A 72,089-nucleotide genomic window follows, 5' to 3' on the forward strand; every position below is an offset into this window, starting at 1 on the left:
GTCTCAAGGCTGGGTTCATGGCGAGCTCCTGGAACAGCGTGACCACAAATATCACGGCCAGATTATGAGCCGTCATGCGGTTCTGCTGACTGTGCATCTGAACACTGAGACAGCAGATTCACAAGCGTCTGAATACTTTCTCAATCCGCTGTGTGTGTGTGTGTGATTGCATGTTTTTATTCTTACACTTTATATATATATATATATATATATATATATATATTAACAGCCTACAACAATTTGTAAAAAATACAGTTAAAAACGTAATAATTGTGAAATGTTACAATTTAAAATAACCATTTCCTGTTTGAACAGACCTTGACGCAGCAGCAAGAAGAGACTTCTTTTATAAATAGAAATAAAGTCGAGAAATTTGGACATTCAGACTTACATTATTGACATTTATAAAAGTGTATATTTACATGCACAACTACATAATGTGCGTTAAGTCTGTGTTTGTATTTCTAGCTGTAAATTCCCAAGTAATTATTTAAAATGCATTTAATCTAGTTCAAATCTATTAACATATTTACTGACAGACTTACTGATATAGAAATGATAATTAAACTTTACTTGGCGTGCTACTTGTGCACAATGCACTTTTCTTAATACTAAATCTAAAATGTGTTTTAATGTCCCTTTTGATGAGGATTGTGTGATATTTGACCGACTTTAAATGCAAAATATTTAAAGTGTACCTGAAGTATATTTTCACTTGAGATTAAAGTGTGAAGTAAGTCAGGAAGACTTTAAGTATACTGTACCAGTTTAGTATACTTAAAAAGTACAATTGCATGGCATTTTATTGTTAAGTATATATGTATATTTTTCAGAAGGGTTGTCTTACATGTGCAGGTGTCCACACAGAGCAGCCAGAGTCACGCGGTTGTCTGGAGGAAGCTGTTTAAGCAGTTTGTGGTACGTCTGTAGTCTCTGTTTCTCATCTGAAAGCACTGTGGAGACAACTGCATATCAATCCACAACAATCTTGATATTTATCATGCCGTTTATGCATGCATGACAGTTCTTTAATGCTACAGCTTGAGCAAACTCTCAGGATTACACACACACACTTGAGCAGTTTTTGAGAGCAGAGTGCAATGCCAAGCTGTGTTTTAATGGAGAACTGATGTCTTGAGAGCAGTCGTACCTGCGGCTTTGAGCCAGAGCGGTCTGCGTGCGTGCGGTATGATCTCAAAGCTCTGCCGCAGGATCTGTTTCAGAGCTCCTGAAATGTCCAGGATGGAGAGCTCGTCTGTTTTCAGAAGCGTTCCTCTCGGAGAAACGCTCAGGTCGTCCACAAGCTTACTGATCTGAGGAGCGACTCCACAGCGCCGGTACAAACCCTCCACCTTCAGCCCTGGAACAGACGCCGCATTGCTCTTTAACACATCTCAGAAGAGACTTCCTGTTGCTGTTTTTACATTAATGAGACGTTGATGGTCAATCCAGCACTGTAGCTGTGCAGAACTACCCAACAGAGTCATGAGACCAAACACAAATGTGTCACATTATTAGTCAACTTCTGACTAAAGGAAAGACTGCATGAATCTGCTGAATAAAGTTTTAAATTCAATGCTTTTCTTTTGCAATATGTAGTCCCTAATGAACAAGAACACTTTAACTTAGTTTCATAAACAGTACCTATTATAATAATAAAACCATTTAAAAGAATATACTTGCTATTTACAGTTAAATGTACTCTATTCAGTCAGTTTAAAATGCATCAAATAACATCTAATGGAGATCACTGCTCTAAAGATTATTTCAAAGAATTGATTTAATATGTCCTTGTGACAAAACAAACTACACTTTTTAGAAGTGTACTTAAGTGTGATAAGAAACATGAAAGTTTGCTCTCTTTAATTACCCTTAAGTGGCCTTTAATTTAATTTATATTAAATGAAGTGCAAGGTCCAGTTCTCACTATAAACTATGACTTTTGCCTCAATAAACTCCTAATTTGCTGCGTATTAATAGTAAGGTAGTTAAGTTTACTCAACCAGAATAAGGCGTTAAATAGGTGTTTTATGAGTACAGCCAATATGCTAGTAATATGCATGCTAATAAACAACTAGTTAATAGTGAGAACTGCCTCTGAAACTAAAGCATTACTCGTTTTTTTTACACTAAAAGTGCATATTCATTACAATTAAGCACAAGTTGTGACTATTTGTTTTAAATAAGCCCCAAGGTGCATGCATTCAGTGCTGTTCTCTTCACGAGTTCTGGGCCTCTTTGGTCTTGACTCACCGTGCTGTGTGATGTGAGAGATGCACCTGTCTATAGAGCAGGGCACGGATCCTGAGCGCTGTGGTCCGTCTGTGGTCGAGCTCAGAGCCCTCCGCACGAGCTCATGCCATCGCACACAGCTGTGCTCCAGCTCAAACTGCATGTGCAACGTCCTGCACCAAACACACACACACATCATAGAAAGAAAGCCTGAATAATATCACTGCAGCAGACATCAGGACACTGACCTGTCAGGAAACTCCAGCAGGATGCAGTTCTCGGAGCGCTGCAGATCTGTAGAGAAGACGCATGCGTTTAATGGACATCACTATGGCAGTGTTTGGTGATCTGATGTGGGCTGTGATATACTGACGGGAGCGTGTCTGACTGTCCAGGGTCACCGTGTCTGTGGAGCCGTGTTTGGTGTGGATGCTCATCTCTCCGTCATGAAGGGTGCACCACACTTCTGCACACTGCAGCGCTGCATCCTGACGTATGGAGGCTCTGGAGACGGCACAGACCCCCAGCAGATCCTCCTCCACCACGGCACCTGCCAGCACAATCTACACGTGAAGTGTGTTAGACATTATATTAGGCCAAGGTTTCCCAAACATCCATTAAAAACTGTGGTCTGATTGTGAGTAATTTAAAACGAAGTGATCTGTCTCCTCTAGGACAGAGATGTAGTTTTACCTTCATGATATGCAGCATGTGTTTGAGGAGGGTTTCTCGTCCGTCTGCTCTGCAGATCATACTGTCTGTCAGCGATAACGCTTCAAACTCATAGGTTTGCCTGTAAACCACGCGCTAAGCATTATTACACTTCCAGAATAAAATGCATGTTCTGCTCAACAAAATATTAATATGAGAATCTTAAAAGAAAGGTTAGAGGTTCAAAATAAAAGTGTGCTCAGTTTGCTCAATGTGCACTTTAATGCATTTCGAATCGTAAAGTATATTTTAAAAAACATTTATTGCAGATAATATAATTTTAACAAAATAAAAGGCTATTTAAGCGTACTTAAAGACAGATACTTTCAGAACTGTTTCTTGATAATATCTTAAAAAGTGCACTTTGTAATAAAGCCAAATTAAACTTTTTATTTTTATTACTTTAAATACATGTTAAGTCATGTTTTAATAAAAAAATATTTCATGCTTTACAGAAGTACACTTATTTTGATGTGTTGATTAACATAATAAAGCCCCTTCAAAGTACTTGATTATAATTTGAACTGTAATGTGTTATACATGTACATATGTTACATATTTTGCATTTAAAATGTTACTACTGTATGTGTTAATATATTTTAAATACACTAAATTGCAACTTCATCATTATGAAAGTGTAATTACACATAGCTTTAAATAAATGTCATTAAAGGTTCAATAAAAATGACTTAAGTATATTTTAGACCATGCATGTTTGTCAGCAAAAAAACTATTAATTTATTCGTAAATTGTGAACTTAATATGAGCCATAAACGCTATTTAAAAGTAGTTTATGTTCTTTAATATAGTTAGTGTGCATGTTTCGCAGTCTTAACATTAAACAGTAACCCTTTCATTGCTGTATCCGTTAAAACCAGACGGTCAGAGGGTTACTGTAAATGCATGAGCCCGCTGTGCAGTTTTCTAGATGCTACCGAGGTGGCATTTGCACTGAAGGCTTGGGCCCGCCATCGCTGCTTGCAGCTCTATTTTTAATTGTAATTAAATTAACATGCAATTAAGTGTCCAAAACAACACTTTTAGTTCAAGTTAGGTACTGTATATTATTTTAAAGTACAATATTGCTGTACAAGTATGCTAAAGTGCACTTCATTTACACAAAAGATTTTAGTCCGATTTCATAAAAATGTCTGTATTTTCTGAATTAATGCAGATAATGCAGGCATTACAAAAACTGTCTTCAGAAAACAGTTTATTATTAAACATAAGCCAGTGTGTGACCTACAGTTCAAAGCAATTTATTGTTTCATTCAGACCACAGGATTGTAATGCACGGCTGCATTAATGCGATCCTAACTTTGGGTCGGGTTGGGTTGGGTTGATATGGTGTCATGCTCTTACCCTGCAGAGCAGTCGAACACTGAGATGACTTCGGTCAAATCCAGCACATCACAGGCCGCAGACTCGTTCTCCTGCGAGAACAAGAAACGCTCCTCATCCAGCTTTCCATGGAGCTCCTCTACACAAATGATATAGCAGTGTCGTCATTATAAAAGAATTAAAAAAAACAACCCGATGCATGTTGATGAGGGACCTCAGTGGTGTATCTTACCTATCTGCTCCTCTGAATGTCTTGTTTGCACAAAGTCAGGTGCCACTTTTAAAAAAAAAAAAAAAAAGAGTGAAATTAATTAAAAACAATTCGTCAATGCATAGAAAAACCTTAGAATTTTACACTTATATTCAGTAATGAACAAAATAATCCATTGCACTAAAACAATGCATAGGTCACCCTTGTAAAAAAATAAGTAGACTTTAGCATACTCTTTAAAAAAAATCTAAATAATATCAGTGAAAATAATATATATTTTAAAAGAATTTACTCAAGTTCCAACTGAATGTTATGTTTTCACACATTATTATAATTATATATTTTTTTTAACTCACTAAAGCCGAACTTGAATACTATATGTAATAGATATATAATTTCATAATTACATTATTGCCACGGAAATATGATTTAGGTAAACTTAAATATACTTATTCTGTTGTATGCCATGTATTTAAATCTATTTTCTAATTTTACACATTTGTAACGATGAAGCTACAATTCACTATATTAAAAAAAATCGCTTTAAATGTATTATTGAATAAATAATAACCAAGTACTTTGCATGGGCTTTAGTAAGTTAGTCAACACATCAAAATAAGTATACTTAATAAGAAGTGTAAAAAAAATCATTAAGATTTAAATAGTAAAACTTTAAATGCGCTTAAGTGGCCTTTTATTTCATTACTATTATATTATTTTTAAGTAGTTTTTTTAAATTTACTTAAGCACACTGCAAGCACACATTCAGTACATTTAACCAAACTTATTTTTCATAAAGATTTTCATCTAAAGATCACTGAGAAGTTTTGTGTTGTCACAATTTTTTAAAGAAACGTTAATTATTGGCACCCTTAGAGATTCATTTGAAATATACTTAAGTATACTGAATTGCATATATAAAGTAAATTCGTTGTTATTTCATTCAATTACTTGAATTTTATGAAAGGTAAAATATTAAATCTTAAATTTTGTTCACGTTTATCAAGGGTAGATAGAAAGTGTACTTAATTGTCATGAAAATAATGAAAATTATCTGAATGGGTTTAAAAAGACCTGGAATTTGAAAATGTTAGGAGGTACATTAGCACACTAGGAACTGAATTTGTCCCGATCAGGACTCGACTCACCCACAAACTCATTGTGTCGGAGTAGCTCGGTCTGCAGGGCTTGTCCAGCGCTCTCGGCCTCGCTGATGGCAGAGCGAAGCTCAGGATCTGTGATGCTGCAGGAAACTCTGGCTCCAGAACACAGCAGAGACAGCGTCTCCTCCACATTAGCACCACAAACCACCTCACGCAGCCTCTGAGGAGCACCACAGAACACACACACTGATCGTCTGCAACTAATGACATGTGAACATGGACCATCATGAGGCTCAGAGATTTATACATCATGCATAAATCAGCTCTCCATCGATGTATGGTTTGTTCGGAGGACGATATTTGTCTGAGATGCAACTATTTGAAAATCTGGAATCTGAGGGAGCAAAAAAATCTAAATATTGAGAAAATCATCTTTAAAGTTGTTCAAATGACGTTGTTAGCAATGCATATCACTAATCATAAAAGTATGTTTTGATATATTTACTGTAGGATATTTACAAACATCTTCAGAGAACATGATCTTTACTTATTATCCTAATGATTTATGGCAAAAAAAGACAAATGTATTTTTTGGCTATTGCTACAAATAAATCCCAGAGACTCCAGATTGCTTCTGTGCTGCAGGGTCACAGATGGTAGGTGTTTTGTTCACAGGCTGACCTGGTCAAGCAGTTTCTGGTTTGCGGCGAGCGGGTGAGCTTTGCGGTAAAGTCCTTTGCGGTATTTGGCGAGGATAAACTCCAGCCTCTGATCTGGAGAGACGTCAGGGCTGATCTGCTCCGTCGGAGGGATGCTGGGACCCCAAACACTGCTGGCAGCTTTATTCCCATACAGCACAAACAACTGGAAACATGAGATGTGTGCTGTTGTTAAGTCACAATTAGTTTTCAAAGCAGATTCACGACGAGAAACCAGAAAAGTACAGTATTAACTGTAGACAACTTCAGCGGTAAAGCAGCTCTAGAGTGACATTATTCTGCTCAGTTTAGTTCAGTGTGAATGTGTCAAAGTTCAATGGTTATGAAGCAAATTCAGATCTCGTATAAAGCAGAAGACAATAGTGTCATTATTCAGCTCCAGTTCAGTTAAATAACCGTGCAAAGTTCATCAAGTGTCATCCAATTATGAAACAAATAAAAGACAACAGTGACACAATAGTGTAATTAAGTAAAAGGCGACTATTGAACTGTTATAACATTTTTAGATGTAATTTTTGATATAGGATAGCATATATCATAATGCTAAGCAGCTAAAACTATATATATATATATAACATTTCTTTACTTAAAATAAATGTTTACGGAAATAAAAATTAACTTGTTTTATGAGCTAGTTTTCAAAGTTTCATTAAGTTTGACTTAATGTATTAAAAATGACTAAAGCTTAAATAAAAATGAACAAAAACAAAATGAACAAATAAAATGACAAAAACACAACAAAATGACTTTAACATTAAATAAAAAATACTCAAATTAAATCAAAAACTGTAAACTAGTAGTATCTCAATGATACTAAAATAACACTGTTTTGGCAACAATATTTTATGATTTTGAATATTTTTTTTTCAGCCATTTAGTTTTTCTGATTTAAAGTTAGAGTTATGGTAGAGAACGCAATGCCACTGAAGTTTAATTCACAGACATTACTGTACATATACAACTCTTGTCATAAAACATTCTTTAATGTCATTAAAGTAAAAGGCCACGTCTTGTATAAACCTCAAAGGAGATGCCAAAGCTACTGGAATTATGAAGTTGAAAATAAAGCTATTCCCAAGCTGTTTAAATATTAATACTGAAAACACAACTTTTCAAAGCACTGTAAAATAAGTAGAAAATAAAGCTGGTCATATAAGAGCATAACGACAGGAAGTGAACTCACCTGAATTAAAGGCTCCGTCCAAACCTTATTATCTAGTTTGAGACTTCGCACTTTGGACCGGTTACTGCCCATGGATCGATGTGCGCCCGCGCAGGCCTCACAGATGACAACCAGCAGGTTCACTGATGCCCACTCGGGGTTGGCCACACCACAGTCAGCGCACACTTTATTAAAGGGACTGGACCAGAGTCGAAGTGCCACCTCGCTGTAGGAAAGAGCGCTGCGGATCACTTCATTCAGACTCTCCAACCACATGGCCGTCTCCTTAGCAGAGTCTGCAGAGAAACTGAACCAACCATCAGGTTACTTCACCACCAACAGAACACAAAGAACAGAAACCTGCTTGCAAAAGGAGAGAAAAGAAGACACTCACTTGAAGGTCCTGTATGGAGTAATGAGACTGAAACTGTGACGGCCCGTTGCCTTCACAGATGCTATATTCATCGACACGAACATCATGCCAAGACCCACAGTGAAGTCCTGTTCATTCAGACAAGTTCAATTTGCAAATGTCCCCGTCAAGTACAAGTGCAAGTCTAGCCATATACAGTATATATATATAAACATGCATGGTCATTTGTTTAATTTTGGCATTTACAACATTTGAAATCATTTTAACATTTAAGAGTCATTTTTTGCTCATGGAACTGAACAATATAGTTCTGGGTTAAAGGTGCAGTAGGAGATCTTGGAAGATGCTAACTTTAGCCTGAGGAGGTAGGCAAATACATATTTGACAGCTGGTTAGGAAAGTCATTCCCCACAAACATTTCATGGTCCTATGCCTTACACAGAATATATTAATTCATTTAGACCACTAAACTTAATGATTACTATCGGGATGTGAAAAGACTTTTAACCAGCATAACAAAAAATGTTTCTGAAGACCATCACCTACTGCAGCTTTAAGACACACAGGGCACGCAGACAGATGTAAAGCTTTCAGTGAGTGGAAAACAGAAGCATTTTCAAACAATTAGGAAAGTCCACGGTTCCTTTCAAAAGTGTTGAAGGCCATAAAAAGCCTAAAATGGTGTAAGAAAGTAACTTTGGGGACAGAAAGACAAGAATTGTAACATCGCTTAATGTAATGATTAAACTTCAAAAGGATTTCAATGAATAAAATTGAGCGCTGCACATTTTAAAGTCAGCTGCTGCTGCTTTGTGTAATGCCTTTAAGAGGGAGACTGCTATATTTATGCTATTCTGAAAGCGCCACCCGCTGGCAGAAAATTAAACTGCATTTTCAATAAGCTCCTCTGCTGGTTTTGTTCAGACCAATGTGAAAATCAACCCATGTTGCTAATGCGAATGGTTGGATCAGCGAGAAAATAATGTGTTGTATAAAGTGAAACAATTAAAAATATTTATGTTACTTAATTAATATAATAATTTATTAATAATAATTGTTTTAGTACATATAATAATTTATACGTTTGACAAGATTTTCTTTAAAAATGGTTTAAAGGCTAAAATGTGAAGTTTGTCATTTTATAAAAACTGTATGTAAAACTCTAAATCATGCTTTTTATAGTCTTTTTTACTTTATTTGTGCAGGTCTTTAAAAAAATCTTACATTTAAGCTTAAATATCCTGCTGTTAATTCATTTTTTTAGGTAGGCCTATGTCTATATTATGTTTTTTATTAAATACTGTTATTAATTATCCTTTTGTAAGCCACTTTGGATAAAAGTGTCAGCTAAATGCCTAAATGTTATGTAAACATCATAAGCAGATCTCAGAACATACATATATACATATATATATATTTTAATTGCTGTTTATGACCCCTTTAAAGTTCATTCAGTTTATTCAAGGTTAGTATTTCATCAGTTAATTATAGGCGGTAATATGTTATATGGAGGTTATTCTACTAAGGAATAACTGAAAACTGGCCGTTTAATAATTGGGGGAAAAAATGCATATGAGGCATAATGGCTATCTGGATATGAAAAGCACGTTAATGGTGTAAAGAGTCCAGAAACACTAACTTATTTAGTAACCACTGTAAAACCAACTGTGTTCCTAACAACTCTGATCATTTCTGATCTCTTTCATTTCTCTTGACAGGTTGACATAAGTTAGCAGGTTTCCACACCTCTTTGCTGCTGTAAATCCAAAGGGAGAATCCACGGATAGCAGTGTACACCTTTTTCCGTGGGTCTTTCATGGTCAGCGGTCCGTGTTGTTTGGGAACAGTGAACGGTTCACTTCCTCGAGAGGTGTAGAGAGACGTCAACCAGAGCTGCCGCACAGCTACCACACAACATTCACAGGACAGAGCTCAAAGAGATGATCTGATGCTTCAAATAAACCAGACATTGACTCTCTAAAGGTGCTTCATGTCATTTTTTGACTGTACTAAAGCATAAAAATACAATAATATGGTCTGTGCAAAGAGTTCACAAACGAATCATTCTTTTGAAGGGTTCTTTTTGGTGAACTGGATGAATCAATTCACTGAATCGTCTGAATCAGTTCATGGCTCAAGCAGTACAGATCTACAAGTTACTCAATCAAAACTCACTACCCAATGTCTTGTCTTCTGTGTTTGTGTGAGCACATGGTTTCTGTCATAGTTTATTTACCCCACCTGTCCGCTCTCATTACCCCCTCATTTACTTAACTATTTATTCTCCTTGTGTGTTTTTTTGGCTTGTAACTGCTATTTTCTGTGGATCTTCTGCCCTTTTCCCCATTTGTGTTTTGCTCTACCTTGGGCTTTTGTTATCTTGGCTTGTTTTTGCATTGCCTTTTATTTTTTGTCTGAGATCTTTTGAGCATCCCTGGCTGCCTTGTGTTTGGGTTTTGTCCGGATATGCTGACAGATGCTCTGGACTACAGGTAATAATGGTCAGTTTCTTGCACAGACCCATTGTTTTGCTTCATAAGACCTCAATATATTATCAGGAGCCACGGGTATTAATTTGGCCTGGCCTGATATGCATTTTTTGACTCATGATTTTAGCAACTGACTTGCATCTTATGAATCATCAAGGACCACAATTTTTATAAATTATTTACTTCTCTACTGAAGGAAAAAATAACTTGGATGGCCTAAGGGTAAGTAAATTAATTGTTCCTTTAGGAAATGCGCTTCCGGTTTCCTACCTTCACTGTGAGCCATGAATTCAAAGTGCTTCTTCTGTAAATGGATGGAGAAGCGTCCTTGATCCTGCTCGCGTATGTTGGTGATGCTTGTTACGTGAAACACATATTCTGTGAACTTGTCCTGGAGCACATTAAAAATGTGTTTATAAAATAAATAATGGAAACATATCATTATTTATATAAAGTCACGCCAATATGAAACCACTCACTGTGCGCTTTTTCCACATTGACATGACATGTCCATCAAGAGTGACCCACAGAACATTGTGCCTACAAAACAAATACAGATTTAACACCATACAGAACTCTTCCCTTTTTGTTTGCACTCTATTCTGTTTGTTTCCTTCAGTTTTATAATGGGTGTCCTAAAGGCCCTTTCACACCAAATGTTGTTGAGCTCAAAGATTATAAATTAAAACCCCTTTCTATTGAAGTAATCACACCAGACACGAACACAGAAGCTATTTTCTGTGAAACAGCATTTAAGACTTCTATGTCACCTTTTAGCAATAACCCATGATTAGCATAAATATTCCTAAAGCATTGTCGGTTTTGCCTAATTGTGAGATAAACAATATATCCCCATCAATGTTTCTGTACATATTTACAATAAATACTTCAATATAGTTTAACATTTTACACCTTATCTTTGCATACGAGTACTTATGCACATAATAAACTTTAAATAGCATACTGTTTATATATGTGCAAATTGAACTTAAAGTTTTCAAACACTTAATTGCATGTTACATGCAATTTAAATGAACCTATTCATATTGTGCTGTACAGTAGCTTACATTTTATATTAAATGCATCTCTATATGTAATTCCAATATTACTTATGTGCGAACTGGTTGTAATGTTTAAACACTTGAAAGAAAAAATTTATTCTAGTTTACATTCACAGGGCCCTCCGTAAGTATTGGGACAGCAATGACAAAATTGCTTTGTGTAGTCTGCAAATATGATTAAAAGATGAATTAGGATTACAGCCTTTTCAACACGTGTTTTACCAAATAAAAAGAGCAGCACTTTTACAGTTTGATGTGAGCATCAGTATTGGTTTGAGTTTCTATCTTTAGTCTCCTCTTCAGCTGGTGAAATACATGTTTGATTGGTTTTAAATCTGGAGATTGATTTGGGCAATCTAAGACTTTACATTTCTTTGCCCTGGTAAAGTCCTCGACTGAACTAGCAGGGTGTTTTCGGTCATTGTCCTGATGCGTTTTCTGATGAGTCTGGTGGCTTTTTCTTGAATATTGGTAGCCAAAATCGTTTTGTACCCTTCCAAATTAATTCTGCTGCTGTCTTCATACATTAAGCCCTCTTTAAAATTGAGAAAGCCTGTTCCAGAGACAGCCATGCATGACTATGCCATGACTCCACCTCCTCAATGCTTTACAGATGAGGCTGTATGTCAGGATCATTTGCAGTTCCTTAATTAGGGTTTATGTACATCTGTTGAAGTAACTATGAAAGTACATGTATTCTCTTTGAAATCTGGTTAAAGTGTACTGCCGCGTTGCATTCGTGGTAAACAAACTTGTTTTGTTTCTTTAAATGTAGTATCAAATAAACTCTGGTTAACCTGTAATCAAGTACATTGTCAACACATCAAAATAAGTGTACTTCTTTAAATCATGACCAATAAGTTATGTTTTATACATAATGATTTAAAATGTACTTTAAATGAAAATCTTTCATGTTACATCCGTCCACACATTTTAAAAACGCAGTGATTTCAGCAAACATATTGTGCTGTTAGGTCTGCGTTTCATTGTTTTCATTGTAAAGAGCACATTATTTTGTTTAGATTTTATGTACAGATGCTTGTTCTTGCAGTATTCATGATATTTCATGAAATGCATTATTTAATTTTAGCAGTTTTCAAATGTTTCAAATTGTTAAAGGCCTAACTTAAGGAAGTGAATTTTTCTTTCGGGTTTTTATGTGATTTTCAGAGATCGTATAGTGTTAGTTACTTGCGTCCCCTCCATACATCAAGCCAGCTGGATTGTGCCACCACACACTCACTGCGAGGCGGTTCGGCTTTCTGGTGCGGCCCTGATAATTTCTGCTTCTTCCTGCTCACACGAATAGTTGCAGCCCTGCAGACCAAGAATTCAAGATATTTTAAGATCTCGCCAGGGACTTGGCACTGTGTTACAGGTCATCAGTCCATGCAAGGTTATAATGAGTTTGTTTCTTCATCATCAGGTTTGGAAAAATGTAGCACTGCATCAGTGTCTCATCAATGGATGCTCTGCAGTGAATGGGTGCCGTCAGAATGAGAGTCTGATAAAAACATCACAATAATCCACAGCACTCCAGTCCATCAGTGAACATCTGGAGAAGACAAAATAAATAAATCCATCCTCTAACTTCAAAATCCAGCCGCATATTTGTTTACTAAACTATTTATTTAGTTTAAACGCTGCTTGATCTGTGCAGATTTCTCTCCTGATTCAGACCAGAACACTTTTTCGCTGGAGGAAGCGTTATTATGGATTACGGACTCGTATTATAGTTAAAAACATCTTGGTGGATGTGTTTCATCTTTTGTCTTCTCCAGATGTGAAGTGATGGACTGGAGTGCTGTGGATTATTGTGATGTTTTTATCAGACTCTCATTCTGACGGCACCCATTCACTGCAGAGCATCCATTGATGAGACACTGATGCAGTGCTACATTTCTCCAAATCTGATGAAGAAACAAACTCATCTAGTGGTAGGCAAAATGTCATTTCTTACTTGATTTAGGGGTAAAATATGACCTTGGCACATGACATGTAAATCACAGAGACTTGATCACTTTCTGAGGTGTAATCATACTGTACCTTGGTTTATTGGGTCTGCCAGGTTTGCTCTGAACATCCTGTGATTTGGGAACTTGATGGATTCCTTCACTGGTGCAAGTTTCTGTCCGTACGTCTGTCCCGTGATCTGTTAAACTTCAAGGAAGAATATAAACAGTAGTAACCAAAGCCTAACAGGTTTTGTCAAGAAACATGCAAAATGAAATCAGATGGAAGATGCACTACCTTTTGTCATTTAAATCGTGGTGATCATTGCTGAGCAAGTCTGGAGTCACGGTGCAATCATCAGAAGACACTGCATCAGCGGCTCTGGCTGTATCTGGAGATGAACTGGTACTAATGGGAGGCGTATCTGGCCATGGAAGTGTTTCACTAACATGTTGAGGATCAGGGGGTGCAGAGATGGACTGCAGCTGTCTAGACGAATCATCCACAATAACTTCATGCTTTATATCGGTTTCTTCTTCTAAAAAAAACAGCAGTCATCAACTTTAATAAGGGTTTGTCTTTTTAAGTTTGTGAGCAGTAATGTCCTTTTAAGCCAAAGTGACAGACACCCAAACTATTAAAAGAAAATTGCATCAAACATTGTTATTCCAAAGCCAAAAGGTGTGATGCTGAGGAATTTTCACCCAGGTTTGTATTTTTTCTGTCATGACTCATGCTCCAAAATGAAAACAAGTGTAAAAAAAAAAAAAGCTACTAAAGGAAGCGTATGCGAATTGGATAAATCTTTTTATGCTGGCTGAAAGTCTCTTCACATTCCTAAAACCATCGTTAGATTAAGTGGTCTAACTGCATTAATATTTATATCGTCTGTGGAAGTTGTGGGACTATAAAATGTTCGTCCAATCATATCTCTCGGTCCGAGGGCTCTGATTGGCTGTCCTACCTGCCTGTCAGCGTATGTATTTGCATCCCTCTATGAACCATGTTCACACAGATATGATCCGTCATCAGTGCGTTCATTATTGCAGAGCGAGCGAGAATGAAAGGCGTTATTATTGTAATATTGTTTATTTTGTACAGTAATGTTTTCTCAGCAGTGAATGCGACATGAGCTAATCTGACGCCGTCTCTCATTGTGTTGCTGGTTCGTCTGTGTTTTGGAGGAGGCGTGGCTTTGGAGACTGATTTCCAGGGAGGGTGGGGTCTTACGTTTCAATGCTAGCTTGCTATTTCTAGCCTCTCTGAAATCACCTTCCCTACCTTTGATATAAAACATGAATCGTGCTCTACTGTTAACTTCCTTCCACAAAGCTACTGTATGGGTTGAGCCAAATTGACAACTTTTACACATTTCAATAGTGTTTTATATATTTGTTGTATATATTTAATGTATAAGCACATGGTCAACTACACTGCATGCTAATAAGAAGCATGCTAACATTTTAAAGCACATGTAAAGTCATTAATTATAATTTAAATCCTACTGTGCATATTACACTTAAAATATAAAGTATAAATATACACATAACACACAATATGCAAGTGCAAGGAAACAATACTAAAACTAGTGCATAAATATAGTCAGATATTTCAAAATTTTGTTGAGCAGTTAATACACAAGAGGCTATAGGTGATTCAATTTACTTCTCTAAATAACAAACTAGTTAACTAATACACGGCCATAAAAAGCCACTTCCATAATGTTTCCTATTAAATGTATTCTCAGTTTTGCATTGCATTTCTAGGTTGTGGCTAATTTGACTTATACCTGCAACTTGGCATTGTGTATTACAAACACTGTTAGCTCTTATTGCATATCGAAATGTCTCTTATTTGGATAAACGTGTCTGCTAAATGTAAATGTGATTATGGTATTTTATGGCTTTATATTTTAATTTAATTTCCAGAATTGTTCATTTATTTTTTCACTTGGACATTGTGGTTCACATGTGTCCGAGTAGACTTTTTATGCATTTTCTAATTTCTCTTTTTTTAGGCATACAAAACGAAAGCTTTCAAAATATAAAAAACCTTTACACATTACTAGACTTCCACTATAAAAGAGAAATTATACTTTTGTTATTCTGGGTCAACAAGGAAGACATCAGACACATGGATCAGTATATTACTGATGTTATTGTAAAGGAAACATAATGAAAAGTACCTTCAGATTTCGTCTGTGTATCAGCTGTAACATCTGGACAAAGCAACTGGCCATTTCTGTAAGATATAAGAGCATAGGAAGCATATTGGGGGAAAAAATTAAATATATTAATTCATATTAGATGCGATCAAGTAAGAGAATCCAAATCCTTTGTTCCTTTAAATGCCTTTCTTTCTTTATTGTATTAAAGGCGGCGTCTTGTTTTGTGATTAAATCAGACAACAGCTGAACAGCATGAGCTCACCTTTGACTGGATGACGGCTGAAGAACACCTTCTCGAAAATACCTTGATCGAGGCTTTGGCACAGGTATGATATCAGGGGGATCAGACACAGACATCTGCAGTAAATAAGTATAATGCATGAGACAGCTGTGTCATTAGAGTCAAGAATGTAAGCACCAAGAATTCACTGCCTTTGAATTGTAAAGAAACATGACGTGTTTTTCCACTCGTCAACACAATGTGACATTTATGTCAAACCATCCAGACGGTTCTTATTTCAAACTCCCAGCTGAACTCTTTGGCAGCCGTTTCAATGAGATGAAGGACCATATATACAGTAATGCACTATTTTTAAGAGTGTTTAAAGGTGCATGTTCCTCTGTGATGTTTCTGTGCTAATCTCTGCGCATTTCACGCCATGCATTTGTCCCAATCCACTACTACAGAGAAACCAACACTTGTTCAACGTAAGGATGGATTAATGGCAAATACAGCATTAAATTAAACAAAATGTTAAATGTTTTCAATCTCGAGCAAGTCTTCTGACGAACTCTAGTTAGGGTAGATAATTGTTCTCTTGGTGTGTTTTTTTTACCCTATTATTTTAGGTAATTTTATTTATAAACAGGTAAATGTCCAACACTGTTTGGTGTTTTATATTTGGTGATTATAAAAATCTTTTTTTTTTTTGACTGTTGATTTCAAGTTCAATGTAAAATTCTGCAAATGTTTGATGTGATGTAGGCTAATTAATATAAAAGTTAAGTTCAAACTGTTATTAGTTTAGTATTTTATAGTGAAACGGTTCGTCTGTTATAGCGCCCCCCTTTGTTTCGACGAGACTTCCTGGGATCTCTAGATCTAGAGCATGGATTTAGGAATCTGAGGATGTAAACACTTGTTTATACGACGCATTATTATAAATAACATAACCAAAAAAAAAAAAATTGTATTAGCGCCAACAATACTTCATTTGTGCTCCTATTACAACTACTAATATGAATATTAACACTAACATCTGATCAAATACGAGTGCTGATAATCTTTAAAAAAAAGAAATATAGACTTACTATAGTAGCCCAGGCTACTCAAGATTGTTGCTTATAAACACGCTAATGTTACAGCTGTTTGTATCCTCGTGTGTTTTCATTCAGTGTATGAAAAACATAAAATATCTACTAATGTAAATGAGTCATCAGAGTGAGACTGCTTACCTTGACGCTCTTCTGGAGAATGAAGACGTACTGAAGCCAGGAGGCGGATGTTGAGTCGCGAGTTTGACCGGTTTCTGCTCTCGCACGCCACGCGCTCATGGGTTGGGTTAAAGTCAGGTGTATGGGTGCACTTTAAACCTAGTCATGGACTGAGTGAGCTGATGACACGTGACGCCATATCCTGGCGGTCAAATGAAAGCTGAACTAATCGTAAGGAAATTTTAAGAGCCTTTGAACACAGCGCGCTTTGACTTTAAGTCCAGTCGCTCTAAAGTCCTATGCATTTGCTCTTTATATCCTTTATTTGTTTTCCCTTTATCTTTTTTAACTTGCTCACTATTGATGCTATTGCAAACTGAAGTTATTTTGAAATCTAAAATGTATCCAATAGCTGTAAATTCGTGTCAAGGCCAAGCAGTGGTCAATATATTTTTTTCCCATAGCTCTCTCTCACACACACAGATAGATATCTGTAACTTTATTTACAGACAAACAACAATCAACATAATTTCATTTCAGTCTCAGACACTCAAACTCTCATACAAACTGTCCCACGTTATGTTTTATGCATCCAGTAAAAGTAAACAGGGAAACTAGTGTTTTGAATGTTTTGAAAGTAGTGTTGCTTGATGTGTAAAATGATGATTTTCTACAACTTAAAGTGAAGACATGGCTGAAAATGTAGTGTTTTGGGCACTTTGGTTGTGTAGAGGTTCTCCTTTAATGAGTATTAGTTTGATACCATATTTTGACAGTATTTCTCATTTGCTAAGACCCACTCAATGAAACTGGGCTCCACTTGAAACGCTTCTTCATTTGTTTCACACATTTTTCAAACCCTTTGTTATAAACAGTCACCACCGATCTCAATGAAAGACCCCAAACTCTGTTGGATTCACTGTTGAACAAAAGGAAGATGATAGAAAGTACTTGCATAGCCATGAATCTCTGACACAGCTGTGTGAAACTCGTTTGCACAACTCTTCAATCTGCAATCAGTCAATGAATAGATTCCACCTCTGTGCTGATATTTGCAAGTGTATGGATTTAAAGAGACCAAAGGCAAGGAAGGAGAGGAGAGAGCTGGCAGAGGACAGAGAAAGAGAGGCTTGCTCACAGGGCGGAGGAGCTGCATTACTGTCAAAGGAGAAAATACAGCTCAAATTTCAAATGAAATCAGACAACAATTACTGACCATGTCATCAATCATAGCTTGTCCTTTAGAGAAGCTGGATAAAGGGTCGGAGCACTGTGGCATTTTTCAAAATGACACCAGACAAGTCACAATGTTACTGTACTGAATACCACTGTGTGTTTCAGCTTTACTGTATTGCAGTAATGCAGATGTTTCATCACTCCCATTTATGCATTTGTCATAAATTCACATTTGATATGCTTTGTTATTGTAATACATTGTTATACCATAAAGTTACATGTAACTGGAATAATTTGGCATTTTCTCTAATGATGGTGTCCTTTTCCACGTGCAAACTATCAGTTCAATACAGAATGCCTCATCACGTTTTTTGATGCACTAGATAAGAGACTTTAATCTAAAGAGAGAGGACTGCTGATGGATTTTCCATGCAAGGTGGTATTTCCTACGGTGGCTGAGAGAGCTCAACGCGCTGCAATTTAAGAAAACACATGCAAATGGAAAAAACACCAGCAAATAAAACAAAAACATCTTCATCAATATGACATCCCAAGTGTTGCAAATCCTCACAGCACATGCATATAACGAAACGCGCTGCAAATCCATCACAACACGTGCAAATTAAGAAACGCTGCAAATCCTGCTGCTAATAGCACTGACTACAATGGAAATGTTTCAAGGAGATCCCAAAAATGTCGGGCCTGGCTGGGATTTGCTTATCGTGCAGTGGCTGGCTACTGGTCAGTGGAGTTGTTGGTGAACTGAAAGGTGAGTTGTTGTTTTTTTTTTTTAACACCCTGATTGCATGATTCCTTTATCTTTTGGATATGATTAGCCTAAATAAGCTGAATAATTACGATTAAATGTAAAACGTTACTTAAGATGGCTAACTTTAATATCCTCAGCTAAATATAATTTGAAGGTTAATGAAAATAAATTTGTAATGCTTAATTAATTGATTTTTAATTTGCATGTGCTTTGAGGATTTGCAGCGCGTTTCGTTATATGCATGTGTTGTGATTCGTGAACGAATCGTTCAATTTAACCGACTCTTCTTAGTGAACCGGTTGAACCAGTTCACCAAATCGAACTGAATCGTTTGAAACGGTTCACGTCTCCAATAAGCATTAATCCACAAATTACTTAAGATGTTAACTTTTTTAACGTGACTGACACTCCCTCTGAGTCAGAATAAACCAATATCCCGGAGTAATTCATTAACTCAAACAGTACACTGACTGAACTGCTGTGTAGACCGAACTGAAGATGAACACCGAGCCGAGCCAGATGACGAACGAACACGCCCTCTGCTGGAGCAGTTCTCGTTCTCGAGTCAAGAACCGGTTGCATCGGTTTTCGGATCACCAGTACACTGAACTGAGAATCGTTTCTGTCGGACGCGTCCGATTTGAGAACCGATGAACTGATGCTACTGCGCATGCGTGTAAAGTATTTCGTAAAGTGTGATAAAAGATCTATATACATTTTTTTTATTATTATTATTTTTTAAGATGAATGTTTCTAATCTGTATATTGTAGATTATGAATAGGCCAGAGGGGGTTTCAGGGAAGTTGGACAATAATTAAGAACTCTAAAGACTCTATGTTTAATAGGAATAAGGGATGATTTATGAAATATGTGTACTGTATTTATAGTTAATAATGATCACATTCAAAAATTGAGTTTGTAGTAAACAGAACATGAACACGAGTAGAGAAGCTGATTATACTGAACTGCAGCACACGTGCCGGTTAGAGTGATTCTCGTTCTCGAGTCAAGAACCGGTTGCATCGGTTTTCGGATCATCAGTACACTGAACCAAAACCGTTTCTTTCGGACGTGTCCGTTTTGAGAACAGAGGAGCTGATGATACTGCGCATGCGTGATTCAGCGTGAAGTCGACTGACTCACAGCGCGTCTGAACCGAACTGATTCTTTTGGTATTTGATTCTGAACTGATTCTGTGCTAATGTTATGAGCGCGGGTAAACCGAGGGCTTGAATGAAGTTCATTTAATAACAAATACATCGCAATGGTTTATGTATAGTGGTTTCTGCGCTGATGACACCTAATTTATTTACTTTATATCTTCAAGACTTAAATCCTCTTATGCACATTATTGCTGTTACTGTATTTGGGTGCGTTGTTGCAAAACTTAATATCAAACTTTTCATGATTATGAGGTTTTTAACTGACTAAAGTTATGATTACTGACTTTATATATTTGAATGTTTGATAGACGTGACGCCATTACGTCATCGCCAATGACGTCATTACGTCGAGCGTAAAAGAACCGTCCGAAAGAACCGGTTCGCGGAAAAGAATCGAACTTCCAATCACTAGTGAGGATTTGCAGCGCGTTTCGTTATATGCATGCGTTGTGATGATTTGCAGCGCGTTTCGTTATATGCATGTGTTGTGAGGATTTGCAGCGAGTTTCGTTATATGCATGTGTTGTGAGGATTTGCAGCGAGTTTCGTTATATGCATGTGTTGTGATGATTTGCAGCGCGTTTCGTTATATGCATGTGTTGTGAGGATTTGCAGCGAGTTTCGTTATATGCATGTGTTGTGAGGATTTGCAGCGAGTTTCGTTATATGCATGTGTTGTGAGGATTTGCAGCGAGTTTCGTTATATGCATGTGTTGTGAGGATTTGCAGCGAGTTTCGTTATATGCATGTGTTGTGAGGATTTGCAGCGAGTTTCGTTATATGCATGTGTTGTGAGGATTTGCAGCGCGTTTCGTTATATGCATGCGTTGTGATGATTTGCAACGCGTTTCGTTATATGCATGTGTTGTGATGATTTGCAGTGCGTTTTGTTATATGCATGTGTTGTGAGGATTTGCAGCGCGTTTCGTTATACGCATGTGTTGTGAAAATAATGAAGAGGTTTTCTTCATTTGCTGGTGTTTTTTCATTATGCATGTGTTTTCTTAAGTTGCAGCATGTTGCGGTCTCTCGGCCACCGTAATTTCCATATGTTCAACACTTCATTTGAGTTTGAACAGTGTAATTTCATATTGATAGCTGTTTTTTTTGTATTTGGTTTTCCATTGTGTAATGATTGAAGAAAAGAATGCATTTATTTGACCACAACTTGTGGTGTTTTATGGAAGTTTTTGCTTATGTTGCATGTTTGTAATGTTTTAAAGTGAGTGTTTTACAAACAAAATCAGTCATTTTAGCCATTGAGTTTCGGTTTCACTGTGTTTTTTACTGTTTGGAAAACGTAATATCTAAGTAGGAAAATTTACAGTCAAAGATTTGGTTTTAATAACAAATATAATTATTCACAATGTATAAATTAACTTGCAAAGTGCACACATTGTTGCACAGAAGTGGAAAGATATTTTCAAATACTCAATTTGATGTTCTTAGAACTTTACATAGATACAAACATGAAGAAGAAAGACCATATGGTGCTCACCAGCGTCCACCACTATAAAAACACAAACATTTGAAGTCACATTTATTTCTATAGGCCGATGATACTGTTTAAAAGCAGCTTCATATAATAAAAGGAAAATAACCGTGTTTATGTGGCAAAATGAATCCGTTTCAGCTGTAAAACAGCTCTTTTGAAGACAATCATGTCATTTTTCAATTACAATCCATTTAGTTGTTTTTCAGTTCAGATCAATGTGTCAGTGTTGCACAATTCATCCATATCAACTGTAAGGCATGCATCATTATTCAGCCCAGTTTAGTTCAAAAGACTGTGCCGGGTCTGAAAACAATTATTATATATAATTTGGTAGCAAAACATATGTTGCACATTTTATTGGTGCAGAGGCGAGTATTGGTATTCTGTAACTGACTTTTATCACTTAATTAAAAACACCACAATTAAATTGTGTTGTCTGTTACAGAAGGATTACTGAACAGAGATTTGGAGGAATATTTTAAAGTGCAAAATATCAAAAATCAACATGTGCAAATAAAATGTCCAATCAAATGTCACACTTTCAGTCTTCATATCCACTTGTAAACTTTGGCCAAACACAGGAAATACGTCAAGTAGAGATGTGGTCAAATGCAAAGACCACACGTGTGAGAACTGGACCCAGATATTCTTTATAGCATTAAAGTAGTAATTATTCTACTGCTTATGTCATGATGATTTATGACTTTGACCTTTGACCTTTTGACAGGTTGAACTTCCGGTGACCTTATGATGGATGGGTTGAACTTCCGGAATGAGTTCAGGGGTTAACCTATGACCGTTTCCCACGCATCGATCATGTGGTTTTGACAGAAAGTTTTACCCTATTGACCTAGTTAGTACTAAATTATAGTTTTTGACGGCTAGTTTAAACGGTAAAGGAAACACTCCCCACGCATCGATCAAGTGGTTTTGACAGAAAGTTTTACCCTATTGACCTAGTTAGTTCTAAATCATGGTTTTAGGAAACCCTCCCGATGCATCGATCATGTGGTTTTGACAGAAGCTGTTTGAACTTTGTGTCAGTTAACTTGTTTGAACTTTATCCCAGTTATTACGGCTTCTCCCCCCTCCCATCACATTCCTGAGCAGTGTATAAATGGGATCGGTGTGTTCTACGTTTATATATAAAACATCCTATAATTTATGTAATATTTATATAATTTATATAATATAATTAATTATCATGCTAAGGTTGAAAAACATTTCTGTTATTTCACATTCATATATAAAACATTATATCATTTATATAATATAATTAATTATCATGCTAAGGTTGAAAAACATTTTAGTTATTTCATATATGTGACATTTTAGTTATTTCACATTTATATATAAAACATTCTATAATTTATATAATATTTATATAATTTATATAATATAATAATTATCATGCTAAAGTTGAAAACATTTTAGTTATTTCACATTTATATATATATATATATATATATATATAAAACATTATATAATTTATATATAAAACATTATATAATTTACTAAAACAATTAAAGGTTTAAAACACATTTTAGTTATTTCATATATGAGACATTCAGTTATTTAACATTTATATATAAAACATTTTATAATTTATATAATAGAATTATCATGCTGAATTTGAAAAAGAAAAACATTTAAGTTATTTCACATTTATATATAAAACATTCTATAATTTATATAATATAATAATTATCATGCTAAAGTTGAAAACATTTTAGTTATTTCATATATGTGACATTGTTATTTCACATATATATATATAAAACATTCTATAATTTATATGATATAATTAATTATGCTAAGGTTGAAAAACATTTCAGTTATTTCACATTTATATATAAAACAGCCTATAATTGATATAATATAATAATTATCATGCTAAAGTTGAAAACATTTTAGTTATTTCACATTTATATATAAAACATGCCGTTCTTTATATTCTATCTTTTATATAATATACATAATCTGAAAGCAATTTAAATAAGGTTGAAAAACATTGTGTTCTTTTAAAAAGGTTATACATGAAACGTTTATAAAAAATATACCGAAACCGACTGTTTCAGATAAAACAAGATCCATTTTTAGGGGGCAGAAGAAGCTGTTTTCATATCAGCTTTGATCCTGACCCTCTGTGTCCCACTGTCTACGTCTGCACGCTACAGTGCACACTCGTCCGAATTTACTACAAAATCACAATATCTTCAAAGCCATTGCTAATTAAAACTAACGTATCTCACGCAGGAGTACCGTGTTTTGACAGTTTTCTGACGGTTCACCTATGAATTACGGTTGGTGCGCGGCTAGCATCTCTCTCTCTCTCTCTCTCTCTCTCTCTCTCTCTCTCTCTCTCTCTCTCTCTCTCTCTCTCTCTCTCTCTCTCTCTCTCTCAAACACATTATACATTTGCAAACAATATAAAACAAAACATTTACATTAGTTTTAGTCATCACTAAAAATATACATTTTACCAGGGAAAAAATATATAATTAAACAGAACAAAGAATATGGTCTATTGAGGAACCCGGATGTGTCGTTGACACAATTCAGTTAAATTCATTTCACATTAATCGTTGCAAAACATTTTCTATATTATATTTAAAACCTTTTATATCCATCTTTATATCATATCTTTTTCAAAAAGCTGTTTAATTATTTATTTTAACCGTACACCTACAGTACCACCACACACTAAAATGCTTCATGCACGTGCATTTTTTTAATTAAATTTCGTTTTTAGTCGATCTGAATTATGACTACCCTATACATTTAATCATAAACCACACGTACCCTGTTATATCGCTATAATATCCATTCCACTATATATATGTATTCTGATAAACCAAATAAACAAGCGGACATACGCATGAACATATCAAGTTAAAAAGAGACTTATCTCTATTTTAAAAAATATGAAAAAATAAATAAATAAAATTATATATGACAACGTGTTACTAAACCAGAACACACGTTTTAAACAAGTATTCATCATGTTTATAAAACACATCGCAGTAACAGACATGTTACTAAACCAAACCAAATCATTTATCATACATTTTTAATCATGTATTCAACATATACTTATAACACCAATGTCTGGGGGAGGCCAAAATACCTCCAGTCACCCCAAAACCCACTCAGACTCCAGGGGTTAAAGAATATGGAAATAAATAATTATATAATGACATCATCATCCTAAAGCAATTCATTAAACAAAAAAAGTATAACTTAAAAAAAAGATCACTTATTTTAAATGTGATAGCATAGTATATAAAATAAACATTTCTGATGATACATATAAAAAATATCCCTTACATTTTTTTAGACCGGGGAGAGATGTCCAAACATGAATGAAATATCCCAAAATAAAATAATACGACTTAAAAAAATAAAGTAAAATGTTTAAATCATAAACAGAATCTCACAGGTCCAAGTTGGGGTATTCTCCTGTATGTGAGACCTGAGGGGGGTGCTTCCCACACCCCGCGCGTGGCGAGGGTGGAGTTCCAGACCGCATGATCTAAGCCAGAGGGGTACATTATTTCAAAGTTAACATTAATGTAATGTTTGAATAATCAGTACCCTCACTACATCTGATGTAATTCATTACATCTGTTTAAATGTTTCTTAATTCAACAAAATGATGATATATATTACCTAAAATATTTAGATTTTTATATAATATTATATAATAATTATTTATATCATATCATATATATAATTATATTATATTAGATGCGTTATGCATTAATCACTTTAGATTCTTCAAAGTTCTTATTTTTTGCATGATCTTCAAAGTTTTTAATACCATCTTTCTGTCTCCCTCTCCCTCTCTCACACGGACACACACACACACACACACACACACACAGACAATGAAACATGATGCCAAAGTCTTTCTGTATGTTTTAAAAATAAAGCTAAAAATATTGATTTTGCTTTAAATGTATGCTACATTTGTTTGTCGCAGCATAGACTGTGAAGTTTAGATGAAGTTGATTGATCTTTTAGAAGAATTCTTTCAGAGAAAGACCCTCGATCGTATTCACCCATTAAAGACGGTTCAGGAGAGATAGGTTTCTGGACCCACGCATCCTAGAGATGTAATTTATGTGCGTTGCTACGGTCGTAAACCTTTCACATATCTACGGTACTTTCAGACACAGAGCAGGAAAGACATTTGCAGGGCCTCTGTTTAACCGTTCCAAAATACCTCCATTTAAAAGCAAAATTAAAATATAAAAATGACCGCCTGTACAGCTGTAGTTCTATTTTATATTAAAAGTATCCTTACTATCCATATTATATTCTTTATTTAAAACGATATATTTAACCGGCAGTATCCCCCCAACGTGTTTTCCATCAGTTGTTTGGCCTTCGGGCTTTTTACGTAGTGCTTTTCAGTTACTGTAAGATCGCTTTACACTAGTGTAATGAAAGTTAACTTTTCTTAAAGTTTATAGTTGTATTTTACTGTATCCGCATCCTTCTATCCTGTAGATTGTATGCGTACTGTAAAATAACAAATATACATTTTGCTTAAAGTCAGCAAAATAATTACACCTACAATTTGAAACATGTTTAAACACATTGTGTGTCACTAAAGCAAGGCACGCCGTCTATCGTCTTATTTTTTTTAAATAACCTGATGACCAGCATTGTTTCTTCATATAATGTATGCCCCCGAGTGCTTTTCTCACACGAGTAGAAAACTCTTTCTCTTTGGATGTGTTTGGCAGAAACATAATTTCTACATCAGAAATTTTTTTAAATGTACGACTGAACTTTTCTCATTCGACAGAAATACTATTTTCAAATTATTTACCCGGCCTATGACACTCGGTGTAAATGTTCTTACCTAGAACAGAAAACATACGCTTTGATTATTTTGTAGGCATCGTGTAATGTTAAATGGTTTACTAAAAAAATTAAAGCGCCGGCAGCTGTGATTTTCAAAATGAAAGACATGTACGAGCTAAGGATGTGTCAACTATTATCGTCATTTCCTTTTGACCCGGATAATACGGTAATTAATTTTCTATGCGAGTGACACAATATACAGTTCTCATACTATTGGTGTAAATAGCCGTGCTAAAACATTTATGACTATTTTTGCAGGCCAGCAGATCATGTCAAGGGTGTTTCACATCTAAGAATCACAATGTTTTGTAAATGACATTTTTCTTACACCTCGAGATTTAACCGTATCAAGATTTTGGGCGACCGTTCGCAATTTCATCATTTCGTCATCGTAATAGGAATAAATGAAAATTAAGAAATTAAGTTACAGTTTTTCTCTTCGAGATATTTCTTTTAGCGCAACTTCGTGTCTGTCCAAAAAGTGTGATCGCATGAAGCATCGACGCAAAAATGAAGTCTAGCTGTTTTACACTTAAAACTATTACAACATCAAACGTTACACTCGTTTAAGTTTCCACACTCTTGTTGAGATACATTTTTTTATCCATAACCTTTCGTGTATTCGAGCGACCAAATCACTAAGAAAGACAGTATAGCAAGAAAACTAACGTTTACAACGCATATAGAATTCAGAATACAATCGTTAAAGTATTTATTTATTTTTTTTTTATTTGTAAATTATATTTTTATTACTCCGTTAGATTTAGTCATCGTGTTCGGCTAGCCGATGACACAATTCACATTCTGTTTTAAGACTCCTGTAAGTTCGTGCTAACTCTCGCGTGGGAAAGAGAGCGGGGTGAGCGCATTCTATTCATTTAAGAAAAATTATTAAACATTTGCCCAAACTTTTTTATTATTTTGACAAAACACAACACGACGACATTAAAGAATGTTATCAGTTCCTACGGCCATCTTCTTTGATTCAAATAAAGCAACATCTCTGGTGTACGTGTGTATGCGCTAAACATCTTTGCTTTTCCACTTCTGACAGATTTGTTAGATGGGCTACCGTTGTAATACAAACACATTTGAGAACTACGATGTTCTCACTTTTGTAACGGTTATAGAAAAATGCCATACACACTTTTGCATTTCATAATTCAGTGATTTTAGCTGTAATGAGCACATGAGACAAAAATTGTCAATGTGTGACTCGTAAACATGAATAATTTTATTTATTTATTTATTTTTACCAGAGATAGTCGACCGATCTGTTGACACGTTGTTTTGCAGTTTTCTGATGAAGAGTTTTCTCTGACCGCGGTCAAACATACACTGCCTGTTCATAGGAATTTTACAGCATAAAAATATCACCCCTACATCTAGAGCTCTTGTTCATATAGCCGATGACGACGTTCACATTTTACTCGTCGTACTCGTTTCAACATTTCCGCTTGACATTAAAGAGTAGACCTATGCGTACGCCCCTTCGGTCGTAAGCATTATCATCTACCGCGTGCTGAGATTTTTCTGCTTTGTCCACTTTTGACGGATTTGCTAGAGGGACTATGTCACCTCGTTGTAACGTGATTACATTTAAGATCCATAAGATTGCACTACATTCACCTGAAAAGGTTATAGACATACTCTTTTATACAGGAAACACGTATCAGAATAACAAATACCTAATAGTGAAATCCAGTATTCTAAACTATTGTGAAAGTTTTAATGCAACTCTGTAAATAGCTTTTTTTTTCTACTACTGTATACATTATTGTTTGGTTGTCTTTGTACGGTACTTCAATCAATAAACCACTGTTGATAAGTCGTTCATTTAAGTGAGAGACGGGATGATTTTGACTGTTTCAGTCATTCATCGTGTTTAAGGTCTGATCCGGAAACTGCGCTACGACTGGAACTGCGCTCTGTCACGTCTAAATAACCCGTTGTTCTTTAAGAAAACACGAGGCGAGCAGTTTCTGACATCTATTAATTCACTTCATTTTTTTCACAACCGCAAATGTTTTGTTTAGCATACATATTAGTTTTAGTCAGTTACATAGGCATCACGCATGAAGTTTATAGTTATTTTAAATAATTATGATAGAGTTACAGGTTTAGGTTAGTGTGGCGCCTGTAAGCGGTGAAAACTTCAAGCATCGTAGACGACGGTGTTACTCAAACAGCCCATAGCGTTATCTTTTAACAAACTATTGTATTGCGCGTTACTAAGACAAAATCTGTAACAGCGTTCATTAATATGTTGAAATGAAAATAAACATACAAAACTTTATAATGACCGCGAGTTTAGTATAGCCTAACACCGCATAGACAAATGTTTGTTCTAACTCTTTCGCCCTAAAATTGCGAGATTTCTTGACTTTGCCGTGTTTAACGGACTCTAGATCTCATCACGCCGCAGCGAACTGTAAACCACACACTTTCTCATCGCATTACGCTAAGAAACTGCACATGGTTAAAGCTATTACACCATAAACTGTCTAAAGTTGTTAACGTACAAGCCGAGTAAGCTATTTCTACAAAAAATATCATTGCACTAGTTTTTTTTTTTTGCGTATGATACATCGTTCAACAATACTTTTGCACACTCATTCGACTGTATTTATTACCACCGTTCTCACGTTCCTGCTGTTCATAATGTATATATAATGCTTCAATGCATTCATATTTATATACTGTATATACTCCGATCGATATTGTACGTATATAGCAACTACACTGTACTTTCTGTATGTCATAGCTTTACTTACTCTGCACTTTTATGAATATAAAACACTATATTCTCGCGCTTCTGGTTCGATGCTAACTGCATTTCATTAGCTCTGTACTTGTACTCTGCATAATGACAATAAAGTCGAATCTAATCTAATCTAAACAAGTACAATCGTACGCTTCCAGGACTTTGCTCATTCTTTCTGTTTAAATTTGTTTAAACGGACTTTCACATTCTTATTTTCACCAACTAAGTGTAATTTCCTAGGCCTCGCGGATTGTTTTTCTAGTTTTGCCGTCAACCCCTTTGTTCATACGCAGCGATATCTCTGTGAATCTGCTTGATTTCATAAAATATTTTATCTCTTACGTTATATCATTATACTATCCTAGTTTATATCAGATACAAGTTTGTTTCTTCATATTTCTCTTACATCTACTCCCGTCCATTCTACCCCGTTAGAGTATCCACGACTGTGTACTCATTTGTAAGTCTCTTCGGACGTATGCTAAATCATTAAAATCCAAAAAATTAACTCGGTGAAAGAATATACAGTGAAGGGATTCAAACTTTTATTTCAACAATACAGTGTTGAATTTACATGCATACAATGAAGTAATGAAGAAAGTGATCAAATTGTTATTACAAATAATAGTGATGACATCACAAGTTATCTAGCCAGAAAAGAAAATCTCGGCAGGCCCTCAAGTTTTGTTCTATTATGAAATTGACGACGGTTTCAATAATTTCATGTATCGCGAACCCATAATGTTTAGCGACTAACATCACACACAAATCCGTTATGCACGTACAAAGACAGAGAGTCTCGTTAATGTACATCTCGTCGCTACATTCGGCCGTCACATACAGAATCTTTCTGGTCGTTACACAAATCGGTGCCTTGCTGGTCGTATACAAGCTCGACAAATCGGGCCATGGATTATTTTTCAGGCTTCTTACAACGTCCATTTCTTTCTTGAGATTTGTTACGCGCTTGGAATCCGTCGTACAATCATGATTCGGATCAGACGCATCGTCTATGATTTTACGCATCAGATCGATCATTTGCTCTCTGTAACATTGTTTAAACATAGAGTCTATGTTGGCTTTTACAGGACACATCTTTCCTTCGGCACAGCCGCACTCCACTCGCTCATCCGCACCAGCGCTGTTAGTGGCAGACATCCTTTTCAGAATTTATTCCAAGACGTAAACCGAGTGTTTTTAAAATCCACGACTATCCGGGCCTTGTGCAATTTTTTGATCGTTTTGATTGCTGAAGCCGATTCTGTCAGTCCACGTAGATAATGTTTTGATTGACAAGATGTTGCAGTTTGATTGACAAGATGTTCGCGGATCATAAAAAATCCTGTGATAACTGCAGAGTTTATGAGGTCAGCCGCTCACAGGGAATAAAGACTAGCCGTAGTCACGAGGAAGTAGTGGCGGATCTTCTGTACATTCGAACAAAAAATAAAAATGAGCGGTCTTGTTTCTACGTATCAAATGTTGCTTGGTTGGTTGTTGAAATGGGGGTGTTGCACACAAAAGCGGAGGAGGGTGAAGGGCCCTGGTTAGGGTTTGACTCGCGAGAAATATGAAGAAACAAACTTGTATCTGATATAAACTAGGATAGTATAATGATATAACGTAAGAGATAAAATATTTTATGAAATCAAGCAGATTCACAGAGATATCGCTGCGTATGAACAAAGGGGTTGACGGCAAAACTAGAAAAACAATCCGCGAGGCCTAGGAAATTACACTTAGTTGGTGAAAATAAGAATGTGAAAGTCCGTTTAAACAAATTTAAACAGAAAGAATGAGCAAAGTCCTGGAAGCGTACGATTGTACTTGTTTAGATTAGATTAGATTCGACTTTATTGTCATTATGCAGAGTACAAGTACAGAGCTAATGAAATGCAGTTAGCATCTAACCAGAAGCGTGAGAATATAGTGTTTTATATTCATAAAAGTGCAGAGTAAGTAAAGCTATGACATACAGAAAGTACAGTGTAGTTGCTATATACGTACAATATCGATCGGAGTATATACAGTATATAAATATGAATGCATTGAAGCATTATATATACATTATGAACAGCAGGAACGTGAGAACGGTGGTAATAAATACAGTCGAATGAGTGTGCAAAAGTATTGTTGAACGATGTATCATACGCAAAAAAAAAAAACTAGTGCAATGATATTTTTTGTAGAAATAGCTTACTCGGCTTGTACGTTAACAACTTTAGACAGTTTATGGTGTAATAGCTTTAACCATGTGCAGTTTCTTAGCGTAATGCGATGAGAAAGTGTGTGGTTTACAGTTCGCTGCGGCGTGATGAGATCTAGAGTCCGTTAAACACGGCAAAGTCAAGAAATCTCGCAATTTTAGGGCGAAAGAGTTAGAACAAACATTTGTCTATGCGGTGTTAGGCTATACTAAACTCGCGGTCATTATAAAGTTTTGTATGTTTATTTTCATTTCAACATATTAATGAACGCTGTTACAGATTTTGTCTTAGTAACGCGCAATACAATAGTTTGTTAAAAGATAACGCTATGGGCTGTTTGAGTAACACCGTCGTCTACGATGCTTGAAGTTTTCACCGCTTACAGGCACCCCACTAACCTAAACCTGTAACTCTATCATAATTATTTAAAATAACTATAAACTTCATGCGTGATGCCTATGTAACTGACTAAAACTAATATGTATGCTAAACAAAACATTTGCGGTTGTGAAAAAAATGAAGTGAATTAATAGATGTCAGAAACTGCTCGCCTCGTGTTTTCTTAAAGAACAACGGGTTATTTAGACGTGACAGAGCGCAGTTCCAGTCGTAGCGCAGTTTCCGGATCAGACCTTAAACACGATGAATGACTGAAACAGTCAAAATCATCCCGTCTCTCACTTAAATGAACGACTTATCAACAGTGGTTTATTGATTGAAGTACCGTACAAAGACAACCAAACAATAATGTATACAGTAGTAGAAAAAAAAAGCTATTTACAGAGTTGCATTAAAACTTTCACAATAGTTTAGAATACTGGATTTCACTATTAGGTATTTGTTATTCTGATACGTGTTTCCTGTATAAAAGAGTATGTCTATAACCTTTTCAGGTGAATGTAGTGCAATCTTATGGATCTTAAACGTAATCACGTTACAACGAGGTGACATAGTCCCTCTAGCAAATCCGTCAAAAGTGGACAAAGCAGAAAAATCTCAGCACGCGGTAGATGATAATGCTTACGACCGAAGGGGCGTACGCATAGGTCTACTCTTTAATGTCAAGCGGAAATGTTGAAACGAGTACGACGAGTAAAATGTGAACGTCGTCATCGGCTATATGAACAAGAGCTCTAGATGTAGGGGTGATATTTTTATGCTGTAAAATTCCTATGAACAGGCAGTGTATGTTTGACCGCGGTCAGAGAAAACTCTTCATCAGAAAACTGCAAAACAACGTGTCAACAGATCGGTCGACTATCTCTGGTAAAAATAAATAAATAAATAAAATTATTCATGTTTACGAGTCACACATTGACAATTTTTGTCTCATGTGCTCATTACAGCTAAAATCACTGAATTATGAAATGCAAAAGTGTGTATGGCATTTTTCTATAACCGTTACAAAAGTGAGAACATCGTAGTTCTCAAATGTGTTTGTATTACAACGGTAGCCCATCTAACAAATCTGTCAGAAGTGGAAAAGCAAAGATGTTTAGCGCATACACACGTACACCAGAGATGTTGCTTTATTTGAATCAAAGAAGATGGCCGTAGGAACTGATAACATTCTTTAATGTCGTCGTGTTGTGTTTTGTCAAAATAATAAAAAAGTTTGGGCAAATGTTTAATAATTTTTCTTAAATGAATAGAATGCGCTCACCCCGCTCTCTTTCCCACGCGAGAGTTAGCACGAACTTACAGGAGTCTTAAAACAGAATGTGAATTGTGTCATCGGCTAGCCGAACACGATGACTAAATCTAACGGAGTAATAAAAATATCATTTACAAATAAAAAAAAAATAAATAAATACTTTAACGATTGTATTCTGAATTCTATATGCGTTGTAAACGTTAGTTTTCTTGCTATACTGTCTTTCTTAGTGATTTGGTCGCTCGAATACACGAAAGGTTATGGATAAAAAAATGTATCTCAACAAGAGTGTGGAAACTTAAACGAGTGTAACGTTTGATGTTGTAATAGTTTTAAGTGTAAAACAGCTAGACTTCATTTTTGCGTCGATGCTTCATGCGATCACACTTTTTGGACAGACACGAAGTTGCGCTAAAAGAAATATCTCGAAGAGAAAAACTGTAACTTAATTTCTTAATTTTCATTTATTCCTATTACGATGACGAAATGATGAAATTGCGAACGGTCGCCCAAAATCTTGATACGGTTAAATCTCGAGGTGTAAGAAAAATGTCATTTACAAAACATTGTGATTCTTAGATGTGAAACACCCTTGACATGATCTGCTGGCCTGCAAAAATAGTCATAAATGTTTTAGCACGGCTATTTACACCAATAGTATGAGAACTGTATATTGTGTCACTCGCATAGAAAATTAATTACCGTATTATCCGGGTCAAAAGGAAATGACGATAATAGTTGACACATCCTTAGCTCGTACATGTCTTTCATTTTGAAAATCACAGCTGCCGGCGCTTTAATTTTTTTAGTAAACCATTTAACATTACACGATGCCTACAAAATAATCAAAGCGTATGTTTTCTGTTCTAGGTAAGAACATTTACACCGAGTGTCATAGGCCGGGTAAATAATTTGAAAATAGTATTTCTGTCGAATGAGAAAAGTTCAGTCGTACATTTAAAAAATTTTCTGATGTAGAAATTATGTTTCTGCCAAACACATCCAAAGAGAAAGAGTTTTCTACTCGTGTGAGAAAAGCACTCGGGGGCATACATTATATGAAGAAACAATGCTGGTCATCAGGTTATTTAAAAAAAATAAGACGATAGACGGCGTGCCTTGCTTTAGTGACACACAATGTGTTTAAACATGTTTCAAATTGTAGGTGTAATTATTTTGCTGACTTTAAGCAAAATGTATATTTGTTATTTTACAGTACGCATACAATCTACAGGATAGAAGGATGCGGATACAGTAAAATACAACTATAAACTTTAAGAAAAGTTAACTTTCATTACACTAGTGTAAAGCGATCTTACAGTAACTGAAAAGCACTACGTAAAAAGCCCGAAGGCCAAACAACTGATGGAAAACACGTTGGGGGGATACTGCCGGTTAAATATATCGTTTTAAATAAAGAATATAATATGGATAGTAAGGATACTTTTAATATAAAATAGAACTACAGCTGTACAGGCGGTCATTTTTATATTTTAATTTTGCTTTTAAATGGAGGTATTTTGGAACGGTTAAACAGAGGCCCTGCAAATGTCTTTCCTGCTCTGTGTCTGAAAGTACCGTAGATATGTGAAAGGTTTACGACCGTAGCAACGCACATAAATTACATCTCTAGGATGCGTGGGTCCAGAAACCTATCTCTCCTGAACCGTCTTTAATGGGTGAATACGATCGAGGGTCTTTCTCTGAAAGAATTCTTCTAAAAGATCAATCAACTTCATCTAAACTTCACAGTCTATGCTGCGACAAACAAATGTAGCATACATTTAAAGCAAAATCAATATTTTTAGCTTTATTTTTAAAACATACAGAAAGACTTTGGCATCATGTTTCATTGTCTGTGTGTGTGTGTGTGTGTGTGTGTGTGTCCGTGTGAGAGAGGGAGAGGGAGACAGAAAGATGGTATTAAAAACTTTGAAGATCATGCAAAAAATAAGAACTTTGAAGAATCTAAAGTGATTAATGCATAACGCATCTAATATAATATAATTATATATATGATATGATATAAATAATTATTATATAATATTATATAAAAATCTAAATATTTTAGGTAATATATATCATCATTTTGTTGAATTAAGAAACATTTAAACAGATGTAATGAATTACATCAGATGTAGTGAGGGTACTGATTATTCAAACATTACATTAATGTTAACTTTGAAATAATGTACCCCTCTGGCTTAGATCATGCGGTCTGGAACTCCACCCTCGCCACGCGCGGGGTGTGGGAAGCACCCCCCTCAGGTCTCACATACAGGAGAATACCCCAACTTGGACCTGTGAGATTCTGTTTATGATTTAAACATTTTACTTTATTTTTTTAAGTCGTATTATTTTATTTTGGGATATTTCATTCATGTTTGGACATCTCTCCCCGGTCTAAAAAAATGTAAGGGATATTTTTTATATGTATCATCAGAAATGTTTATTTTATATACTATGCTATCACATTTAAAATAAGTGATCTTTTTTTTAAGTTATACTTTTTTTTGTTTAATGAATTGCTTTAGGATGATGATGTCATTATATAATTATTTATTTCCATATTCTTTAACCCCTGGAGTCTGAGTGGGTTTTGGGGTGACTGGAGGTATTTTGGCCTCCCCCAGACATTGGTGTTATAAGTATATGTTGAATACATGATTAAAAATGTATGATAAATGATTTGGTTTGGTTTAGTAACATGTCTGTTACTGCGATGTGTTTTATAAACATGATGAATACTTGTTTAAAACGTGTGTTCTGGTTTAGTAACACGTTGTCATATATAATTTTATTTATTTATTTTTTCATATTTTTTAAAATAGAGATAAGTCTCTTTTTAACTTGATATGTTCATGCGTATGTCCGCTTGTTTATTTGGTTTATCAGAATACATATATATAGTGGAATGGATATTATAGCGATATAACAGGGTACGTGTGGTTTATGATTAAATGTATAGGGTAGTCATAATTCAGATCGACTAAAAACGAAATTTAATTAAAAAAATGCACGTGCATGAAGCATTTTAGTGTGTGGTGGTACTGTAGGTGTACGGTTAAAATAAATAATTAAACAGCTTTTTGAAAAAGATATGATATAAAGATGGATATAAAAGGTTTTAAATATAATATAGAAAATGTTTTGCAACGATTAATGTGAAATGAATTTAACTGAATTGTGTCAACGACACATCCGGGTTCCTCAATAGACCATATTCTTTGTTCTGTTTAATTATATATTTTTTCCCTGGTAAAATGTATATTTTTAGTGATGACTAAAACTAATGTAAATGTTTTGTTTTATATTGTTTGCGAATGTATAATGTGTTTATATTCATTAAAAGAAGAAAATAAGACTTGGAGACGAATGAATGTATGAGAGGGAGAGAGAGAGGGGTACAAGAGATGCTAGCCGCGCACCAACCGTAATTCATAGGTGAACCGTCAGAAAACTGTCAAAACACGGTACTCCTGCGTGAGATACGTTAGTTTTAATTAGCAATGGCTTTGAAGATATTGTGATTTTGTAGTAAATTCGGACGAGTGTGCACTGTAGCGTGCAGACGTAGACAGTGGGACACAGAGGGTCAGGATCAAAGCTGATATGAAAACAGCTTCTTCTGCCCCCTAAAAATGGATCTTGTTTTATCTGAAACAGTCGGTTTCGGTATATTTTTTATAAACGTTTCATGTATAACCTTTTTAAAAGAACACAATGTTTTTCAACCTTATTTAAATTGCTTTCAGATTATGTATATTATATAAAAGATAGAATATAAAGAACGGCATGTTTTATATATAAATGTGAAATAACTAAAATGTTTTCAACTTTAGCATGATAATTATTATATTATATCAATTATAGGCTGTTTTATATATAAATGTGAAATAACTGAAATGTTTTTCAACCTTAGCATAATTAATTATATCATATAAATTATAGAATGTTTTATATATATATATGTGAAATAACAATGTCACATATATGAAATAACTAAAATGTTTTCAACTTTAGCATGATAATTATTATATTATATAAATTATAGAATGTTTTATATATAAATGTGAAATAACTTAAATGTTTTTCTTTTTCAAATTCAGCATGATAATTCTATTATATAAATTATAAAATGTTTTATATATAAATGTTAAATAACTGAATGTCTCATATATGAAATAACTAAAATGTGTTTTAAACCTTTAATTGTTTTAGTAAATTATATAATGTTTTATATATAAATTATATAATGTTTTATATATATATATATATATATATATATAAATGTGAAATAACTAAAATGTTTTCAACTTTAGCATGATAATTATTATATTATATAAATTATATAAATATTATATAAATTATAGAATGTTTTATATATAAATGTGAAATAACTAAAATGTCACATATATGAAATAACTAAAATGTTTTTCAACCTTAGCATGATAATTAATTATATTATATAAATGATATAATGTTTTATATATGAATGTGAAATAACAGAAATGTTTTTCAACCTTAGCATGATAATTAATTATATTATATAAATTATATAAATATTACATAAATTATAGGATGTTTTATATATAAACGTAGAACACACCGATCCCATTTATACACTGCTCAGGAATGTGATGGGAGGGGGGAGAAGCCGTAATAACTGGCACAAACTTCAAACAAGCTAACTGACACAAAGTTCAAACAGCTTCTGTCAAAACCACATGATCGATGCATCGGGAGGGTTTCCTAAAACCATGATTTAGAACTAACTAGGTCAATAGGGTAAAACTTTCTGTCAAAACCACTTGATCGATGCGTGGGGAGTGTTTCCTTTACCGTTTAAACTAGCCGTCAAAAACTATAATTTAGTACTAACTAGGTCAATAGGGTAAAACTTTCTGTCAAAACCACATGATCGATGCGTGGGAAACGGTCATAGGTTAACCCCTGAACTCATTCCGGAAGTTCAACCCATCCATCATAAGGTCACCGGAAGTTCAACCTGTCAAAAGGTCAAAGGTCAAAGTCATAAATCATCATGACATAAGCAGTAGAATAATTACTACTACTCATTAAAAATCTGAAGCCAAGACATGACCCAGATGGACTTATTCTCCAGATGCTTCTTGGTGGTCTTTGCAGTTAGGGCAGGAACAATGCCTTGTTGAAAAATAACATTTGATTATTCCTATTTAGAGAACAATTTTTCAATCTTTAAAAAAAAATGCTTCTGTACTTCAAATGATTAATTGATACTATTATTATGAATACTGTTTAGTCTCTCTCTAACACCAATATGGATTAAGAATTTTGATGACATCATTCTGCAATTCAGCCTCTCATCAGACTTTCAGTTCAATTGAATGTTCTATGGAATCTGTAGAGTAAAAAAAAAAAAAAACATGCACTTTTTTTCTAACATGGTTTTTTTCAATCTAGAAAAACTGTGCTCATCACGTCACCAGTCATTTGGACTTCAACTGCTGACAGTCTTTCTGAACCATGCAAACAGAGACAAACTGGACTAAATATCAGCACTGCTCCTCAGCTAGACATTTAAGACTTTGTATAATTAAGTACAGTTAAGTCATGTGACCAGCTTCATCATTTAGACTCATTTTGACCCTCATTTTGGTTTCGTTTTACCTGATTAACTCACAGTGTAGAGGCTGAGCCTTGAGTCGCATCGATCTCGGATGCTGGGCTGGACAACTTTACTGGGAGTAAATCTCTAAATTAATTAAATGCCTCGATTAAGCTCCAGCACCATGCATATGAATTGAACACAAAAGTATTACGACTGTTCCAGAGCGTTCTTCTCTTGGTTTATATAAAGAGTCAGTGACGTTCAATATGCATATAGGTTGTACTCAAGTATAGGCCAGCTGATATTAACTTATATTTGAGGCTGTTATGCTGTATGTTAAATGCTCATCGAGGAGCTTGGGAATGCGCGTGCGCCGTGCGCGTTTATTACGAGGATGTGTGCGCGTGTGAGAGAGGCTCTTCTGAATGTGGCAACGACTAAAATCACTGCAAAACAGCTGAAAGACAGCGGAGAAAACTGCTTCTGCTGGTCTGACCCATCACACTCTCACACTTTCAACGCAGACCGAGGTGAGAGCTCTTATATGTGAACCTTTTTGCATGTAGTGTAGAGTTGTGCTGATGTTCTGTAAGCAGCAGATCTTCTTGAGGACAGAAACTTTTCTAGAAGATGACGTCATCGCTCATCAACTCACTTCAGAAACATTTGGTAGTTAAGAGTTTGTGCTGGTTTGCTCTTAAGGTTTAGTTAGTCTTTTTTTTTATTCTTGTTTTTACAGTATGCTAATGCTGTTTGTCTCAACTTAAATGATTTGATAAATATTGCTCTTGATGTTCTGTGATGTGAAAGTTGAGCTGGATTTAACAGACAGAGCACTGGTTGAGTGTGAATTTTGGCCTGATTTCATACACGGAAGAATCTGCATTCTTGTCTAATGATCCGTCTCCAATTAAAATGTGTAAAAGGTCGATTAGCACAAACAAGAGCAGCTGAAGAGAGACGAACACTGCTGAGTTCACATTCCACTGAGTTTAGTTTGAAAGTAGGTGTGGACTCTTGATGAAGTATTAGTCCATCAAGAGCTCTGATTGAATGATCCATAAGTTATCATACCCTCTATTTCAGTAGTCCAATTTCAGGTCTATTGCAAAGAAAGCAGAATTTAGTAAGATTTTATGCAGAATCTTTGGAACAAGCTACCTTAATTCACTCAAAATTCGTTCTGTTTGGAGATTTGCTAAAAAACTGCGATGCATCAGAAATCTGGGACTTCCTGAATCCGCCTCCAGTTGAATCGTGAGGTCTTTAAATGCTGGACTGTTTTAAAAGACTTGTGGATGTGACCTGTGGTTTCCATTTTGGGTTCCACCAATTTCACCCACGCCCAGTTAAACCATTCGTTATGGCAAGTGGTACAATTTTACAGTAATGACCAGTCATTAGCCAAAAGCTTAGTTAGTTGCCACCCTCACATTTGTGGCTGTGACCAATTCCACTTGCACTTTAAAATCAGCAGTAGATACTAGATATAATTAATAGAACATACTGGTCCTACACTGTGCTTTCTAATTAAGGCAGAAAGCGACTTAATAATTTTTTTTAGAATCAGTATTTTTTTTCAGGATTCTTTGATAAATAGAAAGTTCGAGAACAGTGCTTATTCTAAATAGAAATCTTTTCTAACAATATGTTTTTACTATCACTTTTAAAAGAAAAAGACTGACCTCAAACTTTTGAACGGTAGTGTATACTGATAAGTTGAATCAGTTTCTATATAAAATATCTTTTCTTGTCATACTCTTGTTTTTCGCCAGCAATAAAAGCTCTGCAGCTGTTTCTTGACCCACTTTTGGTTAAGCACCAAAGACCTGACTTGGCTCAGTATTCAGAGTTTGTCCTCAATGCTTAACACACATATGCACACTCTTGGTGCAGAATAAGTCTCCCTGAGCAGTCTTCAGTTGAAGACTTTGGTTAAGTTCAATGTGATATAAAGTATATCTGCACATTTAACATGTCTGTTTGGTTTCCTTGTAGGTTTTGCTTGACAATGGCAATGTTTCTAGTGTTAACACTCTTGATTCTGTCGTCCTTCTTTTCTCCCACACGAGCCGAGATCTTCACGTCAATTGGTACAATTCCTCCTAGTTGCATGAAAATCATCTGGTGTTTAAATTCTGATTAAATTACATGCAGAAAGTGATCAACGGGGTTTCACGGGGATTATTGCTTTTATAAAACAGTTATTCCATATACATAGTTAAGTTTCACAAAATAAAACAGAACAAATAAAGTGTAATGATATTAATAAAAACAGTATTTCTATATTCAGTATTCAGTATTCTATAAAAACAGTATTTTATATATATGTGTGTATATATTTCTGTAGTTGATATACAGTAAGTAGAATTTGATGTTCTCTGTACTTTAAAAATGTCCATATCACCACATAACGAATTAATAGCTTCAACTTACAACTACTATAAATATATCTAACTTTATCTACATTCATACTCACATAAAGCAATGCATACTATATGGCAAATCTCAAAAGCTTCACTGTTTATATTGTCGCCATATGAAAACTGTTCTTTCGCCCAGCTCTAAACTACACAATGTGGACCGTTAGGAATGAAGATATTCCAAACATTAACATCAAGGTTTAGTTTAAAGCTCCTTTGAAACATGCTATGCAAAATAAAATTGAGTTCTGTGTAGTGAAACGTCAGGGTCTGAGTGTGTATTTTTACTCCCTAATGTGAACTTGTGTGAACATGTGTTGCCACAGGGAGTTCTTGAGACTGTTTCCACTTAAATGAAAGCCATGCAAGCGATAATGTACATTACCATGGGAAATAACCCTGACCGGGTGTTCAGGATCCCAACATGATGCACTTTTACCAAATACATATATGTACAGTATATAAAATGCAGAGACACTTGGTGTGGTGTGGGTTACCCAAAAATGATAATCCTGTCATTTACTCACCCTCCAACCAAACATTTGCTGATAGCCATTGACTTCCATAGTAGAGAGAAAATACTATGAACGTCAACTTGTTATCTATTGTGTTGAGCAGAAGAAAGAAACTCATACAGGTTTGCAAAGACATGAGGATGAGTAAATTATTACAATTCGAGTTAGAATCATTTTATTATGTGAGAACAAGTGACAAGCAACTAGCAGTAATTTATGTGACCCTGGACCACAAAACCAGTCTTAAGTGTCATTTTTGTTCTTTTCGAAATTGAGATATATACATCATTTGAAAGCTGAATAAATCAGCTTTCCATTGATGTGTAGTTTATTAGGATCCGATCCGTCTGAGATGCAACTATTTGAAAATCTGGAATCTGAGGGAGCAAAAAATAAATAAAAAATCTAAATATTGAGAAAATCATCTTTTAAGTTGTCCAGATGAAGTTCTTAGCAATGCATATCACCAATCAAAAATTAGGCTTTGATATATTTATGGTAGGAAATTCACTAAATATCTTCATGGAACATGATCTTAATAGCCTAATGACTTTTGGCATAAAAAAAAGTATAATTTTGACCCATACAATGTTTTTTTTCAGAGACTTGACTGCTTTTGTGCTCCAGGGTCACATCTATGAAATCTGTTTGTCATACAGATAAACTCTCGTTATTCAAAAATATTTGACCACATGACACTGCTGTTGTCCCATGAGGATCATGTGCTCCAAAGCACTGTGTCTTTAAAAAAGTTATCAATTGTTCTCAAACATGTCTGTGCACAGACAGTATTTCCCAGATGAGGAGGACGAGAAGGGATTAGCCAAAGCGCTCATGCGTCTGCAGGACACGTATAAACGGGACTCGGAAAGTTTCTCCAAAGACAGTACTCTGGTAACTCCAACTCTTCTCATTTCATACAAGGCTCCTATTCCTAGTGATAGCAGTTAAAGAGGCAGTGATACACTGAGACCGTCAAATGGGAACAAATCAAAATAATGTTTTTAAAGCATGTGTTTATTTTATCATTTGGACTTTTGTGTAACTTTCTAATCAGAACGCAGCCTTGATTTGGGATTGGGGCCAAGCACTAGGTATGTAGGCACCTGTTGTATCTGTTAGTTTAATGTCCTTTCTCCTCCTCCTTTGCTCTTGAGTCAATGGCAGCCCATAGAAGTGCTTGCAGGCAAGTTATGAAATTTGGCACAGTCTCGGCATGAACCACAGCAAATTTGGAGCCTCTAACTGAATCCCTCTTGTGCCACCAACTGTCCAAATATGCACTTTGTTTATACTAAAAACCTCAAGATGTCTCAAGATGATTTGATTGCATTGACTTAATTTTCCATTTCAGTTGCACTTTTTTGAACTCCTCCTAGACTATCGGTCCAATTTTTGTGAAACTCAAACCAGATCATCTTGAGGCCATGCCAAAAACATGGTCAAATCCAAGTTGATTAGTCAAAACTGTCTGTGAATAACGCTTGAACAAATTTGATACATCTGCTGGATTTGAGGCTATATCTCAGTGTATTCAAACCGAACTTGGTGTGTGATATGACATCCATGACCTGGGGGTGTAAACTTTTGAATTACAGTTTGCTTCAGAAGTTAAATTAATGTCATCAAGCATATTCTGCAAGATGCACATAAACTATAAGTGGAACTGTTTGTACCCGAGTGCTTCATGTTAATTGTCCTCAAAAAAGTAGAGATTTAACAAAGAGATTGTTAGTTAATTGTTAGCTTTAAAATCCAGATAAAACTGAAGTTTTACTCAAATTCATCTTTTTTTATGGAAAATTTTATTATTTATTAAACATCTGTTTTTATCATTCATTTTTCGAGCATTCATGTGCCCTCATAATTTTTAATCAAATCATTTCCCCTCCTCGCAATTCCAGTTTTTTCTTTAGTTTAATTTTAAGGACTAAATAACTAAAACTAAACAAAGTGATGATAAAATCTAAAACGTAATAAATATATAGACAAAATAAAAATGCTCAAAATACTAAAACTTTCAAATTAATGAAAGCATTTATTGTGTGAAATAAGTACTGGCTGAAATATGGAAATAAGTGAGAAAAAAACAAAAACAAAACAACCTGTGTGTGTGTGTGTGTGTGTGTGTGTGTGTGTAATGATTTCAGCTAGTTGGCAAGAAAATATTTCGTTTTTTTCATTAAGTTGAAATAATAAAGTAATTAAGATTAAGTAAATGGACACTGAAATTGAATTTAATAAGCACTATATAGAGAAAAACTATGTAGAGAAAGACTACAAATAATGACAACAGTAAACAGAATGTATATAAAGTATTTTTGTGTGACTGTTGTACAGTTTGACATGTGACGGGGCTAATGGCTGGGATCTCTCATTATCTTTTGATGACACTAGATGATCATTATGAAATGTAAAAGCCACATAAAGGCACAGGAACTCTCATCTGTATATTTGTAGCAATAGACCACAATACATTGTATGGGTCAAAATGATCCATTTCTCTTGTTTGCCAAAAATCATTAGGATATTATGTAAAGATCATGTTCCATGAAGATATTTTGTAAATTTCCTATTGTAAATATATTAAAACTTCATTTTTGATCAGTAATATGCATTGCTAAAAACTTAATTTGGACATCTTTAAAGTCGATTTTTTTTTCAATATTTAGTTTTTACTTTGCACTCTCAAATTCAAATAGTTGTATCTCAGACAAATATTGTCCTCCTAACAAACCATACATCATTGGGAAGATTATTTTTCAGCTTTCAGATGATGAATACATCTCAGTTTATTAAAAATGTAACCCTTATGACAGGTTTTGTGCTCGAGAGTCACAAATATGGGCCATTCTACAGAATTGGTGCAAACTTCTGTCCCACAACCAAACAACCCATTTAAAAAGCATTTAAGAATCCAAATTTTAGATGTTTACGAAGATCTATTGAAACACACACACATATATATATATATATAAATAATATCCTAAATTTGGGAGGTGGCTGTCTCTAACCGTATCCCCCAAATTTCAGCTCATGAATATTGAATATTGAAATAATTTGTGCATTTTTATGTGTTCAACTGTTCAGAACTGCGCTAGCAAATCATGGGCTGATTAGCATCTGTTAGCAAGGTTCAAAAGTATCTAAAATTGTCACTACCTAAAAGTGTGTGTTATTCCCATAAACGGTCACGACCGAAACATGTCATCATTGTTCCGGGAGTAACGAAAGGGAACACATAATCCTACAGTTATGCGACATTTTTAGGATGTGAGTTAAAATTCTGTAATGTGATGTGGTCGATACCAAAGCATTACTATAACTACTGAAAATGTGCAGTCTGTATGGAAACAGGGGTCTGTCAAAAATAAAATAGATTGAATTATCAAGATGCTATGATAGTGTTTGGTTCAATGCATATTCAAACTAATGAACCCTTAATTTTGAAATCAGTATGATCAACTTTATGCCTTTAACAAGGATAGATTGGGTTCAGAACAGAACAAATCTCATAAAGAACACTTGAAATACTGTTAAAATTGATTTACCTCTAAAAACTTTTTAATAAAATAGCAAAACATATATTTACAAGGTAGATGTAGACAAAATCATAATGTCAGTATAGATATAGAAATATTCCAAAACTTTCTGAAAAAGCCGTTCGTCTTAGTTTACAAAATTGAGATTTATAAATTATGAATAAATCATCTCTCCAGTGATGTGTGGTTTGTTAGGATCGTACAATATTCGGCTGAGATGCAACTATTTAAAAATCTGGAATCTGAGGGAGGAAAAAAATCTAAATATTGAGAAAATCATCTTTAAAGTTGTTCAGATGAAGTTCTTTGCAATGCATGTTACTAATCAAACATGAAGTTTTGATACAGTGGGAAATTTACTAAATATCTTCATGGAACATGATCTTTACTTAATATCTTAATGATATTTGGCATAAAAAAATTATAATCTTGACTCATACAATGTATTGTTGTCTATTGCTACAAATACACCCCAGAGACTTAAGACTGCTTCTGTGCTGCAGGGACACAGATGAGAATTAACTGCACAATTTCTAGAAATGTGTACCTTAGATATTATACAATTCGTTTTTTTCAAGATGTTTCCAGCTCTGACTTTGAATCAGTTCTGTAGAGTGGCCCATTTATATTACATGGAATCCAAGAAAAATATCTGATGGGGATTTTTTTATGTTTTGCTGTATTTCTCAACCTTTGAGAATTGCATATCCTGTGCTGTGCATGCACGTGCAGATCCCAGCCACCAGAGGGCAGGAGCAAACCTGCACTACTTTACTGTCTAAAGAGCTGAGGGACCGGGGTCAGCAGGAGCCCGCAGAGGAGAGGCCCATTCAGCTGGACACTTATGAGCGGCCCAAAGACCACCTGCCCGAGAGAGAGGTGTACGAGGCCCTCTGCAGGGGAGCGGGAGTCAAAATGGTGAGCGCAGCTTACATCCCAAATGCACAATGAGGGAATCTATTGCCCTTTTCACTTCATTGCTTTTGTAAGCCTCATCATTTTGAGTCTTATTTCAGACAGGTTTCTTCTGCTCACAAGGACTGCATTTATTTAATTAAACATGCAGTAAAAATAGGGAAATATTATTACTCTTCAGAATAACTGTTTTCAGTGTGAATATATTTTAAAATATAATTTATTTCTGTGATCAAAGCTGTATTTTCAGCATCATTCCTCCAGACTTCAGTGTCACATGATCTTCAGAAATCAGAATAATATACTGATTTGCTGCGTTTCTGTTTTATTATCAATGTTGAATACAGTTGTTTTTTTTAATAATTTTGTGGAAGCTGTAATACACAGCTGTTCATAGGTTTGGGGTATGCATGATTTTTTTAAGGAGTTGAATAATTTGATCCAAAGTGACAGTAAAGATATTTAAAATGATGCAAAAGTGCTGTGTGCAGCTAAAACTGTTTTCAACACCAATAATAATAAAAATAATTGTCAATAAGTTTAAATGATAATATTTCACTATTTTATTTCAAAGACAAATGCTATTGTTTGTAAAGAGATTGTTTTAGGTTTAGATTCGTAAACCCTCCCCAACCAACCCAAAACAGACTGTCTGTTATAGATAATAATAAAAAAACAAAAAAAACAAAGATGCGATAGTTGAATAATGACAACAACAAAGTAATTAAGATGCTAAAATCACGTCTAATACAGTGTCAGTTCACTGTGATGAACAACATAACCCCTACATAAGGCAGGGCTGAGAAGAAGACGTCACAATAACAATATAAAGCCCATTACACCACAGGAAGTAGATTTATATCAGAGAAATATGATGAAAACACAAAAGAGAATTTAGGGAATCCTGTAATTGAATATGTAATCTTTTCCCAGTGTAGGTATAACATCAAATCCTGATTTTTTTTTAATTTCAGATGAGTGTTTGCAAAATAGAAAACAGAAATTAATTTATCTCAATAAATAAATACATGTAAATATAAAAATCATCCTAAATAAGGTAGGCTGTTATAAAAAAGTTTTTCCGTTTTTTTTTTCTCCCTCTCTTAATTTCCCGACCGACTCAAAAGAGGCGTAGCCGCCTGTTCTGCCGCTATCAGGATGGCAACAGGAGCCCGCGTCTGCTGCTCAAGCCCATGAAGGAGGAGGACGAGTGGGACAGTCCTCATATCATACGCTTTCTGGACGCCCTCTCTGATGAAGAGATCGAGAAGATCAAGGAGCTTGCCAAACCTAAGGTGACTGACGGACAGATGTGACCCTGGAGCACAAAATATATGGAGCCAAAAGAGTCTCAATAAAGATAAATGCACACACTACATTCACATATGCACATATGGGATTCATAAATACACACACTGTTGTCATTGTCACACAAATGCGCACAAAATTCACAAATGCACACACAAAATTTAAAAAGCAAAAAGATTTACAAATGCAACAAAATTCAGAAATACACACACAATTCAGAAATACACACACAATTCAGAAATACAAACAAAATTTACAAATGCGCTCAAGATTCACAAATGCACAGGACAAGATTCAGAAATGTATTTCTGATGCACACACACATATTTCTTGATTTACAAACTGCTTGCGGTCTGTGAACTTCACTGCATTTTTTTAAACAAGAAATTTCTGAACGAATAGGCTGTTCCCAGAGTGCTGTATCAAGGCACCTCAGTGGGAAGTCTGGGAAGGAAAAAGTGTGGCAAAAAACGCTGCACAACGAGAAGAGGTGACCGGACCCTGAGGAAGATTGTGGAGAAGGACCGATTCCAGACCTTGGGGGACCTGCGGAAGCAGTGGACTGAGTCTGGAGTAGAAACATCCAGAGCCACCGTGCACAGGCGTGTGCAGGAAATGGGCTACAGAGAAGCAGCACTGGACTGTTGCTCAGTGGTCCGAAGTACTTTTTTCGGATGAAAGCTAATTTTGCATGTCATTCGGAAATCAAGGTGCCAGAGTCTGGAGGAAGACTGGGGAGAAGGAAATGCCAAAATGCCTGAAGTCCAGTGTCTAGTACCCACAGTCAGTGATGGTCTGGGGTGCCATGTCAGCTGCTGGTGTTGGTCCACTGTGTTTTATCAAGGGCAGGGTCAATGCAGCTAGCTATCAGGAGGTTTTGGAGCACTTCATGCTTCCATCTGCTGAAAAGCTTTATGGAGATGAAGATTTCGTTTTTCAGCACGACCTAGCACCTGCTCACAGTGCCAAAACCACTGGTAAATGGTTTACTGACCATGGTATTACTGTGCTCAATTGGCCTGCCAACTCTCCTGACCTGAACCCCATAGAGAATCTGTGGGATATTGTGAAGAGAAAGTTGAGAGACGCAAGACCCAACACTCTGGATGAGCTTAAGGCCACTATCGAAGCATCCTGGGCCTCCATAACACCTCAGCAGTGCCACAGGCTGATTGCCTACATGCCACGCCGCATTGAAGCAGTCATTTCTGCAAAAGGATTCCCGACCAAGTATTGAGTGCATAACTGAACATAATTATTTGAAGGTTGACTTTTTTTGTATTAAAAACACTTTTCTTTTATTGGTCGGATGAAATATGCTAATTTTTTGAGACCGGCATTTTGGGTTTTCATGAGCTGTATGCCAAAATCATCAGTATTAAAACAATAAAAGACCTGAAATATTTCAGTTGGTGTGCAATGAATCTAAAATATATGAAAGTTTCATTTTTATCATTACATTATGGAAAATAATGAACTTTATCACAATATGCTAATTTTTTGAGAAGGACCTGTATTTGCAATATAAAGAACATGACAGTACATATGCATGAATATTGGTGGGCAAGGAATCGTGTTCCTAATTGCTGATATATAGAACAACATCACTCTTGATCATTTCATTGAATATCCAGCAAAAAATAAGCATATGATGATATGCCTTTACTGTGATGTAAATGGTTTCATTCTGTGATTTGGTCATAGCTCTCACCTGTAAGTAATGCATGAAGAAGTGTTTTGAATGCAGCTGTTGAACAGAATTTTGTCATTATCTTCTTGTTTTCTGGTGTGTCTGCAGCGCATGGTTAGATGGGGAAGACGATCCAGTGATCGCTCGGGTCAATCAGAGAATAGAGGACATCACTGGATTAACTGTAGACACTGCAGAACTTCTACAGGTCACTCATCCTAAATACTCCAGAACATCACACATGCAAGCCGGGGTCTCCATAGGCTTTAGTCTCATGCCCGAGAATGTGATATGATGTAATATAATATAATATGATAGGGATGCACGATATTGGATTTTTGCAGATATCCGATATGCCGATATTTTTTTTCAACTCATTTTAGCCGATACCGAATATTTTAAATTTGAGTTAGTTTTTAACTTATTTGTTAAAATAAAATAAACAGTAATTAAGTTTTTTTTACAGTATATTAAAGCTTTGAAAATAATTATAGATAAACTATATAGCAATCGGTGCATCCCCCCCGCCCCTCCCCCCTCCAGAAAGATGCAGTGTTAACCCTAACATTTTATTTTTAGATTTAATATTTGTAGATGGTCATATCACTAGCACACCCTGAGCACATGTGAGTTGACATATTCCTCTCATTGGCTAGACATATGGACATAATTTTTCATATGGGGCCGATGCCAATATTTACATTTAAAGCCATTATCGGCCGATTACGATATCAGTACAATAATTCCATCCCTGTAATACAGTATAATACAATAGGGTAGAATGTACTTCTCAAATGAATAATAATGCCATTATTAAAACTAAATTTCAGAAATAATCACAATTTTCTGGTAACAGTAAATGTGTTGTGCAGTACTTTGTTTCCCAAAAAATTAAAAGGAATTGTTACATTTTCATTTGATTTACATTGAAAAGTTTTAAATTAAATTAATAATACAAGTAGTGCTGTCAAACGATTAATCGCGATCAAAAGTTTTTGTTTAAATAATATATACATGTGTACTGTGTATATTTATTATGTATATATAAATGCACACACATGCATGTATATATATATATCAGAAAGAAATATATAAATATATTTATATACAATATAAATATATACATGTAAATATTTTTTTAAATACATAATAAATATACACAGTACACACACATTATGTAAACAAAAACTTATTTTGGATGCGATTAATTATTTTACAATTATTAATTATTAATTAATATAATACATTTTAGAGACAGTATTTCATATTATATAATAATAGTGTAGTGTATTTAGAGTAATACACATTACAATATCAGCAATAAAATTATGTACAAAATATTTGTCAGTTAAGAATTTGGATATTAATATTATGTCATACCACCATGTTCATTATTTACACTTTAGTCTGGGGACCAATTCTCACTATTAACTAACTATTAGCTATGACTTTTGCCCTAATAAATTTCTAATTTGATGTCTATTAATAGTAAGTTAGTTGTTAAGTTTAGATGTGGGTTGGATCTAAAATATGATCATGCAGAATAAGGCATTAACATAGTTTGTAAGTAATAATAAACAGCAGATATGCTAGTAAAAATGCATGCTAGTTAATAGTGAGAAATGGTTCTTGATATAAAGCTACAGATTTTTGATGCACATGATTTACTTCACACCCAGTGCTTATGTGAATAGTGAATTGTGACTGTAACTGAATTTGTGTGAAAAGGGTTTTCTTATAACTTCTGTTCAATCATAGGTGGCTAACTATGGCGTTGGAGGTCAATATGAGCCACATTATGATTTCTCAAGGGTAAGAGCTTTGTGCATGAACTACATCATTCCTTCAGTTATGTGGCATGATATTTTGCACCAGAACAATCAGTGGCATGTGCATGAAGAAATATTAGTGACAGTTTTCATTTAAAAAACAATGCAGTGTCATTTTGATATTTCTCTTATAATTAAGAAAACATTTATATCAGTGGGGCATTTTTACTGTCAGTTGACACACAATATCAGTTTCTTAACTTTTTCCATATTTTGTCTGTAAACCAAAAATAATATAATGTAATATAATTAAAAACCTTAATATAGAGTCTATGAAATCTCCATTTTATTTATAAATAACAGAAGCATGGAAGTGGACAAGGCCAAAATAAACCAAATTATTATTGAAAGTTTTATTCTAATTAATAATGTTTTATGTGGGGTATAATGTGTCACTTAATGGAAAATATCCCATTTTAAAATGTGTCCAAGGGTATGTTTACACGACTTTGCCCATTTTGCATTTTTTAAAGGTTTGCATGCAGATGATAATGTTGTTTAAATGATCCCTGTTCACACGGATCCACGAAAATGACTAAAACAACTATATTTTTCATGCCAGGCCATTAGATGGTTGATGTCACTTTGTAAAGAAACACTACGCACATACACATTCCTGTAGACCCAACACGTAATGTGCATGATGTCACTGTTTTTACAAATTTGCATTTTTGTAGTTTACACAGAGATGATAATGCCATTTTCAAATAATAGCATTTTTGTAGTTTACACAGAAATTATAATGCCATCGTTTTCACAAATTAGCATTTTTGTAGTTTACGCAGATGATAATGCCATCATTTTCACAAATTAGCATTTTTGTAGTTTACGCAGAAATTATAATGCCAGTTTTCACAAATTAGCATTTTTGTAGTTTACACAGATGATAATGCCATCGTTTTCACAAATTAGCATTTTTGTAGTTTATGCAGAAAATGTAATGCCATCGTTTTCACAAATTAGCATTTTTGTAGTTTACGCAGATGATAATTCCATCGTTTTCACAAATTAGCATTTTTGTAGTTTACGCAGATGATAATGCCATCGTTTTCACAAATTAGCATTTTTGTAGTTTACGCAGATGATAATTCCATCGTTTTCACAAATTAGCATTTTTGTAGTTTACGCAGATGATAATTCCATCGTTTTCACAAATTAGCATTTTTGTAGTTTACGCAGAAATTATAATGCCATCGTTTTGACAAATTAGCATTTTTGTAGTTTACGCAGATGATAATTCCATCGTTTTCACAAATTAGCATTTTTGTAGTTTACGCAGATGATAATGCCATCGTTTTCACAAATTAGCATTTTTGTAGTTTACGCAGAAAATATAATGCCATCGTTTTCACAAATTTGCATTTTTGTAGTTTACGCAGAAATAATGCCATCGTTTTTACAAATTTGCATTTTTGGAGTTTACGCAGATGATAATGCCATCGTTTTCACAAATTAGCATTTTTGTAGTTTACACAGATGATAATGCCATCGTTTTCACAAATTAGCATTTTTGTAGTTTACGCAGAAATTATAATGCCATCGTTTTGACAAATTAGCATTTTTGTAGTTTACGCAGAAAATATAATGCCATCGTTTTCACAAATTTGCATTTTTGTAGTTTACGCAGAAATAATGCCATCGTTTTTACAAATTTGCATTTTTGGAGTTTACGCAGATGATAATGCCATCGTTTTAAAAAAATTTGCACTTTTGAAACCTGTTTTCAAAATTAGCATTCTTCAGGCCCCCAAAACGCATGGAGTTTTCAGTATTTAGTTGAAAAATTATGTCGTGTAAACACCCCCTATTGTAAAAGGTTGGAATAGCAGCTGACAGTACACATTTTTATTGCTGATGGTAAGACATTTCCTGATAATGTCATAGGGATATTTATTGTTTTATGAAAATGGGAATGTATCAGGCACTTCATTAACCACTGGAGCCAAAGTATTTTCTTAAAAAAATATGTTAAATTGAGTACATGTTTGTAAATTGATTTGATGCCTAACACTTGTCATATTGAAGATAAAGTAATGTTGCCTCAGAGGCGGAGATATTCACAACTTCCGTTTAGTCTGGTTTAAAAGTTACAAACGTCTGTTGCAGCGTCCTTTTGACAGCAACCTCAAGGTTGATGGAAATAGACTTGCCACCTATCTGAACGTACGTATACGTATGTATACGTAAGTTATGTATACGTAAGTACATGTGTTGTGCTTCTGCTCCTCTGCCTGTCTTTACTCTAAAATTTTATCTTCATAGAAAGATGAACCTGATGCTTTCAAATCATTAGGCACTGCAAATCGTGTGGCTACTTTATAAAATTATGTAAGTATGTGTATCCCGTGGTGCCTGGCGTCTGGGCATCTTGCTGTAAAAAAGTTTGCGAACCTCTTCACTACACTTGCACTTTTAAGACCATTGTGCATATTTTGTGACAATATAATATCTCTAAATGGCCCTCTTGAGCAGATGCATTAAATTCATAGTGTTTCATTGTACATTAAAATGAAAACAGTGATAAAAATAAAAGACTCCCTCTCTACTTAAAAACAGGAAAAAATATATATATATGTCACGGAGCGCGCGCCTATCACTGAGTGCGCGCCTTCACCTCTCTCCAGTCTCATTCGCTCCTTGTCACCTGAGTTCTAGGACTGCAATTCCCATCTTTCCCTTCTGCTATCATTAGTTCCCAGCCCTGTCTGGTTTTCCCATCAGCATCATCATATCCACCTGTTAATCATTATCCGACCTTTATCTGGACTGCCTGGTTCTGTGTTTCTCTGTGAAGTGTTGTTTGGCCACGCTGCATGTTGCTTCGTGTTTCCTTAGTGTTTTATGCTCTGTGCATCCTTGGTTCGTTACCTGCTTCAATAAAGTCCTGCAGATGGATCCGACTGCCTTTACTTCATCATTACAATATATAATAACTCCAAATTGGTTTCTTAGTATTTCTTCTGTTTCTAATTTACCTTTATTTTGGACAGAATTTTGCATTAGAAGTCATTTCAGTCAAATTACTCCCATATTCTGGATTATATAGTCTTTTTTTTTTTTTTTACAAAAATATGAAATGCTGATCATACCATGTTGTTCTGAAAGGAGGATGCGAATACTCTTTCTTCATTACAGATGAGTGATGTTGAGGCTGGTGGGGCGAACGTTTTCCCTGATTTTGGAGCCGCTATTTGGCCAAGAAAGGTACAGACAACCTTTTTAAACATTTCATAATAAAACATGCATGAAATCATTACATCAGTGATGATGGTACTGCAATCACTTTTTTTTGTTACATATTGTAGCTAAATGCTGTATATAATTTGTAGTAGATGCAGTGTAAGCAGTATTTTTTATTTTTTTGTAAATTTTATCACATTGATCAATCACCCTGATATGTAAATATTGGTATCAGCATCAAGTGTTGAGTTGATCATTTAATTAGGTCACAGATAATTTTTATGATCCAATTCTCACTATTAACTATAACTTTTGCCTCAAACTTCTAATTTGCTGCTTATTAATCATTAGAAAGCTAGTTCTTAGTTTAGATATGGGGTAGATTAAGGGATCCAAAATATGATCATGCTTTATAAGAACTAATAAACAGCCAATATGCTGGTAATATACATGCTAGTTAAGAGTGAGAATTGCTCCTTTAACTAAAGTGTTGTTATCAGTTATTTTTCAGATGTAGCATTTATTTGAGAAAGCTCCTGGCCTCTCTGTAGGGAACAGCAGTGTTCTGGTACAATCTCTTTAAGAGTGGAGAAGGAGACTTCAGAACCAGACACACTGCCTGTCCTGTTCTAGTGGGCAGTAAATGGGGTAAGTGAATTAAAAGCAGGCTCATCATGTGAAGTATTGTCTTTAAATACTGTGAATAGTTGCATTCATCGTATAAATCCCACGTTCTTCTGAGAGAGAACTACTACTCCTGTTGAAATGAACATGGCATAAGAAGTAGGTTGTTTGAAAGGCAATGAATGTCCATTCCTGTCTCATCCTCTCGTTTGTCAGTTTCAAACAAACTGACTGAAGTGGACTGACCTTGAGCTCGGTTCTAGCCACAGTGCCTCGAGTCTGCAAACGTATATGAGTTCCAGTCAGCACTCACTGCTGGGGTTTGTGAGCCATTCTGTGTTGGGGATTTCACTTTTATTTGGAATGTTTTCATTTACCCCTTAATTAACATTTCTTAGCCGGTTAAACTGGAATATCGTGTCATGTCAGAAATATCATGTTAATATAATGCATAAATTATTTTCCTGTTCTTCAGTGTTTATTTCATATTCTTATATGGTTTGCAATAAAATGTCTAAATATGAAGTCATGTTTCTTTGTCTGCCTTTTGAGGAGCTGTTTATGGATTATATATATACACTCATCTAAAGGAAAATTAGGAACATACTAATACTGTGTTTAACCCCCTACCCCTAATTCTACGTGGCATTGATTCAACAAGGTGCTGAAAGCATTCTTTAGAAATGTTGGCCCATATTGATAGGATAGCATCTTGCAGTTGGTGGAGATTTGTGGGATGCACAGTCTTCAACTGTCCAATTTTGGTGAGCTTGTGCAAATTGTAGCCTCTTTTTCCTATTTGTAGTGGAGGTGAGTGGTACCCGGTGGGGTCTTCTGCTGTTGTAGCCCATCCGCCTCAAGGTTGTGCGTGTTGTGGCTTCACAAATGCTTTGCTGCATACCTCGGTTGTAACGAGTGGTTATTTTAGTCAAAGTTGCTCTTCTATCAGCTTGAATCAGTCGGCCCATTCTCCTCTGACCTCTAGCATCAACAAGACATTTTTGTCACAGGACTGCTGCATACTAGATGTTTTTCCCTTTTCACACCATTTTTTGTAAAACCTAAAAATGGTTGTGTGTGAAAATCCCAGTAACAGAGCAGATGGTGAAATACTCAGACCGGCCCGTCTGGCACCAACAACCATGCCACGCTCAAAATTGCTTAAATCACTTTCTTGGCATTAAAAAATGTTAGGAGGTATATTAGCACACTAGGAACTGAATTTGTCCCGATCAGGACTCGACTCACCCACAAACTCATTGTGTCGGAGTAGCTTGGTCTGCAGGGCTTGTCCAGCGCTCTCGGCCTCGCTGATGGCAGAGCGAAGCTCAGGATCTGTGATGCTGCAGGAAACTCTGGCTCCAGAACACAGCAGAGACAGCGTCTCCTCCACATTAGCACCACAAACCACCTCACGCAGCCTCTGAGGAGCACCACAGAACACACACACTGATCACCATCCGTGATCTATGCTTGTGTTTACACCAGACGCTCTGCGGCACTTTTCAAAAGCATCCCAGAAGTAGCTCTCCGCGCCGCTTCCTAAAGATCGGCGCCTAGTGTATTTCTGACGCACTCCGCGTCCAAACCGCACAGAAAATACAAAATACAGGTAAAAAAAATAATAATGTGCATTTAAAAATAAACACCCTGTGCAGACTCCCAATCGTATTTCACATTACTATATTCATGCGGCCAGAAATAGAAGACAAGAGGTTCATCCTTAAAGTTGAAAAACCTCACATTATTATATGACTCCACAGATCCCTTTTACAAGGACAATTAAAAAAAAAGGAAGTGGTGTGGAGTTTAACTGCAGGAGTTGCATGACTGGAATAAACATAATTAAACCGGACAAAACATTAACATTTAGCCAACCATGTTAGATCACACAGAAATCAAGAAAAACAATGTTGGACCATAGGCTGTAGTGTTGGACAGGCAAATCACGTGGTCTCGCGAATCCTACCGCTGTGCTTCTGATCCGCCTGTACCGAGTCTATTTTTGCTGTGCTGCACGCGCTGAATTACGGCTGTTTCACACATACTCTGTCTGAAGTGCGTATGCGTTGCATGTTTTGTTTTATGCACCCATGTTAAAGGATTCCAGCGTTCACACTGCATGCGGCCGAGGTCTGTCAGTGCGTTCCAGGAGCGGTCCGTCAGTACGCCTATATTTTATTGTTTTTATTTTATATAAATGTTATTTTTTTGTAAGTAAAATCTGTCAAATCTTACTGATTTTTTGTGTTAATATGCCTGACTTGAGCCTTTTAATTTTGTTCTTGATGCAGATTGATTTGTTCCTTGAATTGTTGTGTTTGACATCTTGTTTTATGTGCAGGTTTATATACACATGAATAATAAACTGTTAAACTGCAAGTGGATTTCATTTAGTTATTGAATACAAATCAAACCAAGGCTGAGATCAATAAACCAATACAGTGCTAATATTTGATTGGGCCCTGGGCCACTTTGTACTGTAAAATTTGGGCCCTGACATCAAAAAGGTTAAGAACCCCTGCTCTAAGGTACTATTATGAACCCTTTTGGGGTAAAGGAGATACAAATATATACCTTTGAGCGTGCTGCCACAGTTACAAGATATTGCACATTGGTCCAAAAAATATAGGTCAAAACTTTGGCATAATTGGAATTTCTTAAGAGGCTTCTCTGAAAATTTCTCAGAAACACTGTTTAGGTCTCTCTAGGATGCACAAACACAGAAGTTGAGTAAAAAGCTCCAGAGAAATCAATATTATGGAACGGTCATTCAGAGTGAATACAGAAGCTCTTTTCTGATTTATTTTGTCAAGTAAAGTATATCAGAACTGAGCTCTGAGTACTAATCACCAACTGATTCAGTGGAAAATAAATCTGTACCAGTAGTTGAAACTGTCATGATTAAAAATTGCAACATGGGACAAACATCTCAAAACTTTGTCAAGCAAGAAATACTATGATGTATTGCCACCATGAGTAGCATATTTTGTGAGGTCGCGCTAACCCACAAGCCTGCCCTCTTAACCCATAAAATCGAATATTTATATTAGCTTTAGTGTATATGGTGCACACAAATGTGATTTCAGGGGGATCTGAAACAATGATCTGTACAAGTGGCCCAGAATCCCTAGTGACACACCTGTGTGTAACTTGTTTCTCATGAGCCATATGTCTGCTGAAGGAAAGACTTTCTTCTGTCCTGAAGGTATAGGTGTTCTTAGTATTTTCTTTTTATTGTAACCTTTTCATGAAGTCATGTGCGGAATTTGAATTTATATAATTCCTTCAGTTGCACACAGAAGCCCCTCCCTTTGCTGGATAAACTGGATAACTGGAAAAACCAGTTCATTCGGACTGGTTACAAAACATGATCCATGCCTAGATTGTTTTGTTGCTTACAGAGCAGTCACAAATAAAGATTTGAAAGTGATAAAAAAGTGATTTTTTCACCACAGTGCACAGAGTGCCTCAACACTTACTCTTGATTTCTTTCAATATGGGGACAGGGGAATTGTCAGTCAATGCATGGGGAAAAAAAGTAATGTCTTGGTTACATATGGTAAGGAACGGAGGTAACAGAGATGTCATGTTGGATGACCGATTAATTACTACTTGAATCTATTTAGAGTGTAAACTAAACAAGCCAATGCGCATTGGCATGCGATTATTGCATCCAGATTTATTCCATCCACATTTATTTTCTGGCTTAGGCCAGGGCTCAGCCCAAGAAGACCAGCTACTGCTACTATGGTACTACCTACTCAGTAAGACTGTATAACATACCCGCTCCACTTGGAACAGGGATGCTGCGGATGCCCCAGCCTTGCTGAAGGAGGTTTTGGAAGCAATTACAAATATTAACAACCGTTAAGTGCATATGCAAGGTTAAAGGTGATTGTAACCCTCAGATTTGGCAGAAGTCTGCCGGGGAAACACATGCTCTGAGGCTATACCGTGGACTTTAAACATATGGGATCCACTTAGGTCTCAACATATGGAACCCAGCCCTCTATTGGTTCTCATGGATTCATCGATTGAGGGCCTAACGCTGTACTCTCTGCCACATCTGGCTGCCGAGGGAATGGAGGAGCTCAACAGGGTGTACTGTATGGACTCTCTGGAGCAGTTAAAGCGAAACCACCCAAAGCCGGGCCACTCAGTGCTTACCTGTTTGAGTCGAGAACACATGATACCGGCTCCACATGAAGGCTATAGAATCTCGCAAACATGAGCCCACAGGTCTACAAATATCTGTCTAAAGCGGTCTTTCATACTGAGTGAGCATGAGCCAGTTGTCAAGGTTGTTGAAAATGCAAATGCCCTGTTCTCTCAGAGAAACCAGGCCTGCCTCCACATCGTTCGTGAAGACATGGGGTGACAGGGACACTTTTAAAGGGCAGGACCCTGTACTTATATGCCCGTCTTTCGAATGCAAACCCCAGGAATGGCCTGTGGTGTGGAAGGATTGACACATGGAAGTACACATCCTTCAGGTCGATCGCTGCGAACCAATCCTGAGGAGGGATGCACCTGAAGACGCAGTTCTGCATTAGCATCTTGAATGGGAGGCTGTGAAGTGCCCGGTTCAAAACGCACCAGTCCTCCTCCGGGGGAGGGAGTGGTGCATTCACCATTTCCAGAAGTGGTCCCTCCATCTCTGGGTCGCCTGTCTCAGGCTGCTTGCTCTTGCCCTTTCTGCCAGGTTTGGTGGGGGCCTGGATGGGTGGGATGGCTGCCCTGCGGCTGGCTCCACGGCGCTGCTTTGCTGGAGGCTGCATTTGCTGCGTGAAAGCGGGGGGCCCTCGGCAATGAGTAGGGTTAGGCATTGCTGCCAGTGGCTGGGTGGAGGCAGCAGCAGCATGCCAGGGCAGGATGTGCCTAATGGGTTTTGGGCAGTGGAGAGCTGCTTGTCAAAGTTGTCCACTGTGTCACTGAAAAGGCCGGTCTGGGACACAGGGGCATTCAAGAATCGTTTCTTGTCTGTTTCCCGCATGTCGGCCAGACACAGCCAGAGATGGCGCTCTAGGACATCACATGACCCAGAGACTGCGCCGTAACATTTGTCACTCATGGTGCGAGGTCCATTGCAGTACGGAGTACTTTGAGAACTTCCGGGTCTTGACCACCCTCATGCAAATCCCTTGGTGCCTAGCCTGTTGCACTTGCAACAATGCCAAGGTGGAGGCAGTTTCTCTACAGACCATAGGAGGGGAATTCCATATCGCCACCGTAAGACCAGTCCGGCCAGTGACAAAAATAGGGCACCACAGAGGGAACTCCAGATCTAGGCATCTGCACAGTAACCCCCCCCCCCCCCCCCCCCCCTTTGCAGGAAATGGAGTCTGGTCCACAGCTCCGAGATGGTCATCCTCCTGCAATGGAAGCATGATTCATCAAAAAAAAAAAACCCCACCCGAGCATGCTTAATGCCCAGACATGTGAGACATCAATCGTGACTAGCACCCAGCACCAGGTAACCACCGCATCCAGAAATGCACGAATGTAAAGGCATCTTTAAAAAGACGCTCCACAGGTTAATATATGGGGCACCTGCTGCCTACTTTTACTCATGCTGTGATCAGTGGCAGCTGGTTGCAATAATCGCATGTCAATGTGCATTTGCTCATTTAAGGCGGGCGTACACTGTGTGAATTTGGATGGTCGGAAGATCGTATGTCCATGCACACGGCACGAGTTTATCTGAAAATCGTACGGACGAGATGATATACGACAAAAATCAACAAATCGGCTCCTTCAACCGCACACATCACGAATTCAAACCGATAGCTCACGAACTTTTTAGACATGTTTAAAAATGATCGGGAGGTCGGGAAGTGTTCATAAGCCACTCTGCTCAGCTCGTAATTCATCGCAAATGATACGAGCCGCGATCATACGAGCATACGCGATTTCCACACGATTGAAAAAAATTGCATGCGAACTCGTACGACAGCAAAAATCGCACCGTGTACGCCCGCCTTTAGTTTACACTCAAAGTAGATTGGTCTATCTAAGTGATATCCCAATTCGTTGGTCATCCGATGTGATGTTGAGAGAGACTGACTGAAAGGGAACTGGCGTTACTCATATAAAAGTACGGAGCCCCACACAAATTGTGCACATGATCGTGCACACAATTTAGCCTACAATTTTTCATTTTTTTTATGTCATGTGCGGGGGTACGTATAAAAGTAACACATTTTTTATTTAAATTAAAAAGTAAAGCTATTTACTTGAAAAATGTTATCCAATAATGTAATTCGCTTTACTTATAATGCATTACTCCCAATGCTGCTTACAATATCCACTGTGCATGTGTTGGGTTTATTACATTCATTTCATATTCGTCACTGTCAGAAATCACTGCCAAAGCTTGATGAGCAGATAAAAAACAGTCGTGGGATGTGAGGAATGAGCTGTAAGGAGTGTGAAGCTGGACCACCACAGGGCCTCAAGGGAGCCAAACAATTCCTCATTTAAGGTAAAAATTGAATCATCTCAAGCCTCTTGGGTTCATGCTTCTCAGAATTAATTATTTTTTAGGGCTGAAATGAATTTAAAGTTCGGTCATATTGAGAATTGGACCCCAAATTAAAGTGTGACCATTAGATTAAACAAGATATGTTTATGCTACTTACAAAATTATAATAATAATAATAATTTCAAAATACTTTCAAATCAGTAACAAAAAAAATTGTCAAAAAGAATGAAATCCACACCAATTTGAAATGTATGAAAAACCCTACTTAAAAAAAGACAAATTTGCAGGAAATTAGGCAATGCATTGGTATGCTAGTTAAAAAATATATAATTTAATTGGTCTGTATGTTGTAAGCACAAAGTTTAAATGTCTCAAAGCATTCAGAAGACATTGCAAAGGTAACCCAAATATCTTTATTTGAATAAATCATTTGTTTATAGAGTTTTGGGATTCTTTGGTATGAACAGCTGAATTCATACCGTGTTGATGGTTTAAGAGTGAATAAAAAAAGTGTTATAACGTCCCCTACCATAGAACATTTGTAAAATGTTAAACAACTGATAACTAAAAGACCATACATTGTCACGTTAGACATGGGGCCTCTGCTGTAGATGTCATCTGTAACCATAAAACCTATGGTATTATCTCTGTGTTGTACGGAAGTTCTAAGCGCTCATGCATTTTTTTTTCTTCTTGGTTTCTCGCTATAACAACTTAATTTTCTTGTGATTTCGACATAATGAGTCGAAAGTGATCTACCTAACTTATAATTGTAACAGTTTCCTACTTCAGTGTGTTAGAAACCTAATTCTGGTGTCTTTGGAAAGAAGACCCTTTGGGCTTTACTTTTTATCAACCACTGTTTTTGTTAATATTTATTTATTTTTTTGCTGGAGGACCATTGGAGATGCATGACACATATAAAAGGAGCAGGAAATATAGAATAAAGAGTTTAATTAAGAAGATCTGTTTTACTGAGCTTGATAATTTACCATGAAGACCTTTATGAAATTGGATTTGCATGTACATTTACTCAGCATGCTGACCAGATTAACGAATGCCAAGCAAAATGTGTCCTAGAACTGAGAAAGCATGCAAAAAGCTGTTAGCGAGGAAAACAACCCTGTATCACATGAAATACGTTCTGAGGAAACTATTTTGCAAATCACAATGAGGCTGCAGGCTATTGGACCTGTTCTCTTGTATGCACACACATGCACGCACACACTCTCGCATGTGCACATACAAAGTCATTTAAGCAGATATTATGTTATTCTCTGCAGTCTTAATGTCAACTTATTTTGAGAAAAGGGAGGAGAAGTGGAGAGTTTGGCTTAACGAGAACTGCTTATAGTCACTGAGAGGTGGTTTGTGCAGTAATGGCATTTGCTCTCTCTAAACTTTAATCTTTCCTATTAATTCCCTGCAACTGGAGAATGTGCAAGAGTTAATGTTCCATGAACGTGTTGCTCACTCTGCAATCTCTTCAAGCAAATGTGGCGTGGCACGAAGGGGGGTGTTCAAGGGCTGCACGATTATAATACTTTCTACCACCAACACTGTTAGTATTAAACCCCACTTACATAAAAGTCGCCGACTACGCCACCTAGGTTGTTTACAAAAACCTAGGACCCAAGTTCACCAAATTCAATTATTGACTGAGGGCTGGGCACGATTGACACTCAACAGTAGTAGATTGAATTACAAAATATTTTATTACCATAAAATCAGAATGATCTAAATAGTAAAACAACTATTAAAATGATGTAGTCCTCAGCACAGTCCAATATGAAGTCTTTATGGTCAGCCGAATGAATGTCCTGGGTTGGTCCCACCACACATAGGTCTCCACAGATCCAGCCAGTCGTGTACTAAAGAGAAAAATAAGAAACAACTACCAGTATCTCCAGTCCAATGTTAGCAAGAGCTAACGTAGCCTACTACCACTCTCACTTGTGCACACAAATACCCACACCAACCAATATACACTGCAACCAAATAAGTCACACCACTACAAAAAAGGAAAACTAAGAGCTATGGCTAGTACACTGGCAATTAGTTCTTAGTCTCTATTAATTAGGAATTAGATGCCGAAAATGGTCACAATAACATCCATCAAACGATCTTCAAACTAGGGTTGTACTCACAGTATGACTGGGTAGCAGTGCCCACTACCCAGTCTAATCAATTTCCAGCGTTGCACAAACCCTCCGGCACCGTCTCACTTGTCTCCAAAAAAGTTGTACAAACGTGGTTACTCTGCTAGTCAACCGCTGATGTACTCGACTCCAAACACACGCTGACTCGCTCGTCTCCAAGAGCTGCGCCTGTGATTGCTCTACGTCTTCACAACACTTCAAATCACGGTTTTCTGCACAGCCGTAAAATGTTCGGTTATCACTGCTCTTGGGTTCCTTCTCAGATGCCAGCAACAGCACACAACACTTGACAGGGCGTCGCCCTCCACGTATTGATGCAATCCAAACGAGACACCTGTCAGTCTCTCAAGCACGGTCTTAAAGGGCAACAGTCTCCACCTCTTTTTGTAACCAACCTATGACACTAGGTCACTGATTATTCCATCAACAGATGTGTTAACAGAACAAGCAGAATACAAATCACATGATCAATGGACCAATCATATACACATTAAAATGTAGATCAAAAGTGCATTCATCTCAATAGTTCACTCCCATCACATCCCCCCACACTAAAATGTCAGCAGTCCCTGCAATTACTTTAAACCCTTCATCTATACCGCAAAGGACGTTGCCCTAAATTCGGACGTACAGAACGTCTAACTTGATTCTCTTCATTCACATGATCAGTCGCTGAGGCAACCCACATGCTATAAGGCATGGGATCCAACTGTCGCCTTGTCTCTTCAAAGTCAAAGTCAAAGTCACCTTTATTTATATAGCGCTTTAAACAAAATACATTGCGTCAAAGCAACTGAACAACATTCATTAGGAAAACAGTGTCAATAATGCAAAAATGATAGTTAAAGGCAGTTCATCATTGGATTCAGTTATGTCATCTCTGTTCAGTTAAAGAGTGTCTGTGCATTTATTTGCAATCAAGTCAACGATATCGCTGTAGATGAAGTGTCCCCAACTAAGCAAGCCAGAGGAAACAGCGGCAAGGAACCGAAACTCCATCGGTGACAGAATGGAGAAAAAAACCTTGGGAGAAACCAGGCTCAGTTGGGGGGCCAGTTCTCCTCTGACCAGACGAAACCAGTAGTTCAATTCCAGGCTGCAGCAAAGTCAGATTGTGCAGAAGAATCATCTGTTTCCTGTGGTCTTGTCCTGGTGCTCCTCTGAGACAAGGTCTTTACAGGGGATCTGTATCTGGGGCTCTAGTTGTCCTGGTCTCCACTGTCTTTCAGGGATGTAGAGGTCCTTTCTAGGTGCTGATCCAGCATCTGGTCTGGATACGTACTGGATCCGGGTGACTGCAGTGACCCTCTGATCTGGATACAGACTGGATCTGGTGGAGAGAAACAGACAAATATTAGCGTAGATGCCATTCTTCTAATGATGTAGCAAGTACATAGGGTGTTATGGGAAGTGTTTCCGGTTCCGGTTTACCTAATTAATGCAGCCTAAAAATCCTTTAACGGATTTGGATAATAAAAGCATATTAGTATGTTATGTGTATGCCAGGTTAAAGAGATGGGTCTTTAATCTAGATTTAAACTGCAAGAGTGTGTCTGCCTCCCGAACAATGTTAGGTAGGTTATTCCAGAGTTTGGGCGCCAAATAGGAAAAGGATCTGCCGCCTGCAGTTGATTTTGATATTCTAGGTATTATCAAATTGCCTGAGTTTTGAGAACGTAGCGGACGTAGAGGATTATAATGTAAAAGGAGCTCATTCAAATACTGAGGTGCTAAACCATTCAGGGCTTTATAAGTAATAAGCAATATTTTAAAATCTATGCGATGCTTGATAGGGAGCCAGTGCAGTGTTGACAGGACCGGGCTAATATGGTCATACTTCCTGGTTCTAGTAAGAACTCTTGCTGCTGCATTTTGGACTAGCTGTAGTTTGTTTACTAAGCGTGCAGAACAACCACCCAATAAAGCATTACAATAATCTAACCTTGAGGTCATAAATGCATGGATTAACATTTCTGCATTTGACATTGAGAGCATAGGCCGTAATTTAGATATATTTTTGAGATGGAAAAATGCAGTTTTACAAATGCTAGAAACGTGGCTTTCTAAGGAAAGATTGCGATCAAATAGCACACCTAGGTTCCTAACTGATGACGAAGAATTGACAGAGCAACCATCAAGTCTTAGACAGTGTTCTAGGTTATTACAAGCAGAGTTTTTAGGTCCTATAATTAACACCTCTGTTTTTTCAGAATTTAGCAGTAAGAAATTACTCGTCATCCAGTTTTTTATATCGACTATGCAATCCATTAGTTTTTCAAATTGGTGTGTTTCACCGGGCTGCGAAGAAATATAGAGCTGAGTATCATCAGCATAACAGTGAAAGCTAACACCATGTTTCCTGATGATATCTCCCAAGGGTAACATATAAAGCGTGAAGAGTAGCGGCCCTAGTACAGAGCCTTGAGGTACTCCATACTGCACTTGTGATCGATAGGATACATCTTCATTCACTGCTACGAACTGATGGCGGTCATATAAGTACGATTTAAACCATGCTAATGCACTTCCACTGATGCCAACAAAGTGTTCAAGTCTATGCAAAAGAATGTTGTGGTCAATTGTGTCAAACGCAGCACTAAGATCCAATAAAACTAATAGAGAGATACACCCACGATCAGATGATAAGAGCAGATCATTTGTAACTCTAAGGAGTTAACTAGTTCTTTGGGGTCAAGTTGTGGTTTTTTGATGAGAGGCTTAATAACAGCCAGTTTGAAGGTTTTGGGGACATATCCTAATGACAATGAGGAATTAATAATAGTCAGAAGAGGATCTATGACTTCTGGAAGCACCTCTTTTAGGAGCTTAGATGGTATAGGGTCTAACATACATGTTGTTGGTTTAGATGATTTAACAAGTTTATACAATTCTTCCTCTCCTATGGTAGAGAATGAGTGGAACTGTTCCTCAGGGGGTCTATAGTGCACTGTCTGATGTGATACTGTAGCTGACGGCTGAATGGTTGCAATTTTATCTCTAATAGTATCGATTTTAGAAGTAAAGTAGTTCATAAAGTCATTACTGCTGTGGTGTTGGGAAATGTCAACACTTGCTGAGGCTTTATTTTTCGTTAATTTAGACACTGTATTGAATAAATACCTGGGGTTATGTTTGTTTTCTTCTAAAAGAGAAGAAAAGTAATCGGATCTAGCAGTTTTTAATTTTTTTCCTTAGGATATTTTTATCCTAGGATAGTTTTCCTCCAGCTGCGCTCCATTTTTCGGGCTGCTCTCTTTAGGGTGCGCGTATGCTCATTATACCATGGTGTCAAACTGTTTTCCTTAACCTTCCTTAAGCGTAAAGGAGCAACTTTATTTAAAGTGCTAGAAAAGAGAGAGTCCATAGTTTCTGTTACATCATCAAGTTGTTCTGAGGTTTTGGATATGCTAAGGAATTTGGATAAATCAGGAAGATAACTTAAAAAGCAGTCTTTTGTGTTAGAAGTGATGGTTCTTCCATACTTGTAACAAGAAGTAGAATTTACAATTTTGGCTCTATGAATTTTGCAAAGAACTAAATAATGATCTGAGATATCATCACTTGGCTGAATAATTTCAACACCATCAACATCAATTCCATGTGACAGTATTAAATCTAGAGTATGATTTCGACAATGAGTAGGTCCTGAAACGTGTTGTCTAACACCAATAGAGTTCAGAATGTCTATAAATGCTGATCCCAATGCATCGTTTTCATTATCAACATGGATATTAAAATCACCAACTATTAAAACTTTATCTGCAGCCAGAACTAACTCGGATGTAAAATCACCAAACTCTTTAATAAAGTCTGTATGGTGCCCTGGTGGCCTGTATACAGTAGCCAGTACAAACATAACAGGGGATTTATCATTAACATTTGTTTCTCTGGATAATGTTATATGAAGCACCATTACTTCAAACGAGTTATACTTGTAGCCTGCCCTCTGAGATATCCTGAAAATGTTGTTATAAATTGAAGCAACACCTCCACCTTTGCCTTTTAGACGTGGCTCATGTTTATAACAGTAATCTTGGGGGGTGGACTCATTTAAAATAATGTAATCATCAGGTTTTAGCCAGGTTTCTGTCAAACAGAGTACATCTATATTATGATCAGTGATCATATTATTTACAAAAAGTGTTTTCGTAGAAAGCAATCTGATATTCAATAGGCCAAGCTTTATCATTTGTTTATCCATATTGCTTCTGTTTTTTATTTGTTGAACCTCAATTAAATTGTTAATCTTAACTTGGTTTGGACGTTTTTTGTTTTTTCTAGTTCGGGGAACAGACACAGTCTCTATAGTGTGATATCTAGGTGAAAAAGTCTCTATGTGCTGAGAATTAACTGACCTCTGTGACGGGAGGCAGCTAGCAGACGGTCGGTTTAGCCAGTCTGTCTGCTTCCTGACCTGGGCCCCAGTTAGTCAAGTATAAACACTAAGACTATTTGCCATATTTCTAGAGAGAAGAGTGGCGCCACCCCAGGAGGGATGAAGACCATCTCTTTTAAACAGGTCAGGTCTGCCCCAAAAGCTCGTCCAATTGTCTATGAAACCTATGTTATTCTGTGGGCACCACTTAGACATCCAGCCATTGAGTGATGACAATCTGCTATGCATCTCATCACCACGGTAAGCAGGGAGGGGACCAGAGCATATTACAGTGTCTGACATCGTGCTTGCAAGTTCACACACCTCTTTAATGTTATTTTTAGTGATCTCCGACTGGCGAAGTCGAACATCATTAGCGCCGGCATGAATAACAATCTTACTGTATTTACGTTTAGCATTAGCCAGCACTTTTAAATTTGCCAAGATGTCAGGCGCTCTGGCTCCCGGTAAACATTTGACTATGGTGGCTGGTGTCTCTATATTCACGTTCCGTACAATAGAATCACGTTTCTCAGTGGGTGCATCACTGAGTGGGGAGAACCTGTTTAATGTTTTGATCGGAATAGAAGAGCGGTGTTTTGACCCACGACTACGCTGCCTCACCATCACCCAGTTGCCCTGCTGCTGGGGCTCTGTTTCCGGAACCGAACAATGTATTGGAATCCCTGAGCTAGACACATCCAAAGCCATATCTAGAGCCCTAACATTCTTACTGTCCTCAATTAAAGTTTGGATGCGTGTCTCTAATTCTGAAATCTTCTCTGTCAGCCTAACTATTTCCCTGCATTTATCACATGTGAATCCCTCATCAGCGACAGAGATAGATAAACTGTACATGTGGCAAGAGGTGCAAGTAACAATGACGGGAGAAGCCATTACTCACCGTGCTTGATGAAATATTCTTGCTGCGGTTGTTTGATGAACTTGTGAAAAATTTTGCTGCGAGTGCAAGTTTCACAGTAGTCCTCCGAATGTGAATGTCTGCTTCTCTCAGCTGTTGCACATCCCCTAAACTTTAACTGGCTGATCTCCTACAATTTCAGGAAAGTCGAAACAAAGATACGCCTTGTTGAACTGCCCCCTCACGCCCACCACTGTGGGCTGGTGACCTCAAGAGGTGACCTCTTCAGGCACTACAGGTTGCGGGTATCTTATTTCCGGAGCAGAACACAGCTTAAGGGCATTTCGATGCAAACTTCTCTCTTTTCCCCCTTGTTCTGGTCTCACCTGATACACCAGTCCCGTATTCCCCAGAGTCCCTAGTACAACATAAGGTGTAGGATCCCACCAACTGCACAACTTCCCGCGTCCCTGTCTATTTCGGTCCCGAACCCAAACACGCTGACCCGCCAACAATGGGGTAGCTTTGGCACCCCGATCATAGATCCGTTTTGATATTGTTGCAGTCTTATCCATGGCTCTTTTTGCTACCGCATAAGCCCAACTCAGTTTTTCATGGTGCTCTTGTACCCACCCAGTCAAATCCTTTCTAGTTTGTCCTACTCCCACTCCAAGGCTCATATCTACAGGGGTCCGCAAGGAACGACCAAACATCAAATACGAAGGTGTAAACCCCGTAGCCCCATGTATGGTATTATTATACGCCTGCATCAACTCGGGGAGAAATTCTGGCCACCTATCCTGCTTATCTCTCTCTAACGTACGCAGCATTCCCAACAATGTCGCATTCACCCTCTCTACTCTACCATTCCCAGCCGGGTGGTACGGGGTTGTTCGGCTCTTAACTGTACCATACAGATAGCAAAATTCTTTCATCAATGCGGATTCAAAATTTGGGCCCATATCAGAATGGAATCTTAAGGGACAACCAAAAGTCTGGACGACCTGTTCCCACAAAGCCCTAACTGTCACCTTAGCAGTTTGATTGCTCGTAGGGTTAGCCCATGCATAACGAGTAAACAAATCAACAATGACTAAAATGTTTTGACATGAATCGGCTGGACGGCCTAATGTCAAGAAGTCTAATGACACCACTTCTAAGGGGAATGATACCAGGATTGGATTAAGGGGGACCTTCTCATTCTTACCTTTCTGTAGGCCACAAGCGACACAACCCAGGTGGTACCCCTTGACAGGTTCCTCCATCTTCGGCCAGAAAAAGTGGCGTCTGACCCTCGAAAGTGTCCGTGAAACTCCTGCATGTGCAGACGCATCATGGTATCGTCGCCATACTTCCTCACGTCTAGATGCCGGGCAGATAATCTGTAGATGCAGCTCATGAGTACTGGGGTCGATCATTCTTTTATACAAAACACCATCTTGGATCACAAGCTTAACGCTCTGTTGAAGTAGTTGTTTCACCGTTAGAGACATATTGGCTCGCTCCATGGCCGAAGGTACACTACTTGACTCCACATACTTCCATATCGGTTGAAGTTCCTCATCTTCACCTTGGCTCTTACGCCACTCTTCAACATCTGGGAGGTCAGTTACTGGATGACAGGCATCTTCTGTTGCCTCAACTCGTCGTACCTCAATAGGAGCCATTCGATCTACTGGGAACCTGGACAGACTATCAGCATTAGCATTCTCACGCCCAGCTCGATATTTCACTGTGAAGTCAAAATTTGCCAATTGGGCTGCCCAGCGCTGTTCCACCGCTCAAAGTCTCACGGTCTGTAGGTGGGCCACCGGATTATTATCTGTAACCACAGTACATTTTGCTCCAGTCAGATGGTCTTTAAATTTCTCTGTCATAGCCCATTTTAGAGCTAGCAACTCCAACTTAAAAGAGCTATAATTAGCGTCATTCCGTTCCGCAGGATGGAGGCTGTGACTTGCGTACGCGATCACTCGCTCTTGCCCATCTTGGACCTGAGATAAAACTGCTCCCAGCCCCTGGTGACTAGCATCAGTATAAAGAACAAATGGCAGAGAGAAATCAGCAAATGCTAGGATAGGAGCCTGAGTGAGACAGACCTTTAATTTTTCAAATGCAGCTTGACACTCCACAGTCCACTCGATCCTCTGATTATTTGACTTCTTGTTGACTGGAACTCCTACTAACAAGGCATTTAATGGCTGTGCCAGCCGAGCAAAATTGGAGATAAACTGCCTATAATAGCCAGCTAGGCCCAAGAATGCCCTCACCTCTCGAACTGTGGTTGGAACAGGCCACTCTTGTACTGCTACAGTTTTACCAGGATCTGGGCTGATGCCGGTCTTGTCCACTACATGCCCCAGGAATTTCACTTGTTGCTGAAGGAACTGACACTTGTCCATCCTCAACTTCAGTCCGTACTGTGCCAGCCGCTGGAATACTCGCTCCAAATGATGAAGATGGGTGTCAAAATCTATGGAATATACAATGACATCATCCAAATAGACCAACAGAAAATCTACAATATAGTCACTCAAACAGTGCTGCATTAATCGCTGGAACGTAGCTGGTCCATTGCAAAGGCCAAAAGGCATACGTTGGAATTCAAATAGCCCCAGCGGAGTTGTAAAAGCAGTCTTTTGGCGATCGTCCACATGCACCCCCACTTGCCAATAGCCACACGCCAAATCAAGGGTACTAAACCATTCAGCTTGAGTTAAGGTGGTCAATGTTTCTTCTATCCGGGGAAGAGGGAATGCATCCTTATGGGTGATGGCATTCAACTTTCTATAGTCAACGCAGAAGCGCCAACTTCCATCCTTCTTCTTGACCATGACTATTGGGGCTGCCCATGGACTCTTACTCTCAGAAATTACACCCCTTTCCAACATACCTGCCAGCAGTAGTTTCATCTCCTTATACATCATTGGGGGTAAAGGGCGAAACTTTTCTCGGACAGGAGGTGCAGTGCCAGTATAGATCCTATGCTGGACAGTCTCATTAAACCCCAGATCATCCTCATTCTTAGAAAACACTCCACTCCACTTCCTCACAAGTGCATCAAAAACTTGACGTTGTTGATCAGTTAATTCAGATCCAAGCATCAATGGACTCACCCCATCAACAGTTACCTCATCTTCCGAGATTCCAGCTTCGACCACACGAATATCGACGACCCCATCTGTGCTCGAAGTCAACTCAAGATCTCTTTGGCCATAAATGTCCACGCCAGACGTTTCATACAGCCGACCAAGCTTCTGGTACCGGCCTACGGACACTTTATAAGGCTGCAAATTACACAATCTGATAGGAATCCTACCATCCTTAACGATAGCCACAGTCCGGGCAGCAGCCAACCCATCCAGCTCTAACAGGGGCTCCACCAATCCACAGTAACTCTGGTTCTGTCAGCCCATTCGGACACGGCCCCACACGATGACCTCGCTCTGGGGTGGAATCCATCTCCTGCGACGACTAGCTAGCCACACATAGCCCAGGAACCCATCATCTTGAGCCCATGCAGCAACACGTTG

The 72,089-nt window shown here is 36.8% G+C and overlaps 1 protein-coding gene and 1 pseudogene across 1 annotated transcript in view; one reads left to right on the top strand and one right to left on the bottom strand.

Annotated features, from left to right (window-relative positions):
* Window positions 1-17,114, bottom strand: part of LOC132117543 (arf-GAP with Rho-GAP domain, ANK repeat and PH domain-containing protein 3-like) — a 17,355-nt gene extending 241 nt beyond the window's left edge. Inside the window, exons 1-22 of the mRNA XM_059526896.1 lie at window positions 16,978-17,114; window positions 15,785-15,879; window positions 15,541-15,596; window positions 13,653-13,893; window positions 13,449-13,562; window positions 12,594-12,719; window positions 10,821-10,881; window positions 10,612-10,732; window positions 9,599-9,756; window positions 7,874-7,980; window positions 7,501-7,786; window positions 6,280-6,462; window positions 5,644-5,818; window positions 4,517-4,561; window positions 4,306-4,423; window positions 2,926-3,025; window positions 2,606-2,795; window positions 2,481-2,526; window positions 2,254-2,405; window positions 1,151-1,360; window positions 848-953; window positions 1-104 (exon numbers count right to left, since the gene is read on the bottom strand). The exon at window positions 1-104 is cut by the window's left edge and continues 44 nt beyond it. Of these exons, the coding sequence (XP_059382879.1) occupies window positions 1-104; window positions 848-953; window positions 1,151-1,360; window positions 2,254-2,405; window positions 2,481-2,526; window positions 2,606-2,795; window positions 2,926-3,025; window positions 4,306-4,423; window positions 4,517-4,561; window positions 5,644-5,818; window positions 6,280-6,462; window positions 7,501-7,786; window positions 7,874-7,980; window positions 9,599-9,756; window positions 10,612-10,732; window positions 10,821-10,881; window positions 12,594-12,719; window positions 13,449-13,562; window positions 13,653-13,893; window positions 15,541-15,596; window positions 15,785-15,879; window positions 16,978-17,076 (2,893 nt within the window). The 5' untranslated portion in view covers window positions 17,077-17,114. The remainder of the gene's footprint in view (window positions 105-847; window positions 954-1,150; window positions 1,361-2,253; window positions 2,406-2,480; window positions 2,527-2,605; window positions 2,796-2,925; window positions 3,026-4,305; window positions 4,424-4,516; window positions 4,562-5,643; window positions 5,819-6,279; window positions 6,463-7,500; window positions 7,787-7,873; window positions 7,981-9,598; window positions 9,757-10,611; window positions 10,733-10,820; window positions 10,882-12,593; window positions 12,720-13,448; window positions 13,563-13,652; window positions 13,894-15,540; window positions 15,597-15,784; window positions 15,880-16,977) is intronic.
* A 25,245-nt stretch (window positions 17,115-42,359) lies between these two features.
* Window positions 42,360-54,723, top strand: LOC132116840 (prolyl 4-hydroxylase subunit alpha-2-like; annotated as a pseudogene).
* The last annotated feature ends 17,366 nt before the right edge of the window (window positions 54,724-72,089 follow it).

Source organism: Carassius carassius, chromosome 36 (genome assembly GCF_963082965.1).
Source record: "Carassius carassius chromosome 36, fCarCar2.1, whole genome shotgun sequence".
Classification (NCBI taxonomy): domain Eukaryota; kingdom Metazoa; phylum Chordata; class Actinopteri; order Cypriniformes; family Cyprinidae; genus Carassius; species Carassius carassius.